The sequence below is a fragment of the Benincasa hispida genome, chromosome 1 (assembly GCF_009727055.1).
Source record: "Benincasa hispida cultivar B227 chromosome 1, ASM972705v1, whole genome shotgun sequence".
Lineage (NCBI taxonomy): Eukaryota > Viridiplantae > Streptophyta > Magnoliopsida > Cucurbitales > Cucurbitaceae > Benincasa > Benincasa hispida.
The window spans coordinates 45,712,440-45,774,317 of NC_052349.1; the positions used below are offsets into that span (position 1 = coordinate 45,712,440).

General features: G+C 33.4%; 6 protein-coding genes across 6 annotated transcripts; 1 reads left to right on the top strand and 5 right to left on the bottom strand.

Moving 5' to 3' along the window:
- Positions 1–23,466: 23,466 nt before the first annotated feature.
- LOC120082645 (protein AUXIN SIGNALING F-BOX 2-like) lies at positions 23,467–26,509 on the top strand. The gene is made up of 3 exons (XM_039037900.1): positions 23,467–24,547; positions 24,921–25,416; positions 25,539–26,509. The coding sequence occupies exons 1-3, from the start codon at positions 24,096–24,098 to the stop codon at positions 26,307–26,309; spliced, it is 1,719 nt and encodes a 572-aa protein (XP_038893828.1). The 5' UTR covers positions 23,467–24,095; the 3' UTR covers positions 26,310–26,509.
- A 513-nt stretch (positions 26,510–27,022) lies between these two features.
- On the bottom strand, positions 27,023–29,316 carry LOC120071566 (cysteine-rich and transmembrane domain-containing protein WIH2). Its single transcript, XM_039023905.1, has 3 exons — positions 29,139–29,316; positions 28,871–29,060; positions 27,023–27,336 (listed from the first exon to the last, which is right to left on the bottom strand). Exons 1-3 carry the CDS (start codon positions 29,191–29,193, stop codon positions 27,279–27,281), a joined length of 303 nt encoding a protein of 100 aa, XP_038879833.1. The 5' UTR covers positions 29,194–29,316; the 3' UTR covers positions 27,023–27,278.
- A 2,320-nt stretch (positions 29,317–31,636) lies between these two features.
- Positions 31,637–35,002, bottom strand: LOC120082123. The gene is made up of 2 exons (XM_039037646.1): positions 34,631–35,002; positions 31,637–34,100 (listed from the first exon to the last, which is right to left on the bottom strand). Exon 2 carries the CDS (start codon positions 34,094–34,096, stop codon positions 33,197–33,199), a length of 900 nt encoding a protein of 299 aa, XP_038893574.1. The 5' UTR covers positions 34,097–34,100; positions 34,631–35,002; the 3' UTR covers positions 31,637–33,196.
- Positions 35,003–35,398: 396 nt separating this feature from the next.
- Positions 35,399–38,079, bottom strand: LOC120082959 (translocon-associated protein subunit beta). Its single transcript, XM_039038798.1, has 6 exons — positions 37,780–38,079; positions 36,442–36,540; positions 36,231–36,339; positions 36,079–36,150; positions 35,943–35,948; positions 35,399–35,830 (listed from the first exon to the last, which is right to left on the bottom strand). The coding sequence occupies exons 1-6, from the start codon at positions 37,959–37,961 to the stop codon at positions 35,714–35,716; spliced, it is 585 nt and encodes a 194-aa protein (XP_038894726.1). The 5' UTR covers positions 37,962–38,079; the 3' UTR covers positions 35,399–35,713.
- Positions 38,080–49,148: 11,069 nt separating this feature from the next.
- Positions 49,149–50,499, bottom strand: LOC120070349 (ribonucleoside-diphosphate reductase small chain). Its single transcript, XM_039022284.1, has one exon. It carries the CDS (start codon positions 50,422–50,424, stop codon positions 49,435–49,437), a length of 990 nt encoding a protein of 329 aa, XP_038878212.1. The 5' UTR covers positions 50,425–50,499; the 3' UTR covers positions 49,149–49,434.
- Positions 50,500–51,877: 1,378 nt separating this feature from the next.
- On the bottom strand, positions 51,878–56,516 carry LOC120082911 (ras-related protein RABB1b). Its single transcript, XM_039038325.1, has 6 exons — positions 56,233–56,516; positions 56,012–56,151; positions 53,625–53,707; positions 53,109–53,313; positions 52,963–53,031; positions 51,878–52,250 (listed from the first exon to the last, which is right to left on the bottom strand). The coding sequence occupies exons 1-6, from the start codon at positions 56,276–56,278 to the stop codon at positions 52,158–52,160; spliced, it is 636 nt and encodes a 211-aa protein (XP_038894253.1). The 5' UTR covers positions 56,279–56,516; the 3' UTR covers positions 51,878–52,157.
- Between the last annotated feature and the right edge of the window lie 5,362 nt (positions 56,517–61,878).

The window sequence follows — 61,878 nt, forward strand, 5'->3', positions numbered from 1 at the left end:
TACAGAATAGCTGTAAATAGACAAAATTACTGATTTAGTTCAACATTTTTTTCAATTACATGCTAATATTTAAAATCTTTGTTTCATTTTGAATTACAGATGATATATTGTTCTATTTATTTATACTAACGGTTTCTTATAAAATAATATTCACATTCGATGAATAATTAGTGAAGGTAATAACATAAAAGTTAGGATAGATTAGAATATAGTTTATTTATTTGTTTTGTCTTATCTTTTTCTTAATTTTGTTCCCAACATTATTAGAACTTTAATTTTGTTGATTTAACTTCTACTCAAATTTTCCACTAAAAAATAATTAATATATTCCCTTTGTTTCCAATTAAATGTTTGCTTAATTTTTTCAATGTAATGAATCTTTATAAAAATATTATAATGTCCTAGTCCCTTGAATGAATCAAGACCAATTATGAGCGAGAGAGAATCAAAGTTACATGTGAGTGGAAACAAAACATGTTAAAAAAATTGTGGTAATGCTTGAAGATAGTTTTCACTCTTCATCAAAATTAAACATTTTTCTTTTTATGAAGATGTGAAGGATGAAAAAATTGCTGAATTTTTCTGGGGGATAAACATAAGAAATAAATTTTAGAAAAATCAAATGATCTCAACTATTATAATTATTCATTTTAATTAAGTTAACCTTTGATTACGTCATATATAAGATATATTCAATAATATTATCTTTTAACATAGTATATAATGAAAAAAAGTCTAACGAACCATTACTTATCGAGACTTGTTTAGGTTTTGCGTAGCTACACTTCTAATTTGTCAACTAGAATATCGAGTTGCATAATTTATTTTTTTGTAGGTAGTAAAGAGTTTCATGAGAACCCTTAAACCATAATCATTGGAACCCCTGAATCCTAAACCCAAAAAAAACCCTTCACCTCAACACTTATCACTAGTATTGAGATTCTATGCACAATTTTAATTTGACATAGACGATGCACATATATAAACATAAACTGTTAAGTTATCGAGTTATTCAACATTTACGTGTACAACATATTATTTTTTTTTATAATAATGTTAAGTTCGCAAGACTATATATATATAAATCAATTCATAAGTAATTGAGGGAAGGAAAAATGTTCATTTTATTGCAATATGACATGTATTTTAGTGGTATGTTTTACAAATTGAAAAGAATTAGAGGTTTTACCATTTTTTAAAAGAAAACGTTGAAAAGAATTTGTTATATTTTAAAATTTGAAAAAAAAATAGAGTTTTTACAATTTTGTCATAAAAAGGTTAAGAAAATAGGTGTATAGTTGAAAATTAATCAACAATAGCAAAGCAAAAAAGGACAAAAAAAATTAATCTCATTAAAAAAAAAAAACTGCACCAGATACTCTAACTAGACAATTTAACTCTTCAAATAATTTAACTCCTAGATAATAATTACCAACTCAACTCAACTCAACTCTCTGCTTTTATCGTGCATCAAACATCCTTTAAAGTAAAAAATATATTTTATATATATATATATATATATATATATTATTATATATATATATATAAAAGGGTGAAGATTCAACCACAAGATATTTGATCGTTAACACAGATTTATGCCAATTGAATTAAGTTCATTTTAATAAATAATATTTTCATAAATAATCATTGGTTACTTTTTCTTTTTCTTTTTTTCTTTTTTTCTTTTTTTGACAAAACAATTGATTACTTTTATGCATAGGATACATGCACTTCTATAATTCGAAAGTACAATAGAAGAATTATATATATAATATAATATTATATATAAAGAGTATTATATTGATTATATTTATTTAAATTCTTTAAAAAACGGGAATATATTTTTAAAAAAAAAACAGTCTAAAAGATCCTATTTTTTTATTCAAACAATATTCCAAAAAATATGTTCAAACGGTCCCTTGGACTCTATTTAATGAAATGACAAAAGCATGAGAGATGTGAAATAGTGTGGAAAAGTGGTCTAAAAAAACAAAAATAAAATTAATTTTAAAAAATATACTATATTTTATATTATTATTGATATTATTATTTTAAAGCCAAAATAGTAAGAGTATTATTAATCCTTTTGTTTACTGCATGGAACGAGAATCATCCAAGGATAGAAATAAGTAATTAAAATTTCATTGAAATGGAATTTTACATCTACATGAAGAAATAATTGATAAATCAATTTCTAATTTTGTAAAATATAAGTTCCATTTCAATTTGATTTTGATTTATTAAAATATAAGTTCCCTACACAAATTTGATTTTGAATTATTAAAATAATGTTTAGAGTAATTTTAAAAATAATAAAGTAATTTTAATTCCCTTAAAATTATCCTCAAACATGATTATGTATATTTTGTTGGTGTGATTGTACAAGCTTATTAAAAAAATTACGTTTTTAATCTTTGAATTTTTCGACAATTATAGGTTTGGTCCATGAAATTTCAAAAATATCATTTTTACATTTTAAAACAGGTTTTATAGCTCCTTTTAAGTAAATTTTATTATTATTTTAGGTGCTGATATAACATTTTAAATTTAAAATAATAATTAAATAAGAAGAGAGAAGAGGGTGAGGGATGGTAGAGAGAAAACTAATTTTTTTAATTAATGTCATGCCAGCCTTTGAAATAATAATAAAAAAAAGTACTCAGAATATTAATAATAAAAGCACTCAGAAACAATTTTGACCCATTCTTAAAAATGTAGAAAATAAAATGATAAATTTTTAAACTTGGGTCTCAAAGAGAAAAATAGAAATTTGAAAATAATGGAATAAATAAAAATAAAGTTATATTTCATATTTTTGGATCTGTGTTTGATAGTAGAATTCAGGATTGAATTCTAATTTAAACAACTGTAAAATAGTTAACCAATAAATATTAGTTGACAATAAACTATTATTAATTTATTTATAAAAATATTTATGTTTTAAAAAACTGTATAATTATTATTGTGCAATATTATAGAATTTATCGGATAAATTAAATTTTTTGTCCACGATGATTTGGAAGAAGTTAAAATTTAGGTAGAATTTACCACATGATTTTATAAAAGTTTCATCAATAGTCCCTACAATAGAGATTAACTAAGTTGATTTAATAAACTATAGGAACTATATAAAATTATTAACAAATCATAAGAACTAAATTCTAAATTTTAAAACCATATGGACTAACTTTTCATTTTATCAAAACCATGAAGACCAAATTTGGAATTTAACCTAATTTATAATGTACTAAATAATACTTATTTTAATTTTTAAAATATTGAATTGAGTTTATAACGTGTCATACTATATTTCTAAATGTTTTTATCTTTATTTAATATAATTATGCATTCTTCAAATTCTAGATATAGTGAAGTGAAAACGTAAAAATATTGTTTTCAAGATTTACATTGTTTGGATAACAAAATCCGAAAACAGTTTTCAAAAACAAAATTTGGGTTGTCTGCCAAACACATATTCGCTGAACTCAATAAATCTGAAAACATAAAACATAATTTGGATTACAAACCAAATAGACCCTAAAGAACTAAAAAGATAAGATTTTGTTTGGTAGGCAATATGAAAACAAGGAATTAAATGATAAGAGAATTGTATTTCACACTTTCGAGTATATATTTCGTAACATACTCAAAAATTAAATTGTAATTTAGGTTGAATATAAACTATTATTTATTAATTTATTGACTTGTTTTGTATTAAATCTTTTGTAAAATTATTATTATTTTTTTTTTTTGTAATGTCATATTTAGGAAAATTCTTATAAATAGAAAAATCTAATAAATATTTACGGTTTATAGTAAAAAGTTAGAAAAGTACAAAGTAATTTTGGAATTTTTACTATAAAATGTAAATATTTTTAAATATTTTTGTATTTTAGATTTTAAGTTTCCAAGTTCCTAATAAAAATATCAAATTATCATGAAAAGAGGAGGAGGGAGAATAAATATTTTTTAGAAAAATTTTTAAATGATGAACTAAGAATCAGACAGGAATTAATGGTTGGAAAAATGATCCCCAATCGATTTACGTTCATTTAGTAACCATTTTGTTTTTGTTTTAGTTTTTGAAAACTAAGTTTATGGATACTAGTTTCACATCAAATTCTTCTTTTGTTATCTACTTTTCACACATTGTTTACAAAATAAAATCAAAATTTGAAAACTAAAATATATATATATATGTGTGTGTGTGTGTGTGAGAGTTGTTTTTGGGATTTGGTTAAGAATTCAACAATTGTACTTAAAAAAAATGAAAATCATGGTAAGAAAGGTAAATGAAATAAACTTGATTTTAAAAAATAAAAATAAAAAACCAAATAGTTACAAACTGAATCTTAATTATTTTAAAAGTAATTTTTTCTTTTCCCAAACGCTCTAAATATAAAAATAAAATACGTTTTCATTCTTATAATTCAAATCCACCTATATAATATAATCGACATAAACAACATAATGGTCTAATTTGTAGTATTCTCTATACAAATCGCATGAGAAAACTTAGTTCCTCATGTTCTTAGGAATCATGTTCATCAATTCAAGCACTCGAAGATTTAGATCGAAGGTTACCCATAAGACGTCTCTACAATCATTTGCAAGGATATAACTACAATCCCATTAGTTTTGAACTTGTGTTTGTTTTGGTTTACTATAGCAAACAAAAAATATACAAGAAATCAAGAAAAAAAGTGAAGCATAGTATAAAATAGAACAATAATAATAAATGGTAAATGCAAGAAGTATGGTGTTGGGCGTTTGAGAAATAATTATCAAAAGCCGATTTAATTTGATTAGGTAGGTTTTATATATAATATTTTTATAATAAGATTTTGGTCACGTTTGTGCCGTATAAAAACAAACTCTCCGCCAAACCGCATTAGGCTGTCACATGTCTGCATTTCCAAACCCCATTAATTTATATATTTATATATATAACCTTTTTTTTCAACAACAAATAACTCGGAGTTTCTCAGTGATGGATGCTTTTCAAACCCTTTATTATTATTATTATTTTTCTCTTTTTTTCTTTGACCTGGCCTACCTTTTCTTGCACGAATCACGCTTACTTATATTTAAATCTTAGGTTAAATTTCCAATTTTCAAGTTTGTTTTTATTTCTTTTTTTTTTAAAAAAAAAATTCACCTATTACATAATATTCAAAAGCTTTGTATTGGAACATAAATTTTTGTTTCTAAAAATTTAAGTTTTAAATGAAAAAGAAAAAAGGTATTTTGAGAATTCCACATTGTTGAGATGGGGAAGTGAAGCCTCCTTTATAATTCCCCACCTTGAGTTGTGGGGTTGGGCCCTAAAAGGTACCTACGTTTTAGAGAGAGTGAGGAGATAGATAAACATTCCGGCGGGCAAGCGTGTGTTGATTTTTTTAATTATTAAAAAATAATTATTATTATTATTTCTTTATTTTTTATAAAATAAATAAAAGAAAAAGTTCTTTAGCTATTCCAACCTTCTGCTTCTTACTTGATTCGTGGAACTTCCCGCGTCCTACCTGTGGTCCTCACACACATTCCACGGCTGCACGCATTTCTCTCGCGCCGCAGTTGGCCCTCGAGGCCTATAAAAGACGCAAACCTTTTATCAGTTTTTCACAACTCATTTTTCACAGTTTCACTCCATTTCTCTCACAATTCCTTCTCCTTCCTTTAGTTTTCCGAGCATATCAGTCCTGCTGAAGGGTGTGAGTTTTTCAGTCAGTTACAGTGCAACTCCAATTGAGATAGATTTATTTCTTCTGGATTGTTTTATCTTAGGGACAACGTGGCACTTCTGTAGAACTGCTTGCACATTTGAACAGGGCTGCAAAATGTCTTAAAAAGATCGAGATCCGTGACTCAACTTGTAACAAATTTCTTTTTTGTAGGTTCTATTTTTTTTTACGACTATCGTGAAGGAACTCTAATAAAAAAGTACCTATGAGCGGAAGCAAGATCGTTCCAAATTCATTGTGACAGAAATATCGCATTCACAAACAAATAGACAAGTTATGCATTAACTAACAAATTACGACATGCTTTTCAAACTTAAACAACAAATGGACAAAAGACATACCTCTTGAAGAACTCTTTTTCTCTTTAAATCTCGCTCTAGTCAAGGAACAACAACTCTCGCTATCGCTGTGATCGAAAAAAATTATCGTTCACCAAATCTCATTGTCGCTCACCACCGCGTGGTCTTCTACACGAACAAGACAGCAAAGAGGACACCACCACTCAGTAACCTCAGTATTCTCGGAGTGAGAATCCAGGAGGTGTGGGCTCTGTTGGATTTGGTAGAGGGGAGGAGGAAACTACGATCGTTTACCACGACTAAGCAAGTGGGAGAGATTTTGTGTCTATTGCGTAGACGGGTGCTTGATCGTTTAGCAAAAGGTGCACAATCGTTTTGTAAATTGGGGTTGATCGTTTAGACGGTCGTTTAGGTAAATCGCTCATGCGTGCGATCATTTAGAAAAGACTATGCGATCGTTTAGGAAAGTTGCGCGTGTACACGATCGTTTAGAACAACTTGAGCTATCGTGTATGCTCTCGTTTACTAGACGATGGGCAGTGTAATCGTGAAGTGATTGTTCGATCTCTTTGCAACATTTTATTCTTCAGTTACGAAAACTGAATGTAACCTCCCACTATCTTCTTCGATTATGGAGAAAAACCACCAACAATTATCTCATAATCGTTTAATTAAAAAATAAATATAATCATATTATATTTATAATCTATAGTTTAATATCACATCATATGCAACATATAAACTATACTCCTTTTCTTCTCCACTAGATATAAATCATATTTATATCATTTTCCCCAATTAATATATTTCATACATCATGTCAACTATATCATATATAATCGACCAGTTTAATCATATCATATATAACCAAACTCCCTCTTATCAATTTGAACACTTCAAATTGACCCAAAAACTGATTCTTAACTTGAATCCATTGAACTACCAAGGGGACCTCATGGACCTGTGGCTTGAAGCTCCAACGGTACGTGAATAACTGACTAAACTCTTTAGCTACGAGATCTATCATCCGTTAACTGTCATACATTCCACTAAAGATCGATAGCTACACTATTCTCCCCACAGGTATATTTCTGTATCCGTCGAATATAACTGATCAACAATACGATAACCCTTCACAGATGCTCGTAAGTACAGCTAGGCCAATTGACCGTTTTACCCCTGTAGTTACATCTAACTCTTTAAGTACCACTGATTCCTCTAATGAACAATACAACATAGTCCTATTATGTTGGACACCTCTCGGGCCATGAGAAGGTGTATGGTGCCACATCGTCCAAGCCCTGGAATCAACCCTTAAGGGAGCAATCTATCTACTCACCCCTATTTCGGGGAAGGAGTGAATTCCATCTTGTGTAGTTAAGTTCCCAGCTCCCAAATCAAACAAATCCCCAAAGTGGTAGGTTTGAGTCGGCAATTTGGCCACTCGCATCCATGCAAATCAAAGGACTTCCCTCAAAGGCAGAAGTTCCCAACTCACTTAGGATTGAGGTCATGTTACCTATGATCATCCTAGTGAAGTGAAGTCTCTATCATGAACGACGTTATATAACGAGACTATAATAATTTGTGGTCTGGTCTTATATAAACTCCTTTGTATAAGACTCCCCCGCTCGCATGGCTTCATGTGAATGATTAGGATCAGATTATATGTAGCAAGTCACAACACTTGTAACTATTCTATAAAGCGGGTTGCATCCATAGTGTCACAAGCATAAGGTTTCCCTCCTATATCCATATACTACAAACCATCTTGGTTATCACTTATGGCATGATCTACCTGTATGTCTTCACATACATGCTTAAGTTACAATGACAACCAGGGATCTTAGTTTATTAGTTTGTGGTAAAGCAAATAAAACATCCCATGTTTCATAGACAATAGTGAAGAACATATCATATATTATTACATCACAAGCGTTTGTTCAATACAGTGTTTACAAACTACATGACCCAACAAGAGTTTAGGGCATCAACCCCAACATGTTGTTCGTGACCGTTCGGTGCTGTCATCTTATGTCCATCGGAGGGTAGCCATTCCAACAATTTTAAGATGATATCCATCTGCCATTGTTGTGATGGTTCTTTTAACTTATAATGACATCATATCCTCTGATCTCAACCGACCATTCCGATTTGAAGCAACAAACTTCAAACGTTGGAAGTAGAAGATGTTGTTCTTCCTCATTGTCAAGAAGGTTGCTAAAATCTGCACTATGGAGAAGACAACTATCGCAAAGGAAGATCCGACTGAACAACAGATGAAAGAAGCTGCTGATTAGGGAAAACAATTGTGTAAAAAATTCATATTAAATGGTTTGACTAATGATCTGTATGATTACTACAGCTCAATGAAGATAGTAAAGGAAATTTAGGATGCCCTGCAGAAAAAGTACGATACCGAGGAGGCCAGGTCAAAAGAGTATGCCATCAGTCATTACATAAAATCCAAATGACGGATGATAAATCTGCGGGAGCCTAATCTCATGAACTACAGAAGATAGCTCACGAAATAATAAGTGAAGGTATGCAAGTTGTCGTTATTATTGATAAATTGCTTCTTTTGTAGAAGGATTTTAAAAACACCTTGAGGTATAAGACCAAAGAGTTTTCCTTGGAGAGTCTGATCACCCGCCTAAGGATTGAGAAGGAAGCCCGGAAGCAGAACCAAAGGAAGGAGGTGAACGTCGTGCCTGGGAGATCTGCCTCTGTCGCGATAAAGTCTGACCAAAAGTCAAAAGAAACCAAGAAGAAAAGTCAGAACCATGGATCCAACAACCAGAATAATTAAAAGAAGCAGAAACCCCCTCCCCCCTCGGGAAAAACGGTAAAGTTCCTTTGCTTTAACTATAATAAACTCGGACATATGGCTAGGAGCTGTAGGAACAGGCGTCGTCCTATTAGTCAGGTGAACCTGACAGAAGGACCATTAATTATCATGATCATAGAAGTAAATGTGATCGGTGGTTCTAAGGGGTGGTGGATAAATACTGGTGCTACACACCATGTTTGTCATGACCTTAGTCTTTTTAAAACTTATACTGAAAGTAAGGATAATAACATATTGTTGGGGGATCACCGCTCGAAGAAAGTTGCTGGAACCGGTAGGGTGGAGCTGAAGTTTACATCTAGGAAGGTTCTCACGCTGAAAAAAGTCTTACACACTCTGGAGATAAGGAAGAATCTGATCTCGGGCTATTTCCTCAACATGGTCGACTTTACTCAGACTATAGGGGTAGACTTATATACAATATGCTCTCATTAGGAATAATATTTTCATAGGAAAAGGCTATGCAACTGATGAAATGTTTAAACTTAACCTTGAAATGAATAAGATAAATCTTCTGTTTATATATTGTATTCATTTAATATTTGGCATGCTAGACTTTGTCATGTAAATAAACGGATAATTAGTAACCTGAGTAGGTTAGGAATGATTCCTAAGTTTTTCATGAATGAATTTGATAAATGCGAATATTGTAGTCATGCTAAAATAACCAAGACTCCGCATAAATTTGTACAAAGGGAATTTGAGCCTCTAGATTTAATTCATTCTGACTTATGTGAATTTGATAACATCTTGACTAGAAACAATAAAAGATATTTTATTATTTTGATTGATGATTGCTCTGATTTCATCTTTGTATATTCGTTAAAAAACAAAAGTGATGCGCTTAATGCTTTTAAATTGTTTGTAACTGAAGTAGAAAATTAGTAAAACTGAAAGGTTAAAAGACTTCTTAGTGATAGGGGAACCGAGTACAACTTAGACGACTTTAATGAATTCTTTAATTCACATAGAATAGTACATGAAAAGAGTGCACCTTACTCTCCTGAAATGAACGAAAAAGTATAAAGGAAAAATAGAACTTTAGCTGAGCTAGTAGTTTCTATTTTACTCAATTTGGGAGCTGCGTCTTATTGGTGGGTTGAAATCATCCTTATTGTGTATTATGTTCTAAATAGAATACCAAAATCTAAAAACACAACTTCACCTTACAAAGTCCTTAACAATAAGAAGCCAAACTTGTCATACTTTTGAACTTGGGGTGTCTAGCCTTTGTAAGAATTCCTTACCTTAAAAGAACAAAACTTGCTAGTAGAGCCTATGAGTGTGTCTTTATAGGTTATGCCATAAATAGTAAAGCCTATAGGTTCTATGATCTAGTAAACCAAGTGATCATTGAGTAAAATGATGTTGACTTCTTTAAGGAGAGATTTCTCTTTAAAGTGAGAAATGGTGAGAGCTCGGGATCCAATAGTGTAACCTTAGTTAGAAATCCTACCTCTACAAAAGAAGCCGACCCATAACCTAAAGGAAGCAAAATAACTAGAACTGTCAAGGATTTTGGGGATGATTTCCAGACCTACAATGTAGAAGATCCTAAAGACCTAAAAAACCCGCCCTGTCATTTATAGATGCCAACTTATGACAATAAGCTATAAATGATGAGATGAACTCTCTTGAGTCAAATAAGACTTGACACTTAGTAGACTCTACCCTCAAGTTTCAAGGCAATAGAGTGCAACTGGATCATAAGGAAGAAGCTTAGACCTGATGGAACAGTTGACAAGTTTAAAACCAAGTTAGTAGCAAATGACTTTAGACAAAGAGAAAACATAAACTTCTTTGACACTTTCTCTCCTAAAACCAGAATTACCTCGATCCATGTATTATTGTCTCTCGTTGCTCTATATAACCTTGTAATATATCAGATGGATGTAAAGATCGCGTTCCTAAACAGTAAACTTGAAGAAGAGGTTTATGTGGAACAACCTAAGGCCTTCATAGTCCAAGACCAACAGAACAAGGCTTGCAAGTTAGATAAATCTCTTTATGGCCCGAAACAAGCTCCTGAGCAATGATATGAAAATTTTGATAATCTAATCTTGTATAAAAGTTTCAAAATCAATGAAAGTGACACATGCATCTTTACAAGGTTAAAAACGATCTTTGCACGATCTTATACTTGTATGTAGATGATTTTTTTATCTTTGGATCGAACTTGCACGTTATAAATGATGTAAAATCCATGTTGAGTGTAAATTTTGATATGAAAGACTTAGGAGAAATGAGTGTAATCTTAGGCATAAAAGTGACTAGGTCTGAAAATAGAATTTCTTTGGATCAATCTTACTATGTAGAAAAGATTCTAAAGAAATATAATTACTTTGAATGTAAACCAGTAAGTACTCCTTATGACCCTAATGTTAAGTTGTTCAAGAACACTGGTGACAGTGTTATTAAACTAAGTATGTGAGCATCATAGACAGTCTCAAATATGCTACTAACTGCCCTAGGTCTTATATAGTTTATGTTGTAGGATTACTTTGTAGGTTTACAAGCAGACCTAGTATAGAGCATTGAAATGTTGTAGAAAGGGTTATTAGGTACTTGAAGAAAACCAAACACCTAGGATTACATTATCAGAAGTTTTCGCCATCCTAGAAGGGTTTAACACTGGTGATTGGAATTCCCTTTCAGATGATTCAAAGGCTACAAGTGGCTATATCTTTAATATAGCAGGCGGAGTTATCTCTTGAAAGTCCAAGAAACAGACTATTTTAGCTCAATCTACGATAGAGTCAGAAATGATAGTACTAGCAATAGCTAGTTAAGAAGCAAGTTGGTTTAGAAGCCTGCTATTAGAGATTCCCCTATGGAAAAAGCCAGTATTAGCCACATTGATCCATTGCAATAGTACTGCAACAATTGCAAAAATTTAGATCCGTTACTACAACAGAAAGAAACAAAAAATACGTCGTAAGTACAGTACTATTAGAGAGTTCCTCACTACTGGTGTAGTTAGAGTGGATCATATACGGAGTGATGAAAAATTAGCAGATCCTTTGATGAAAGGACTGGCCAAAGAAAAGGTTTTCAAAACCCCAGAAAGGATAAAACTCATGCTATAAAGAGATGAATCACCTGTAAAGAAAACCCAACCTATAGACTAGAGATCCTAAGAAACGGGTTCAATGTTTAATAATTGATCACAAGTGATATGAAGTGAATCATGCTAAAACGAACACAGAGTTCCCTTCCTATGACCTAGAGTTTGAGCATGATATCCTGAAGCATAAGAAAGGTTGAACATAGTTCTTAATGAGATCTATAATTTGTTGGGATTGATGTCCTAAATCTCTTTATAATCTCGTAGTTTGTAAACTTTGTATAAACATATTGTTGTTAATAAAATAAGTGTTATTTTATCAACATATACTAAATCCAATAAACTAAGATCTGAGGTTATTTTATATAATTTAAACAAGTATGTAGAGACATACAAGTGAATCTTGTTTAAATAATAACCTAAAAGGTCTGTAGTAGATGGATAAGGTTGGGTACCTTATCTTGGTAACACTACGAATACAACCCGCTTAGTAGGTGTTACAAGTGTTGTAAAGTACTACAAATGATCTGATTCTAATCATTCATGTAGAGACATGTGAGCGGGGGTATCCTATACAAAGAGTTTGTATAAGACTGAACCACGAAATGATTAGTCTTTTTATATGACGCCGTTAATAATAAAGACTTGCATTTCACTAGGATGACCTAGGTGACATGACCTGAATCCTAAGTGAGTTGTGAACTCCTGCTCATGAAGGCGATCATTTGATTTGTATGGGTGAGAGTGGCTAGATTGCCAACTCAACAAGCATACCATTTTGGGGATTCGTCTGACTGGGGAGCTGGGAACACAGCTACACGAGACGAAATTCACTCCTTCCCCGATGCAGAGATAAGTAGATAAATTGCTCCCTTAAGAACTGATTCTAGGGCTTGAACATAGTGGTCACACTCTCTCCTGGCCCGAGAGGAGCTTGGTCATAATTGAACTATAACTTATTGTTCATTAGTGGGATCAGTGGTACTTAAGGAGTTAGATGTAACTACAGGGGCAAAATGGTATTTTTGGCCCAACTGTCCTTACGAGCAATTTGTGAAGGGTCATCGCACTGTTGATTGGTTATATCCAATGGACACATAAATTTATTTGTAGTGCGAAGAGTGCAGTTTTCGGTCTTTAGTGGAATGACCGACAGTTAACAGATGTTGGGTAATTTAATTAAAGAGTTTAATTAATTATCCAAGTATTATTAGAGCTTCAATCTACAGGTCCATAAGATCCCCTCTATAGCTTAACGAGATTTAATTGAGAATTATTTTTGGATTAATTTGAAGTGTTCAGATAAATTGAGGAAATTAATTAAATTAATTATATATGAGATATAATTAATATAATGTTTTTGGTACATTATAATATAAGGTAATTTGAGAGGAATTTGAATATGATTCAAACACTAATTATATGAATGAGATTCATGTAATTAAATTTAATATAAATATGAATTATATTAAATACCATAAATAAATTGAGAGGAATTAAATATTTGATTATGATTCAAATGTTAATTATATGAATGAGGTTCATATATGTGAATTTAATATAAATGCGATTTATATTAAATGCCATGTATGGTTGAGAGAAAATATATCTATAGGTTATATTGTATTTGATACAATATGTAACTATATATTATGTGTTATATGGGATATAACATATACATATAATAAGGTTTTTATTATATGTATAATTATTATTAATTTTATCTTATTAAATTAATATTAATTAATTAAAGGGAGAGAGTTATAAGTCTCTCCCCCTAATTTCTCTTAGCCAAGTACATGGGGTTAGAGAGATAGATGGTATTGGATTCATCTTTTCTCTATGGATGAATGAGAGAAGAGTTCTTTCTGAAAAGAAACACATAGAAGAGAAAAGTTCTCTGAAAAGTCCCTCCCTTCCTCCCCATCTCCCTTCCCTCTTTCAAGGATTCAAGCAAAACTCACAATCTTGCTTGAATCCTTTGTCCCAAGAGAATACAGAGGGTTCTCAAGTGGCGGTGTCCCATTTGGAGAAGGAGATCCGTTCGTGACTTGTTTGGGGGATTCTTGAAGAAAGTGTTCTTCAGAGGTAAGAGTTTCTGAAACCTTAAGTTTTCCTTAGTATTGCATGCTATAATTTATGTAAATGCATATCTTGTTTTTGTTTTACTGTAAAACTTAAATTCAATGAAAAATGAAAATTGGGTCGATCTTGCTTCCGCTCAAGGTTCTCTCTAGTTAGAGTTCCTTCATATTTAACGTCAAGTAGGGTACCTAGCTATAGGAGTACTCTTGATAGACTCACCTATGTGAAGGTAGAAGTGGGGGTCACTTCCTATGGAGTTTTTGGCAAACTCTCTAGAGTGTTCACTAAACCAGGATACACGTACTAGGCCTTAGAGCACAAACTTTCGAACTACACCCTAATGATGATGTGTGTGAAATGTTGTTAAAGATAGAGTTTAAAACTAAGAGTTACTCTAGTATATTTTGAATTATCTATACTACGTAAAGGTTCAAGATGCAAGACACCTTTGCTTATGCACAATGTTATATAGACTAATATTGCTTGAGGAAAAATGCTTTTCTTATGATTTTAAATTTTAAGTGGGGGACTGTTAGTGAGAATCTCACATTGCTAAGATTGGGAAGTGAAACCTCCTTTATAAACCCCCACCTTGAGTTATGGGTTTGGGCCTTAAGGGGTACCTATGTTTTAGAAAGAGTAGGGAGATAGACAAATGTGGATATGGTGGTCATTCCACATGCACGCATGCCACCATTGTCCGGTTAGGCGGATGAAATGTGTGTGTGTGTTTTATTATTAAAAATAATAATTATTATTTCTTTATTTTTTAAAAACAAATAAAAGTGTTCCATGGCTGCACGCGCTTCTCTCCCCGTTGGTTTCGCGCCGCAGTTGGCCTTCGAGGCCTATAAAATAGGCGGGCCTTTCATTAGTTTTTCACAACTCATTTTTCATAATTTCACTCTATTTCTCTCTTGATTCCTTCTTCCTTCTTTAGTTTTCCGAGCATATCAGTGCTGAAGGGTGTGAGTTTTTCAGTTGGTTACAATACAGCTCCGATCGAGACAAATTTATTTCTTCTGGACTATTTTATCCTGGGGACAACGTGACACTTCTGTAAAACTACTTGCACATTTGGGCAGAGCTGCGAAATGTCTTAAAAAGAGCGAGATCTGTGACTAAACTGTAACGAGTTTCTTTTTTTGCAGGTTCTATTTTTTTGAAGACTGTCGTTTGTGATCATCCATTGTTGTCATCTTCTATCCATCGGAGGATAGTCGTTCCAATGATTTTAAATTTTTATTTAATATATTCATTTTCTATTTTTTTTGTTTTGAATATTAAGTCTATTTCCTCCCCATTTCTTACAATAATTTGCATCTTTCTTAAGTACAATGATTGAATTCTTAGCCAAATTATAAAGACAAAAACAAGATTTTAAAAGCTACTTTTTTAGTTTTCAATATTTGGCTTGATTTTACAATCCATGGGTAAGAATTAGATAAATAAGGGAAGAAATTTGGAGGTGGAAGTACTGTCTATAGGTTTAATTTAGAAAAAAAAAAAAAAAAAACTAAATGGTTATCAAACGAGTCTTAGCATTTAATGTTTAGTATCATTTTAGATTAGGATTGTTTTCAAATAAATTATTCAACTTATTTATAAATATAGCAAAACTTCATTATCTATAAGTAATAGACCACAATAGACATCTTATCAGTGTCAATGATAGATGTCTATCTGATCTATCACTAATAGAAATGACATTTTATTATATTTGAAATTTTTTTTAGCAGTTTTTCATTTAAAAAAATTACTCTTTAGATTAAGTAGATACAAACCTTAAAATTTATAGACCACATTTATAACATTACTAAATTTTTGTAACCTTTCAATTCTATATCTCAACTTTAAGTTAGATGTGAATCTAAGCATAGTTTAGTTAACAATAATATATTGATTACTATCACACAAGTTATAGAGTCGATTTCCTTCTTTGCAATTGTGGGTGAATAATATATATATTTTTTTTAAACAAAAAAAAACAACTTGAAGTTAAAATACATATTGTTCATCACTTAATTAAAAGCAATTTCTTGGTTATATCTTATATTTTAGTGTTTTTCAATAATATATCTCTCTTTGGTGGTTAAATTTAGAGAAAATAAATTAAGAACTAAACCAACAAAAAAAAAAAAAAAACCATAATCATGGTTAAATCCTTGAATTTATTGCTTAATTGAACGATTTATCCTATTATGTGGTTTAAATCGATGAAGTTCTTTAAACATAATTGTCTTAACTAATTTATCTAGATGGATTTGTAAGTTTTTAAATTAAAATTTTATCATTAAAAAGTGAACTTTTTATCATTAAAAAGATTAGAAAATATAGGAGGGTGAATAATATAGGGGAAAAAAGGTAGAGGTTGAGAGGCAATCATAGGAAATCTATAATAATGCAAAAATCAAAAGGGGATTGATGGAAGGAGTTTGGGATATATTACTACTAATAATAATAGTTAGAGATTAAAGGTATGTAAACAAAATTAGAGATTAAAGGTGGATTAATGAGAGGGTTGTCTTAGTCAATTCCATTAATCATTCCATTATATACATCCTTTCTAAAATTGCAAATTTTACATCCTTCAATACTTCATTACTATTGTTACTTTTAACACAATTATCCTAACCAGAGATTTCAACCTTTTAATTTATATATATATATAAAACATGTTAAATGACAGGATGACAGAGCCTACTTAGGTGGCTCAAAGCCATGTATTAATGATCTCTATTTCGTCATTCCTTTTATTTTACTGAATGGCTCAAAATCCTGGAGCAACAATCATAATTAATGGTAATATTTAGTTATGTTAAAACTTGTAGCATATTAATTTTGTGGATATGTGAAAAATATTGAAAAGAATAATATATGATTAAATTCATACTTAAAATATGGATTAACTAAAAAAAAATGAAAACGTTGTTTTAAACTAAAAAATGAAAATCTTATTTTAAATAATATTTTGATCACAAAATTCAAAAAATAATTTAAAAAATGTGTCAAATGAATTTTTGCGTAATCCATCTGAATTAGTAATTTAGAAAAACATAAAACAAAATCTAGAATGCATACTAAACTGGTCATAAAAAATTAAAATGGTATTTAAGTTAAATTATGCCAAAACAGTCATCATTATAGCTTTTAATTTTGAGAAATTTAGTTGAACTTTGAAATTATTTCTAAAAAAACCAATACATTTTTTCATTAAAATAAAAGATGCAAATCAACATAGCATCATGTATTTACAAGATTAAATATCGTTATTATTATTTACCTCATTTCAATTAATATGAAAAAAAATTGTTCAAATAATTTTTTTCTCCTTTTTGGGTGAAACTCACAGAATCAAGAGTAGAGGAGAAAAAAAAGGGGAAATTTTGAGAAATTGAAGGGGGCTGATGAAGGAGGGTATAGGGTAAGGGCGTGGTTAGGGAAGTAGAGTGGCATTTCTCTCAGCGACACAGTAACCGACTGATTTGGATAAGATGAGGGAAGCAACCAATAAAGTTAGACTATTACACCACAGTACGGTACACCATATCGCACTGAATCATCATCATCATCATCATGTAAAAAGTAAATATTACACCCACTTTAATCAATTGTGTGAGTAATTCTGAGGGTTTTTATTTATTTTTTTTTTTTTTGTGTGTGTGTGTGTGGAGAGAGAGAGTATTTCATTTCAACTTCATTTCAAGCTCGTCTTATATTTTGTCCGAATCTTTTTTTTTTTTTTGGGTTAAAATACTATTTTCTACTTTACCAAATTATGAGTTCCTTTATACCTACGAACATTAAAGTCGGGAGATTATTTGGGACATTAAATTGAGATATGATATTTGAAATTCATATATAGAATTTATATGTCTGTGTTTGCGATGCAAAGTTATTTGATCTAAGTTTTGTTTGAGGTGCAAAGTTAAGTTTATATGTTTTGGATATTTTGTGGAATTTTTTTTTAACTCTAAATAATATGCTTTTATTATAATTATTTTTGTTTTGAAATTTTTTTATTCAATAATTCAACCTATTTTTGTATTGAGTAAAATATGGATTGAAATTTTTTATATCAATTTTTAAAATCTTTCTTTCTTTCATTTTGGGTAATGAACAACAATTAACTAACTATATTTTTTTGCAGCAACATGGTTAAATAAAATTGGAAATCAAAGAGAAATAAAAACTTTTGATTCCTAATTTTTCTCAATGCATCATCATCGTCTTTTTCTTCTTCTTCCTGTTGTTACTCTGTATTTTTACTCTTGTTATGATTTTTTTTAATTGAATATCTTCCATCATCTTAGCCGCCGATGGAATGCCACCACATTTTTTTAACAATTTTATTTTTAATTCTTCCAAGTTTGGAGGATCATCAAAGAGCAAATCTCCATTTTCACTAATTTTTTTACTAAAAAATGTTCTAAAAAAATCTTCATTTTATGGTTTTTTTTTGTTATATGTTGCATACTTTTCAACTACATACATTATTGTCTAAATATTCTAAACACTCATTTGATATGTGCATTTAATTAAATAAAAATATATTGTAAAAATTTATGCGTATAAATATTGCACTTAATATAGATAAAATATTATTATTTATATAATCAACAATTGTACAACATATTTTAACCGTCATCGGTCTTAAAGTAGTCAAAAGTGGTTGTCGAAGTTAATTATCGAAGATGGTTTTCATTGGAGTTTGTAATCAAAGGTGGTTGCCAGAGCTTGAAGTTGGTCACATGAAGGTGGTATTGGAGTTAGTCGTCGGAGTTTTGTCGTCGTCGGTGGTTTTTAGAGCCTGGAGTTGGTCACGTGAAGGTAGTTGTTAAAGTTGATTGTCGAAGATGATTTTTGTCGGAGTTTGATGTAGTTTGAGGTGGTTGTCGGAGCCCAAAGTTGATCGCATGAAGGTGGTATTAGAGTTGGATGCTGGAGTTTGTCATGGAATGTGGTTGTTGTAGCCCCAGTTGGTCATCAGGGTTGCTCGCTCGAATGTTGTCATCGAAGGTGATTTTCGTCAGAGTTTTGTAGTCGGAGGTGGTTGTCACAGCCAACGAAGGTGGTTTCTAGAGTTCATCATCGGAGTTTGCTATTGGAGGTGGTTGTTGAAGCCTGAACTTGATCACCGGAGTTGGTTGTGCGAAGGTGGTCGTTAAAGTTGGGTCACTAGAGTTGTCATCGGAGGTGATTGCGAAAGCCTAAAATTGGTATGGAGTTGGTCATGTGAAGGTTGTCAAAACCATGAGTTGGTTGCATGGAGTTGTCATTGAAGGTGGTTGCTGGAGCTTGGAGTTGGTCGTCGAAGTTCTCTTATTGGAGGCAATTTTCAGAGTCCATAGTTGGTCGCGCAAAGTTGTCATTGGAGATGGTTGTCGGAGCTTGGAGTTGGTCGTCGGAGTTTGTCATCTAAGGTGGTTGTCAGAGCTCGGAGTTAGTTCTCGAAGTGTGACGACGATAATTGCCGATAGTGACTAAAACATTGAAAGAAGAGAGTTGAGGTGAGTTGGTAAAATATATCAATTAAACTCAACTAACATTTAGAGTCGGTGGGCCAAACATTAAATTGGTATATTATACCAACTCAACTGAACTCATATTGGTGAGCCAAACACTCTATAAATGATTGATCCATCTTCTAAAATTTAATGGTAGATAACATTTTGTTAATATAACCATTGCAAGTAAACTATGGTATTGACCTCTTAGCATTTTGAACTTCTGCTCTAGATTCTCATTTTCACTTGTCTCCAGACGAAACAGAAAAGAGATGAATTTTGTATTTTTTTTTTCAAATGAAGGACATTAAATTAATTAAGTCCTAAGTAAAATGTCATATAACATTAGTTTTATAGAATGGGTCACATCTCATTTGTTCTAGTTCTCATAGTTTGCAATTTGTTCTAGTTTAGTTTTGTATTTTTAAATATACGAATTTTGTACATGTACTTTCACTCAATCTTATAAAATAGCCTCTAATATTAGTATATTTGATTTTTTCACAAAATAATTTGGTATTAATTAATCCTTTATTTATAAATCGTGTAAGGATGAAAACGATAATAATAATAATTATTTAATTTCTATATATATACAAAAAAAAGACTAAATTTAAAATTTATTAAAATATATATACAATAATTTATACATTTGAAAGTACAAAAACTAAAATATAAATGATATTTTAAACACTTTTTTCCTCGAACTCTATTATTGAATGTATTTCCATTTGGTCCATTTAAATATTTAAGTCATCATTTTAGTTAGTCTTGAAAAGCAAAATCAAAATATGATATGATTTTGTTCAAAATTTTCATGGATTGTGGTTTCAACTTTAAATGGTCTCTAGATTTAAGGTTTTGATTGCTTTTAGACTTTGTACTCCTCTCTATTGCACAAGATTAGATCATCTTCTAATAATTCCAACATGTGACATTGCAAAAGTGATTAAATTAGGAGTTGGTTTGTTAAGATCTAGTTAACTAGGACAATCTATTTATTCTATATAATTTTAATTAAGAACATGAAATATGTTGGTCTTTTTAGTTGGTTTTAGTCAATATCGTTTCACTCAATCTATTGTCGTGAGTTTGACCGTTCATGTCAATTATTACATCACTTGCACAAACTTTAATAAATAGGGAGATTAGTGAATAGGATTGAAGTGAATCGAATGGTTGAAATATTCTCAAATCAAACAATACAAATAAGTGACAATTTAAATCGACTTAATCATAGTTTTAAATGGTTAAAAATCTAAATTTCTTTTTTCATATTATTAATCGTAACTTGAATATTTAAACGATTCATTTTTTTAACAAACCATTCTAACCTTAGAGGAAAAAACCTCCAAATTTTATTTTTGAATTAGCAAAACGTTTTCATCTTTTAAATTTACTAAAGGATAAACCTCGACCTACTTTATTGATATCAAGAGAAAAAAAATCAAAACTTACTCAAAATGAAAAATAAAAAGGCGATAATGTATAGAAAATCATTGATTACCATGTCAAAAGTTGATGGTTTCGATCCCGGACTATAATGGATGAAATTAAAAAAAAAAAAAAAAAAAAAAGATTACTTCAATAATTTGAGAGGGAGGAAAAAAAATAGTAAATTAATTTTATGAGTTGAATAAAGAAGAAGCCAAAACCAACCCCAACTGCTGTGAATAAAAAAAAAAAAAAGAAAAAGAAAAAGAAAAAAGAAAAAAGAAAAAAGAAAAAGGATTACTGGGTGATGGCTCAGCTAAGCTGAGTCATTTAACAGAGAGCATTAACATTGGATCCACATGGAGCTGTCTCCGTCAAACCCTATCACGCTCACGTACGAACGGCCGTAGCGTAATACAGCCTCATCAAAGTTTCCGATGGCATACACCGTAATTTCCTACAAAAACTAGTCTAATTTATCTGGCACCTTCATTTAAAAGACTTTGGCAGGGATATGGTCATACATTACAGATAAAGATAGAGAGAGATTGAAAGAAAGAAAAGAAAACAAAAGAAAACAAAACAGTTTTTTCTTTTTCTTTTTTTCTTTTAAATTATTAATATAGTTATAATTAAAAGAAAATTTTATGACAAATATAAATGGAGTTATATTAATTTAAACTTTGAACTTTGAGACTGTGTCAATTTAAACTTCAAATTAAAAGTGTGTTTGAAATACATTTTCAAGTATTTAATTTAAAAAATAAGTCATTTGGGAAGAAAGTGAAGTATTTGGTAACCACTCAAAATAGATTTTTAAGTGTATTTTAATCAATTTTTATAAAGAATGTTTAAATAAAAATGAATTTTTTGAAAAACACTTTTTATTTAAGTAGCCCTAATAGTTGTATGTATCAATTTAGACCCTATACTCTCATAAGTTTATCAATCTAAACCCTTCTTTATATTTTATTTGGATATATTTATGAAAGTTCAGGTTTAAATTGATACATGCATAAAATTTCAAGTTTTAAATTGATACATTTGTAAAAAGTTCGAGATTTAAATTGATACAATTATTAGTTTGACGTTTAAATCGATACAACTCCCAAAGTTTTGGTTTAAATTATACAATTATTAGTTTAGGGTTTAAATTGATACAACCCAAAGTTCAGGGGTATAAATTGATATTTGCCCAGATATTTATTATTCTTAAATTTCTAATTACTTTCAAAATGTTAGATTTTTATCCTTAAATTTTGAGTCTAATTTTTACTTCATTCATAAGTTTTGAAATAGGTTAAAATATCATTTTAGTTAATATACTTTAAAGTTCATTAAATTTTTGTCTATATTTTCAGGTGTCCAAATTTAGTTTTCTTAGATTTAGTCTCCACAATTAGTTTATTGTTTTTGTCATCTATTAGCATTTTTACTATTAAAACATATTCATATATTGCATTGTCTTTCGTAGAAAATATTATTATTATTTAACCAATTTTAGTAAAAATTAATGTTAAGAAACTAAAAAAGTATAAGAATTAAAATTTGACAATTTTGAACACACTTTAAAGTATAGAGATCAAAATGATATTTTAATCTTTAAAGTCCCGTATGGTAATAATTTGGTTTTTTATTTTTGGTTTTTGTTTTTGAAAATTAAGCTTATAGATATTACTTCAATCTCCACATTTATTTCTTTGTTATCTATTTTTTTACCAATGGTTTAGAAAAGGAAGTCAAATTTTAAAAACTTAAAAAAGTGGCTTTTAAAAACTTGTTATTGTTTTTAAAATTTGGCTAAAAATTCAACAATTGTATTTAAATTGTATTTAAGAAAATACAAATCATCATAAAAAATGAGGAGAATATAAGTTTAATTTCAAAAATAAAAAATAAAAGACGTGATAGTTACTAAACAAGACCTAAATTACAAATTTTAAGTTTAGTTTTCATTTAGTCTGTAATATCAATATTTTACAATTTTGTAGTCTTAATTTTTACTAATGTTTGTCTTGGTCTTTGATGTTAATTTAACTTCAAATAATCACTATGTAAAAATTTAAAATTAATTTTAATAATGATAAAAAAACAAACAAAAGCTAATTAACTATACCTCTTTCAATTATTTTAAATTAATTAATTAACATTAATCAAAATTAGGTATTCAATGAAAAATCAAATTTAAAAGTATTTGATGTTGAAGCATAAAAGCCAAATGTAAATAAAACTGAATTAAATAAAAAGGTAGAAGTAAAAATATAACATTTTAAAATTAATCCAAAATCAAATGGATCAAAAAGTTAAAATTATTTTTTTTCAAAAAATAAAAATAAAAATTTAAGACAAGGGGCAGTGTGGGGGCCTCTCTCTCTTCGAAACAAGAGATAAGGACACATGCATGTTGACTCATGGTTAAACTACCTCCAGTTAAAAACTAACCATGGTTACCTTTCTCAAGCTCTTCCATTTCTCTCTCAGTTCGTTTTTTGAGTGGAAGAGGAGAGACGACGACGCTGTTCTTCCGTATTTGTTCTGTTCTCTCTCTCTCTCTCTATCTCTCTCTCTCATCTGCATCATTAGAATCCAATCCCTTAGTTTTAATTTCTGTACATATTTCTTTGTGTTCTTCTTCAACAGATCTAATCAAACTCTGTTTTGCTTTTCATTTCATCATCATCATCATTCTCTTCATTCTCTCCCCCAATTTTTCCATTTATTTTCCCCCAATCTCTCTCCCTCTGCAGATCTACGTTTTTGAACTGGCCCAGATGCAAGATTTCTTCTTATGTTCTCTTTACCACCTTCGATCTGTCAACTTCGCCGCGGATTTCAAATTTCATTAGCGAATCCGTTGGAGATCTGCTTCAATTTGTCCCCTTCTTCTTCTCCCGGTATGTAATACTGCTGGATAAAGCAGGGGTTTCCTCGTTTTTTTTTTTCCTTTTGGAGGTTAAGTATATTTTTTTTCTTCAGAAAGTGTTTGCTGCTTCTTTTTCCTTTCCCTGGGGAAAGTTGCGTCCATTTTTATTTTTTTTTTCTCTCCTGGTTTTTTTTTTTTTTTTTTTTTTGGGGGGGGGGGGGGGGAATTTTCCGTTTGGATGCTGAGAAACGATGAATTATTTTCCCGACGAGGTTTTAGAACATGTTTTTGATTATGTAACGTCTCATCGCGACCGGAACGCGGTGTCGTTGGTGTGCAAATTATGGTACAGAGTTGAGAGATTTAGCAGACAGAAAGTATTCGTCGGAAATTGCTATTCCATCACGCCAGAGAGGCTAATCGGAAGATTCCCATGTGTTAAATCCCTAACCCTAAAGGGAAAGCCCCATTTCGCCGATTTCAATTTGGTCCCTCATGATTGGGGTGGCTATGTTTACCCTTGGATCCAAGCCTTTGCTAAGCGCCGGATTTCCCTTGAGGAGCTCCGTCTGAAGCGGATGGTCGTCACCGACGACAGCCTTGAGCTTCTTTCTCGATCCTTTCCCAATTTCAAGTCACTGCTTCTCTTCAGCTGCGAGGGATTCACCACCAATGGCCTTGCTGCCATTGCTGCCAATTGCAGGTAAAATGATAATAATAATAATAAAAGAAGAAATTTCCTTTGCTGTTGAGCTTTGTTTGTTGGGCTGTAATTAGAGACATTACATTTACTTACTACTCTTGGTAGTTGGTGGCTCTGTATTAGTTTTTGAAACTCTCTGTCTGTCTGAGCTGAGCATTTTAAGGATAGATGGTCTGTTGTGTTGTGTTGTTGATTGCTGACTTTAGAGCTATGTTTAGAGATTATGCTGTCAGTGGGTTTTTTCTTCAGCTGCTGTGTAGATTTATCATTGATTGTAGTTGGAAAATATTTGTTGGGTCTTTGGGTGATGCGAGATTATGGTTTATTGATGTGTTTTGCTTTCTGTTTGCCGTTGGGTTTTTGTTTCACTTAGGTTTCTGAGGGAGCTGGACCTGCAAGAGAATGAAATTGATGACCATAGTAATTACTGGCTTAGCTGCTTTCCAGAGAGCTGCACATCTCTTGTCTGTCTGAATTTTGCTTGCCTCAGAGGCGAAGTAAATCTTGGCGCCCTTGAGAGGCTTGTGGCGAGATCTCCTAACCTCAAGAGTTTGAGGCTGAACCGTGCGGTGCCTCTTGAAACCTTGCAAAATATATTGGCACGTGCTCCTCAACTTGTGGATTTGGGCACAGGGTCTTACGTTCACGATCGAGATTCTGAGATGTATGACAATCTCAAAAACACCATTCTGAAATGCAAATCGATCAGGAGTTTATCTGGTTTTTTAGATGTTTCTCCTCGCTGCCTGGCCTCCATTTACCCAATTTGCTCAAATTTGACATCCTTGAACCTGAGCTATGCTCCTGGGCTTCATGGCAACGAGCTCATAAAGGTTATTCGATATTGCGAGAAACTTCAGCGCTTGTGGGTATGATCATTTGACCTTACTACTACAATATAAACCTTTATATGTATATGATTTCACCTTTATATGTGGGTCTATTTTATGTCTCTTAAATGACGAGAAGTGATCTTGGGTGATCCTCACAGATTCTGGATGGTATTGGAGACAAAGGACTGGAAGTTGTTGCTTCAACTTGTAAAGAATTGCAGGAATTGAGGGTTTTCCCGTCTGATCTCTCCGGGGTTGGTAATGTTGCTGTCACAGAAGAAGGTTTGGTTGCTATATCGATGGGTTGCCCAAAACTTCATTCGATATTATACTTCTGCCATCAGATGACAAATGCTGCCCTTGTAACCGTAGCAAAGAACAACCCAAACTTCATACGCTTCAGGTTGTGCATCCTCGATCCCACAAAACCGGACCCCGTGACTGGGAATGCACTGGATGAAGGTTTTGGGGCAATTGTTCAAGCGTGCAAAGGTCTGAGACGTTTATCTCTCTCGGGCCTTCTTACAGATCAGGTCTTCTATTACATTGGTGAATATGCAAAGCATCTAGAAATGCTTTCATTAGCATTTGCTGGGGACAGTGACAAGGGAATGATTCACGTACTGAATGGTTGCAAGAAACTCCGCAAGCTCGAGATCATGGACAGCCCGTTTGGTGACATGGCACTTCTGCAGGACGTTGGGAAGTATGAAACAATGCGATCCCTTTGGATGTCGTCCTGCAATATTACTCTTGGTGGCTGCAAGACATTAGCAAAGAAGATGCCGAGGCTGAACGTGGAGATCATTGACGAGAACAATCAGTCGGAATTCTGCCGCGACGATGGGCAGAAAGTAGGGAAAATGTATCTGTACCGTACATTAGTAGGACCAAGGAAAGATGCTCCTAAGTTTGTATGGACATTGTAGATTGATACTTGTTTCCTTGAAGGCTTTTGAATTTACTTTGTACCTTTTTCTTTGTTAGGGAAACTGACCTGTGGGATTTTTATTTAGCTACGTGAGTTTAGTGTATTGGTGTTTATTGTAATTATTGGGAGTTTTTCAATTTGTAATCTGCATCGATGTTATAGACAAGACTTCGCAATTCCAGTTTTCTCATTTCTCAATTGCTTTTTGGAACCCTTCTATTTCTCTCTGCCATCTACTCCCAGGACTCTACTCTTCCTTACATTTTATTGGTGCCTAAAAAATTCATTTCTTTTACCTTATGAGAGATTTGATGGAATCTCAATTCTTTTATTTTCAACAATTATATGAACTCCTTGTGTCCTCACTTTCCCTAGGTAATGGACTCTTACTTGTTTGTTGCTTCCAATACCTGAAAATACCTGTCCTGATTATTATTGCTCATACTTCCAATCTCTTCTGGAAAGAAATTTATTCAGATGTTTTAGCTTCATGATCAACGGTCAAAGTTATTAAAAATAAAAAAAATAAAGGAACCCCCACTTTTGCAAAAACGAAAGCCGGGCCCAACATCAGTTTTGCCACTAACAACATCAAAATGTTTGGATACCAAATGAAGGATTAAACCAAGTTTCAAATAGCATTTTCTTCTTTCTATAATTTTAAGGCTCCACAGAAACTATGCATCAAAATCTTAAAGAAGTTGATCTGGATGACAAAAATAGGGATTTCAAGTCTACTAGTATTAACTATTATTTATTTAGGTATGTATAAAAGTAAATAGGAGCGTTTAGATATCAAACAATACAGATGGTTTACAATCACACAAACCAGAAACAAACAAATCTTGTTCCAAGTGATGCAAAAACAGGCGTCGATTCATAATAGAAGACATGAACACAGCAGAATAGAAGACACGAACACAGCACGGCTGAATAGATTGAAAAAGAACACCGATTTTGCAACTGTCTACCGGAAGCAGGCCAAGCACTCCTCCAACATACAACAACAACAAAGTGTGGCTAAGCTGCACAAGATAATACATTTAATGTTACTCATAATCAAAAGTCCATTCACATTGGACACTATGAAATTCATATGCTGGTTGCTCATATTAAAAAAGAACCAAGAAAGAAGAAAAAAGGACCTATTTCACATTTCTTAGGCATTTGATTTCTCAGTTTAATGGAGGAAAAGGGCAAAAGCTTCTGTAAGTACTAAGACATTATCTGTTGCAAGAAAGCAAACTTCTTAAATGTTCTTTCCTTTATTTTTGGAAAAGAAACATGAATTGAACCTCGCGGACCTAAAAACAGAACCATCCAAGTTCTACACAAGTCCTCCACCCAACAAAGAAAGGGAGCAAGCCAATAAAACACGCCCGAACAAGAGCGGGCTTCTTTAGCTATCTCATGCACAACAGGAACATTTAAACGCCTATAAACATGGATATTAAAGATAATGGACAAGCAAAATCAAGTTCCAAATTACAAGGGAACAACGTTAAAGATAATGGACCCACACTGGCAAAAATGAGATTGTTAAAGTCTTATCAATAATTTGACAAACAGACAGTTCAATTCAATAGTTTTATCAGAGCTAATGAAACATAAAAAGAGGAAGAAAGGATTGGATCACAAATAAAGTAGCATTAATGGAGAAGCATCAGATGCTCTGTGCACCCATATCAAACATTACATGACCAATTTACTTTTCCCTATTGCCAACTAAACTAAGAAAAATACTGCTTCGTTCATGACAACAAGAACAAAGATAATTTTGATTGGTTCAGGATAGCCCCTTCCATTCTATAATGTCCTTAGATAGAGTGCATCCAAACAAATTGAAAAAGTTAGATCCCATTTGATAACAACTTAGTTTTCGGTTGTTGAAAAGTAAGCTTATAAACACCACATTCAGTTATGGATTTCTTTGTTTTCTTATCTACATTTTACAAGTGTTTCCAAAATTCAAGCGAAAGTTTTGAAAACTAAAAAAGTAGTTAAGAACTCAAATGTTTCCTTAAGAAAGTAAATTATTGTAAAGAACTTGTAATAAAACAAGCACATTTCTCCAAAACCGGAAAACTAAATAGTTACCAAACAAGGGTTTAAATAACTTCTCAGCACAAAAGACTATTGCAAGAAGGAATTATTCAAGGGGGAGGGAACAATAATGTCGCTTAGGATTCTATACAATTGGATGTATGAGCAAGCAATTACAAAATGTAGTTAAAAAATCAATCGAACAATTACTAAGAGACAGCCACATTGTCTCGGCCTATATTGAATCATTTTTTTTCTTTTCCTGCTGTAAGAGAAAAATAGCCTATCAAATTGAAAGAAGATCAAGAAACAAAGTGAAATTATAAGTAGTGGGAAGGAATTTGAATTGCCAATTTCAAAATCCCAAAAAAAATCCACAAATCCAATCAATTTTCACAACACATAACCAATGGATGAATCAACAAGACCACAAAGTCAAACAAGCGCATCAACAAAATAATCAACCGCAGAGTAATAAGCATAACACAAATTGAAGGAATTAGGGGAATAACATACCATCCATGAAGGAATGAGGAACAATCATTTCGATCATCGTAGTGATAGTGCTGATGATGATAAGGCGGTGGAGGAGGAGGAGGCGGCGCCGATGGCTGATACCCATCATAGAAATACCCTTGATAGCCTTGGTGCGGCGGAGGTGGCGGTGGCTGATGGCCGGGATATCCAGGCTGCGGTGGAGGGTACCCTGTAGAAGAGAAGAAAGAATGAGATGAAATGAAAACGGAGACGGAAAATCAGAAGAAGAAGAAGAAAGAGATCTGACCGGGAGGAGGGTAGGTTTCCGGCGGAGGCTGGTGGTAGCCGTAAGGGTAACTCATGATTCTTTGGGAATGGAAATGGAAATGGAGAAATCTTAGAGATGAGGAAGAAGAAGAAGAAGATGAAAATGAGAAGAGCAAATTGCTTAACGTGGTGGGTATGTGCCCGAAATTATAGTTGTAAGCATTTATTTTACATAACATATCCAATGATAAGACTTTTAAATAATTGCATATAGATCCAAAATATTGTCCAAATACACCACTCAATCCGCGTATAAGTAGTTACATTAACCATTTAGTCCTTCTACTTTCACATTTATATCTAAAAAGTACGTAGTTGGTGAATTTTTATATTTACATCCAATAGTTTTTTATAGACAGTTTGGATTTTTAAAAATTAATTAATCGATATAGAATTGAATTTCATGTTAAATATGTCCATAAACTTTCATTTTTGCATCACTTGAAGGATTAGAGATCTATTAAAACTTTTCAAAATTTAAGAATATAATTGACGAAATTTTGAAATGTTAAAGACTTTAGATATCTATATTTTATATATTTTAAAGTTCGGGAACCAAATAGACATGGATATGAAAATTTAGTGATTAAACTTGTTATTTAACCTAAAATCTAATATGATAATAAAAATTCAGGGCAAAATGTTAATGACTAAACTTAGTCACTTAAGTTAGAAAAAGACAGAAAATATTTCTATATAACCCCTATTTTAATTCTATCATTAATTGATTAACGAAAAAGTGACACGACGTATTGGATGAGATGTAGAGTAGCGGAATTTCGTTTTTGATAGATATTATCAATTTTCTTTTAGTATTGAACCAACTGCCTCGGAATTCATCACACAAGCTTACATTTTAAAATGTATGGGTCAAATTCATAAGCAACCAACTTCAGATTCCTAATGGATGTAATACGACAAGTTTAAGCTGTATATGGATGTCAGATTTATACTTTACAACCAAAACTCAACAATAATATATAAAAATAAAATAATAATAAATAAATGGCATGCAAATAAATCCAATTGGAAAATTTCACGAAATGACCTGAAACTCAAAATTTTTTCTACCAATGACTCTTCCTAAAAACTTTTCTACTACTGACCTTTTTCCCATGCAAAGTTTCAAAATTACCTCCAATTTTTAAAAAGCCTTCAGACCGCACGGTGAACGTGTCTTTACGAATACTTTAAGCGATCGGATAGATATTACTAAGTGATCGTTTAACTAAATGTTATGTGATCGTTTTAGATATCTATTATGCGATCGTTTGGCTAACTGTTACGTCATCGTTTATTTTTTGTTATACGATCGTTTAGGTTTTGTTATGCGATCGTATAGAGAATATTAAGCGATTGTTTAGCTATGCATTATACGATCGTTGAAATATCTATTATGCAATCGTATAGTTTTTGTTAAACGATCGTTTAGAGAATACTAAGCGATCGTTTAGATATCCATTATGCGATCGTTTGGCTAATACTAAGCGATCATATAATTTTTGTTATGTGATCGTTTAATAATACTAAGCGATCGTTTAGCTAACTGTTACGCAATCGTTTAGATATCCATTATACGATCGTTTGGCTAATACTAAGCGATCGTTAGGTTTTGTTATGCGATCGTTTAGCTAACTGTTACGCGATCGTTTAGATACCCATTATGCGATCGTTTGACTAATACTAAGCGATCGTTTAGATTTTATTATACGATTGTTTAGATAATACTAAGCGATCATTTAGCTAACTGTTATGCGATCGTTTAGATATCCATTATGTGATCGTTTGGCTAATACTAAGCGATCGTTTAGGTTTTGTTATGTGATCGTTTATATAATACTAAGTGATCGTTTAGCCAACTGTTACGCGATTGTTTAGATATCTATTATGTGATCATTTGACTAATACTAAGCGATCGTTTAGGTTTTGTTATGTGATCGTTTATATAATACTAAGTGATCGTTTAGCCAACTGTTACGCAATCGTTTAGATATCCATTATGTGATCGTTTGGCTAATACTAAGCGATCGTTTAGGTTTTGTTATGCTATCGTTTAGATAATACTAAGTGATCGTTTAGCTAACTGTTACGCGATCATTTAGATATCCATTATGTGATCGTTTGGCTAATACTAAGCGATCGTTTAGGTTTTGTTATGCGATCGTTTAGATAATACTAAGTGATCGTTTAGATATCCATTATCCGATAGTTTGGCTAATACTAAGCGATCACTTAGGTTTTGTTATGCGATTGTTTAGATAATACTAAGCGATCGTTTAGCTAACTGTTATGCGATCGTTTAGTTTTTGTTTAGATAAGTTTGTGCTAAATTTGTAGAATACAATTGGTGTTGTACATTTAACTAAGCAAATAAATAACTAGGCGATCTTTTAGATAAATTTGTGCTAAAATTACATATTGTACAGTATAATTGGTGCTAAAATTACATGTTGTATAGTGTAAATTTGTACAGTATAATTGGTGCTAAAATTACATATTGTATAGTATAATTGGTGTTGTACAGAAAAATTGAAGCAAAAACGAAAATTACATATTGTTTAGTCTAGATGGGCTGGTGCCAGGTGTTATCAACGTTTGTCTGCACGTTTTCTTGTTATGTTCTATCTGACCACATCCTGTACACCTGTGTATTTGTCGTAGCTCCTCTCCAATTGAAGGTATCCTAATGATTTGACGTCGACCTACACTAACTACCTTTTGTGATGGTAGAATTGGTTCAAAATCTCCAACCCATTCTTGACTGTGTCCGACTGAGAAGATTGGTTTGGCGTAAGCAGCAAGCCCACACTTAACTGTAAACCATTTTGCACATAATGTTTGAACATTAATGTTTCTCAGGGTCGCTGCAGATATTGCATGGGAGCATGGGATCTTGAGGCAATTAAACTCCATACACGTACATGTCCGTGAGCGAAGATCAACCAACCCCCCCAAATATCCATCGTCCACATTAATTATATGCATATCCACCGGAGAAACACAATATGTTCTAGACATTAATTCTGATTCCTTAAGAATACTCATTGTGTAATCAGTTACAATGTTTGTGCATGCCATTGCATGTGTATGTGGGATATAGAATCAACCTTGTAGCCACTCACGGATATGCTCTAATAGCTTTGTTATTGGTAGTTTTCGGGCATCTTTCAATACTCCATTGAGGCATTCTACTATATTTGTCGTCATCTTGTCATACCTACAATGGACTTGATAAACCCTTGCCCACCGTTGTAATCCAACCTCCTCAAGATAGGCCATCACACCAGGATATTGATGGAGCTTAGCCCAATACATCTGAAAGTCAGACATTCTATATGCTTTAGCCGCTAGGTAGAAATTTGAGATTATGTCCTTATTCTTGAATTTGTCCATCGTATTGTACCGAATATAGTATATAACAGGGCATGAAATGCATTAGGGAATATCCTTGCAACCGCCTTTGCAATTGAGATGTGACGATCTGATATAATCATTAGATTGGGAACGTCTCCTATTGAAGCCTTCAAATGAGTCATAAACCAAGTCCATGATACATCGTTCTCACCATCTACAACACTGAAAGCGATAAGATATATGTTGTTATTTCCATTGATACATATTGCTATTAACAACATACCTTTGTATTTCTCATGCAAATGGGTCCCATCAACAACGATTACTGGGCGGATGCAGTTTAGAAAACCTCTGATACACGGACCAAGTACCATGAAGACATACTTAAAGTATTGTCTGTCTTCTACTTCAACCTCAAATATGGTACCTGGATTTGTAAGCTTAAGTGCCTCGTCGTATGCCCTAACAACAATATATGATCCTTTTGGTGACCCTCGTGCATACACTAATCTGTACTCTCTAACGCGATAAGCCCGTCCGTAGGTAATGTTCACTCCATATTCTCGTTAGATTTCCTCAATTATATCTCTTGGGCGGTAGGTTCGGCCAACTTGTTCGTATTTGGACTTTATTAAATATCCAATAACCTAACTTTTTGCTTGTCGATGATTACCAATTCTCATTTCAAGAGAACATGTATGTTTGCTGGGATACTTGGTCACTTTGAAGGAACCACTTTCTTTCATTTTTTGGCACGGACCCTCCCCTTGCATTCCTCCATCGAACTCGGACAGTTAGTAAGCTCTTCGTTGACTTTTTTACGTGGTAGTCAAAGTTCTTTCTTATTGCAAGCATCGATAATTTAACTGACAAGTCATATTTCAAAAAGAAAATTTGACCAACCTTTATATCCTCGTCATTCAGACAGTCATGAGGTATTGTGACGAGGTTGTCATACGATGGGCCCTCTAATGGTCCGGGTATATCAACAAATGGTTCGATTGGAACAGTGAAATGCATTAGAGCCGAAGGCATCACAACCAGTGGAACGGGAGCATGTGGAGTTGGAACATGGATGTTAGGTGTTGAAGAAGTTTGTCCATATCCATGTTTAGTATTGAATTGTGAAGTACATCTGGGTTCATTGTTCCAACCAAACCAAGCTTCATTTCGATCATCCCCCAAGTTACATGGCTCAATATGATCATCAATTGAAGACATGGTATGAATTGGATTAGGTTGATCAGTTGGATTGCAATGTTGGTGTACTCCATGACTATTAACAGGTGTAACTGATACAAATAATGGCATCTGGGATGCCTCACTGCCTTCTAAAAAGAAGCTAAGATCTTCATCGTCGACTATGTCAATTGGGGAAGCCGGGACCAAAAGTTTGTAGCAACATTTGATGTATATATCAAACATATCCGAACCGATATTCAGTCGTTGGTGCATCATACTCACTAATTCACTGACTGTTATATCATTTCTAATTTTCAGACCTTTCATATGACCACCAACATAATTTCTTCCGGACTCATCCCAATCCCCACCAAATCGTACAAAGATGCGAAGTAGCGCCATTGATCTACAATTGGATAAAAAAATCATTGATAAGTGAACAATCGTGTATAAATTACTATGCAATTGTGTATAAATTACTATGCAATCATGTATAAATTACTACATGATCGTGTATAAATTACTAAATGATCGTTTATAATTTACTACACAATTGTGTATAATTTACTACATGATCGTTTAATAAATTATAAACGATCTTTTAGTAATATATGCAATGAGTATAATTAAATTACTACACGATCATTTATAATTTACTACACGATCTCTTAGTAAATTATCGCATAGTAAACGATTGCATAGTAAATTACTACACTATCGTTTATAATTTACTAAATGATCACATAGTAAATTACTACACGATCGTTTATAATTTACTAAACGATCGTGTATAATTTACTACACGGTCATTTAGTAAATTATAAACGATAGTGTAGTAAATTATACACGATCGTATAGTAAATTATAAACGATCGTGTAGTAATTTAATGCTAAACGACACTTATTATGAAAGCGATCTAAGAGAAGAAATCGTACATTGAATGATGGACCGAAGAAACCGTTGAAGGAAGAAGAAATGTAGACTGAATCCGACGATGAAAGCTACAAGAGAAAGCTACTAGAGAATCCGAAGATGTTGGATTGAAATCATCTTCGGGCTAAAACCCTGAGAGAAAGCTACAAGAAAATAATGAGAGAATTTCGTGGGGAGTTCGATGACAGAAAGTGAATAATAAGAGACATTCCATTCTCTTCAAAATATTAGTTGGAAATAATTTTTTTCGTAGAATGTTGGTGGTGTATTGAATGCACAGTCAATGGTAGAAAAATTTTTAAGACGAGGTCATTGGTAGAATAATTTTTGGATTTTGGGTCATTTTGTAAAATTTTCCAATCCAATACTCGAAAGGTTAAACACCAAAACAAAAATATATGAAAGTAAAAAAGTAAAAATATGAAACATGTGTCATGTAACAGATAAAATATAAATCAAAACTTTATAAAAACACCAGAATTTAAATAAAAACATAAAAATTATTTAATGACTTAGATAATTGGATAAACTTGAATCAATTTAAAAGAATTTGAAAGCATTTTACTTTATCAGGAGAACTCGAAATTTTCTAATCATTTATATAAAAAAAAAACGTTCAAAATGGAGAATAATTTCTCATCGGTAGAGAAACCGACCCGATCCCCACAATTTAGATGGGTTCAGGTCTTGCCATGTAAACATCACTCAGTCCATCCCTTGTACTATTACTTTAGAATCATTTGCCCATTGAAGGTTATGGAGAAGGAACAGAAGGCAAAGAAAATGAAGATGAGATTCATGGCTAAGAAAGAAGAAACAACTCAGCAATATGATGAACAAATCCGAAATAACTTAAACCAACAACTCAACAACTACTGCACCATTTGTTTTGAGTAACTCTCGTGCGTGTCTATAATTAACTCTGTTTCCTCCAGCTCTACTTTCATTAGGGGTGAAGAAAAACTATCATCTGAAAAAAGTTTCTGTACCCTTTCCTAACCCAACAAAATATATCATCAGCCAAACATATCATCCTCAGTTTGGGTAAAACACAGTTAAACCTATCTCTTCTTCCCATTCTTCAATTAACGCTTCTTCTTGCTTCCTTTTGCAGCAGATTTCGATGGGCTAGCCACAAGATAGATGAAGAGAACGACAATGGAGATCACCGAGATCAGGGAGCCGTACTTTGCAAGCAGCCTCTGCAGGGCGGAAACAAATCTCGTGTGAATAAATGGACAAAAAACGTGCAATTGTTTTCTTATGCATTCAAAGAGTTTTATAGACGAATTGAGAGAATGGAATGGATCATACCTTAACCTGATGAAATTACGCCCCGGTGAAAGATAAATTCCATGCAAAGGCAAAAAGATTGCACCAGTTAACCAAATTGACAAGACTTCAAATCATTAAGCTTGATGCGGAACAGACATTCTAGAGATAAACTTACCCACTCTAACTTCTTCTCTGGTGGCTTGTCAGCGAGGATATCCAAAGGTAAAATTGGGGTTGATAAGGCCTCCTACAGATATCCAGAAGCATGGTAAAATGTCTGCAACCTTAAGTAACCAGAGCATAATCATAATCGAAAGGATATTTGACCTGTAGAGCAGACTTCGTAGGGACACGGAATGTGATAATAGCTGGTGAACCATGAAACAATCCTTTTGTTTTGGCTTCTAATTCAAATGAATGAGATATATGACCACCACTGTCAAACAACAGATTAGTGTTAGAAGCACAAAAACCCAATGGAGGGTAGAGGGGTACCATGACATATAGGAAAGAATACTATACAAATGGTATCACTTACGCATCAAGTCTTTCCCACGATTTGGAAGTCTCGCCACTCACAATATCAAACATATCTTCTGGCCAGCTTGCATCGTTCAGACTTGCATCATATGCAGTCCTGTGATCATTATTAAGTGAAGACACACACAAAAAAAAAAAAAAAAAAAAAAAAAAAGAGGAGAATAATTAGAAACCATGCTACTTAGAAATGAAAATATTCCCTTCCCTCTAGTCCGGGAAAACATAAAGTAAGGAAACTAAAGAAACTCTAAGCAACGCAAAAATGAAGAAATAGAATATGTACATAAAGTTGAAAAGGTAAATTTGTAAGGATAATCTGACTCATGGACAGTACAAAGGCTAAACAAAGCAAAAGGATAGGGAATAGTAAATCTCATCAATAAAAAGAAAGAAAAAGATATATAAGTCAGGCAACTCCTCCCTTCCAAAGTTCCTAATAAACCCACTCATTTATCTTAAAAAGAAGCCCAAGTAAACAAGTCAAAAGGACATCTCTTGAATCCCCTTCTTCCAAGCTTCTCAGTATTTGCTTCATGTAGGTCAAATAGATGCTTGTGCTACTTTGGTTTAGAAAGTTTCTAAATTTCAGTTAGTGCTCATCACACACAAACACGCACACAGCCCTCCTCTCACCGACGGTTACCGTTCATAAACAAATAAGTGAACATCAAATTGTAAAATTTTGACAAAAGATCACTCAAAGAGCAGTTTATATCTTCCTGTTGCATGGCAAGTATCGCAAACCTAATGAACAGATTTTTAACGTGAAACAAGATCTAGGCACAACTCCTGAAATGGCAATGAATATAATGGCTGATCGTCTATTCTGACAGCCAATGCAGCAATCACCAAAATAAAACGACTTGGTATTGCGATATTTATATTAAAGAAAAACGAAAATATAGAATTTATAGATTGCAGCTAGGAGAGCTACGCCCGGTTCCAGTTCATAGTAGCCTTGAGGATCTTGGTATCGAACAAAGACATTACGAACTTTTTCCACAATTCATAAAATACAAATGCACCAAATTTCACATCGATGAAAGTGTGTATCCTTCAATCATTGGTAACATTTTCCTGACGCCTGAACCTAACATTTATCTCCCAGAAAACGACTACTTAAAACCTATCACATACACAAGAGAGAGAAGTAAAGGAAAAAAGAAGTGGAACAACGTATGAGCAAATCCAATTTAGATCCAGATCAAAGCATAATAAATCAAAGCACGCATGCGCAAAGAACGATTGGATCTACAACTCAGAGACCACAGAGTGAGCAAAGCTGAATCTAGAAAACAAAAGCGAAATCAGATTAAAGGAATTGAAGAGAACATACGAAGATCCCCGATTGTAAATGTCGATTGAGACCGAGACGCGTTCGACGCCGGATTTAAGGCGAGTGAGGGACGCCTTCTTGTGCGCGACAATGAATGGAACATCGGAGGTTGCGATCGTTGACGAGACGAAAAGCAGAGCCAAGAGGAGATGGATCAGAGGAGGCTGAATCGGATTCGCCATGAAATCGAGGGAATTAGGGCGGGAGAGATGATCGGCGGAGAAGAGAGGCGACGACGGAAAGAGAGTTTTGAGGAAGGAGCCGTCGGATAAATTAGGTACGCAAAAATGTGGAACAATCAGAGAACATAAGATGATTTTTTAGAACCCCACCCCCAAATTTTCAACAGGGGTAACTTAGTCATTATGCTCAAAACCAAATCCATATTGTCCATTGTGTGTTAATTTGAGATTCTAATATTGGAAAACAAACACAAAGATCTTAAAACCCAAAATGATTTTTTTTAAAAAAAAAAACAAAATTTGTATATAAAAATGAAAATCTAAGCTAATAAAAACTAACCAACTGTACATAAAATCTAAATTAATAGAATGGGTTAACTTTAATTTTGGGGTAAAATATACTTTTGGTCCAAGTTATTGTTTATTTGATCGCTTAAGTTTCAAAAGTGACACTTTTGTCCTTCAAGTTTAGAAAATAATTATGGGTCAATGTGTTAAATTGACCGTTACTTAACTAATGGAAAAGTGATGTGATATTGTCCAGTTGGCAAAATTCAAAGGAGTTGTCAATATGTATTCATTCTATATTGTTTTGGGTTGTTTGGAACATTTAGTTGAGATAGAATGTCTGAAGTTCATATGTCTGTGGAGTTTATATATCTGTGGAGTTCATATGCTTGTGGAGTTCATATGTCTGTTGAGTTTATATGTGTCCAGTTTTTTGAACTCTAAATAATATGCTTTTACTATTTTTGTTTTATAACTTTTTTATCAGTAATTTTATCCATATTTATTTGAATAAAATATAGATTGCAATTTTTTTTCTTTTAATTATTAAAACTTTTCTTTCTTTCTTTCTTTCTTTTCTTTCTTTTTTTTTTCAATGAACAACAATTAACTCATTACATTTCTTATAGAAATATGGTTAAATAAAATGAGAAACAAAGAGAAATCTAAACTTTTGATTCCAAATTTTTTTTTTCCATGAATTTCATTATCATCTTCTTCTTCCTCTTGTTGCTCTATACTTTTACTATGTAATGATTTTTTTAATTAAATCTCTCTCATCATCTTAGCAGCAAATGAGATGTCACCACATTTCTTTAACAACTTTATTTTCAATTCTTCTAAATTTGATGGATAATTATATAATAAATTTCCATTTTTCACTAATTCTTGCTTTAAAATATTCTAGGAATTTTTTTTCCATTTTTTGTTTTTTTTAAAAAAATATGTTACGTATTTTTCAACTACATACTTACTTTTCGTCTAAATATTCAGTCTTATAATAGTCGAAGGTGGTTGTTGAAGTTGATTATCAAAGATGCTTTCACTAGAGTTTGTAGTGGAGGTGGTTGCCAAAGCCTTAAGTTGGTCGCATGAAGGTGGTATTGGAGTTGATTGTTAAAGTTTGACATCGGAGGTGGTTTTCAAATTCCAATGTTGGTCGGACGAAGGTGGTCGTCGAAGATATTTTTTGCCAGAGGTGGCTGTCGAAGGTGGTTGTCAGAGCCTGAATGTTAATCACATGAAGATGATATTAGAGTTGGTTGTCGGAGTTTGTCGTCGGAGGTGGTTGTCGAAGCCTCGAGTGGGTCGTTGAAGTTGCTCGTTCAAAGGTGGTCATTGAAGGTGTTTTTCATTGGAGTTTGTAATCGGAATTGGTTGTCAGAGCTTGAAATTGGTCATCGGTGTTGGTAGCATGAAGGTGGTTGTCAGAGTTGAGTCTAATGGAGATGGTTGCTAGAGCTAGGAATTGGTGACTAGAGTTGGTTGTGCGAAGGTTGTCAAAGCCCGGAGTTGGTCGTCAGAACTGTCATCGGAGGTGGTTGTCGAAGCCTGGATTTCATCGTCGGAGTTGTTATCGGAAGTGGTTGTCGGAGTCTGGAGTTGGTCACCAAAGTTTTCATCAGAGATGGTTGTCGGAGCCCGAAGTTAGTTCCTGGAATGTGACCGTGGGCGACGGGTGAAGCCATTAAAAACATTGGAAGAAGGGAGAGTTGGATGAGTTTGTAAAATATACCAACTTGACTCCACAAACATTTAAAGTTGGTGGGTCAAACAATGAGTTATATTATACCAACTCAACTCAACTCATGTTGGTGAATCAAATATCCTCTTATAGATATGATATGTTCCACATAGTTGGTGCATGAGTTTCTTCACCAATATGGTATAGAAAATTTTCTTCTACCCAAAGTTTCAAAATCCCACACACTTTCCTATGACATATTTTCCATTAATTTTATCATCTAGCTTCTCTTGTAAAAAACCTAGAAGATACAAATCATTCACATAAAAAAATATCTTCCATCTTTCTTTTCCAAATTTGATAATTTAATCCATTAATGATAACCATCTTAGCTAAACTAGTTTCTATATTCAACAAAAGGCAATCACAATTAATTAACCAAGTCTCTAATATCACTTTGTTGGGATAAATATTATATCTTGTGGATCAATTGTTCCCTCTTTCATGAATCTAATAGGATATTAATCAACTAGAAACAATAATAATTATCAAGCAAGTTACACCAACAATTTTAACATGGAAAAACCTTCTCAATGTGAGAAGTAAAAGATCATGAATCGAAATAAAAAACTCTACTAGAATTAATAATGGGTTACAACGAGTTCTCCGTTAGAAGTAAATGGGTCATCAAAGAAGAACATTATACTCGAAGAATCTAGTAGACCAGTTCCAACATGTTCAACTAACACATAAATAATTATGGGATGTATTAGAAAAAACAAATACCAACCACATTACATTTTATCTTCCACAATCCTAATAATGTTTGATTTGTCGAGCCATCACAATACATTATCAAATGAGAAATATGCAATTACTAGAAGGAAAGAGCTTACTTTGGACCTAATGAACGAACTGTTCAAATGATGAATATCTAGCCATAGAAATCTTAAGAACACGAAAATCATGATAATACAAATTATCTTCCTTTTGACCATTAAACAAAAATCTTAATCTTTGAATTGCCACAGCAGCAACAATCCTAGGATGTACAATCAAATTTGCTAATGTTGCATATACTAATAATATGGAAAAAACCAAAGAAATAAAATAAAATGATAATCTAAATATTAGAATTCTTTTGAAAATATAATTTAAACAATTAAAAAAAACTATCAAAATAAGATAAACAAACTTTTTAAATAAAAAAATTCAAATAAAAAAGAAGATACATTCTCAAAATCCAAACTGCCACGGAATATATGCAAAGATTAATTTTTTTGAAAATTTAAATCTGGCCCTCGAAATATAGTAATTTGAACATATACAATATAATTATACTGTATTAGTAAAATCAAAACATCTACGACAGAATTATTGAGGGAACCTCAAATATTATCAAAATTAGATCCCACGTGTCAAGGACCTGTTTGCCATGATGCTGCATAAATATTTTTTTAAATAATTATTAACAAAAATAGGGTTAGGTTGAAACTATTGTCAAAAATAGGTTTTTAAATCGTGTACCGGATAGATTATTACCACTAAATCGTATATCTGATACATGACTTCTTCAGAGCATGTGAAGTGGCAGTAACCTGGCACACGCAGACTGCCACATGGACAGTCATGCAGTGTTGACTAGGGGGTCAACGATTACCCTAAGTCATGTATCGGGTACACGACTTAGTGGTCCCATAAACCCTACGACCCTTTCCCTTTTCTCCCATCCGAAGCTTTTGAACTTTCTTCCTCTCTCACAACCGTCGGTCGCCTACTTCGCCGCCGTCTCCGATCTTCTTGTTGCTGCTGCCATGAGCTGATCTACCATTATCCATCCTTCTTCCCGCCGATCTACTGTCCGCCTCAGATAAAGTTTTATTTATTTATTTATTTTTCAATATATGAATTTTTTTCATAAAAAAGTAGAGATTTCTTCCATAGATTGTACCGTTTTGTTTTTATTTGGACTTATCTAAGTATATGGTTCATAGATCTATTATTTTGTTTTTATTTGGGCTGGTTTAACTCTATACTCCACAGATCTCAGATTTGGACTGATTACTTTTTTTTAGTTGAATATCATAACTTGGATTGTCGATTCTTTTAGATTTTTTGGGCTGATTTTTTTGGACTAGTTTCTGTAGTTGAATGTCTACTATTTTGTTTTTAGGTTGTATCATAACTTATTTGATCAGTGCAAAATAAGTGTGGTTAATTCTATCTTACCCAAGCAAATGAAATTTATAATGCTCTAACAACTACTAAAACTAACAAGTAGTTAAAGTGGAAGTAGGAGGTCGATCCCAAGGGAACCTGTATTAATTGGTAAAAAATAACCTTTGAATCCAAAAAGATAGTAATGGGGGGGTTGTTTGTAAAGAAACTAAAAGCTAACTAAAACGAAGATAAAGGCAAATTGTAACATAGAAAAAGATTCTTGGGAATTCTTGTAATAGGTTTAGTCCTATCATTGTTCTTGAACAATTTGAAGGAACTTTTAACGAAGAGCATCCATGAGCGCGTTCGGATCTTTCCGATTTCATTGTGACCGAAATTACCACACACATATTTTATCGAACAATTATGCAATTTACACTAATTAACGGCATGCTTTGAACAATAAAAATATAAAGGAAAGAGTTCTTATACCAGTTGAGACCCTCTTCAAGCTTTGAACTCAGATGCAGCGGAAGACCTCTACGTGCACTCTATCGCCCAGCAATCTAGTCGGCTGCAGCAGCACGATCGTCTACAAGAATGGCAGCAACACGAACAGTCACGAACAAGTGAGTAGCAGCGGGGATGACACCACCAAAATGGAGCCTTTGGTATTCTCGGAGTGAGAATCCAAAGTGTGGTCTTTGGTGAATTTGGTAGAGGTCGGAGGAAAAACAAATCGTGTAGACGATAAGCAAGTGGGAGAGAAAGAGCTATCGTATAGCTGTGTGCTTATCGTTTAAAAGGATCTACACGATCGTGTAGGTTTTACTAAGCGATCGTTTAATAAATGGTAGACGATCATTTAGAAAATTGGGCACGTGATGCGATCGTTTAGGAAAGTTAAGCGATTCTTTAAGTACGGGCGTGCAATCGTTTAGGCGCGAGGTGTGTGATCGTTTAGATGATAAAACTCTACCGTATAGGCTCTTAACTATGCGATCATTTACATTTCCACACTGATTGCGAAATTTTTTGAACCTTTGCAAAATGAAACAAATTTTCATTTTATTCTTCGGTTACAACAACCGACTTTGGATTTTCCTACTAGCGCACGTCCGAGAGAAGTTTTAGGCCAATTATCATATAATTAACCAATTTAATAATTAATGAATATAATCATATTATATTTTTAACCTATAGTTTGATATCACATATCTACAATAGTAATTTCTCCTCTACTTGATATAAATCATATTTATATCTAATTTCCTCCAAAATAATATATCTCATACATTTAGTTAATTATATCATATATAATTAACTAGTCCAATTATATCATATATAATCGAACTCCCTCTTGTCAATTTTTGAACATTTCAAACTGACCCAAACACTGATTCTTTGACTTTATCCAAGCTACCCAGCCTAATGGACCTGTGGCTCGAAGCTCTAACGGTACGTGAATAGCTAACTAAACTCTTTAGCCACGAGATCCACCATCCGTTAACTGTCAGGCATTCCACTAAAGACCAACAGCTGAACTCTTCTTACCACAGATATATTTCTATGTCCATCAGATATAACCAATCATGAGTACGATGATCCTACACAGATGCTCGGAAGTACAGCTGGGCCAATTTACCATTTTGCCCCTATAGTTACATCTCACTTCTTAAGTACCATTGATTCCTCTAATGAACAATACAACATAGTCCAACTATGTGTGAACACCTCTCTGATCAAGAGAAGATGTGTGGCGCCACATCGTTCAAGTCCTGAAATCAGCCCTTAAAGGAGCTATCTATCTACTTACTCCTGCCTCGGGGAAGGAGTGAATTTCATCTTGTGTAGCTGAGTTCCCAGCTCCTAAATCAGACGAATCCCCAAAATGGTAGGTTTGAATCGGCGACCTGGCCACTCGCACCCATACAAATCAAAAGACCGCTCTTAATGGCAGGAGTTCCCAACTCACTCAGGATTGAGGTCATGTTACCTATGGTCATCATAGTGAAGTGAAGTCTCTATCATGAACGGTGTTATATAACGAGACGTTAACACTTTGTGGTTAGGTCAAACTCTTTATATAAGACGCTCCTGCTCGCATGTCCCCTACACGAATGATCAGGATCAGACCATCTGTGACAAGTCACAACACTTGTGACCATTCCACAAAGGGGCTACATCCATAGTGTTACCAGGATAAGGTTTTCCTCATATATCCATATACTACATACCATTTTGGTTATCACTCAAGACATGATCCACTTGTATGTCACCATATACATACTTATGTTACATACAGATAACTAGGGATTTTATGTTTATTGGTTTGTGGTAAAGCAAATAAAACATACAATTGAGCATAAAATAAGATGTGAAGTAATTATCATATATTATACAATACAACGTTCGTACAATCTGTTTACAAATTATAAGACACGAGACTTTAGGGAATCAACCTCAACAATCTCCCACTTGTCCTAAAGCGAAATGAGGTGTACATTAAACTAGTACAAAACAATAAACTAAGGCATAAAAGCCCAGTACAAGATAATCTCCCACTTGCCCTAGTTTAGCCGCGGGCGATCCTTTAGACCCATGCTCCGTAGGTGACCCTCAAACACTGTAGTCGTGAGAGCCTTCGTAAACGGGTCAGCAACATTGTGCTCCGAAGTGATCTTCGTGACGATCACGTCCCCTCGATGCATTATCTCATGGATCAGATGATACTTCTGTTCTTTGTGTTTGTCGCGCCTGTGACTTCGAGGCTCCTTGGAGTTCGCCACTGCCCCATTATTATCAAAATATAGGATAATGGGCCTAGATATATATGATATGAAACAACTTCCAATTCTGTCAAGAACTTCCTGAGCCAGACGACCTCCTTAGCAGCTTCGCAAGTCGCTAGGTACTCCACTTCCATAGTGGAGTCGGCGATGCACCCCTACTTAGTGCTTCGGCATACTACAGCTCCCCCATTAAGAGTAAAGACTGACCCTGATGTGGACTTGTGAGAGTCCTTATCAGTCTGAAAGTCAGAATCCATGTATCCAGTAAGGATCAAATCCCTAGACCATACACGAGCATGTAGTCCCTCATTTCTTCGAAGTACTTGAGGATGTTCTTCACTATGGTCCAGTGACCCTGGGCTGGATTAGACTGATACCTACTGACTATGCCCATAGCGTAGCAAATGTCTGGACAAGTACAAAGCATCACGTACATCAAACTACCAACGGAAGACGCATATAGGACCCGTCTCATCTCCTTAACCTCCTGAGGCGTCTTAGGAAAACATGTCCTTAGACAAAGTGGACTCCATGCGCTGAACGACAGTAGGCCCCTCTTGGAGTCCTGTATCGAGTACTTGAGCAACATCTTGTCAATGTACGATGCCTGAGACAGTGCTAGCACTTTGTTCTTATGATCCCGAAAGATCTGTATACCTAGAACAAATTGAGTCTCTCCCAAATCTTTCATTTGGAATTGGGTCACTAGCCAGTTCTTAACTACAGTCAGTAGACCTACATCATTCCCAATGAGAAGTATATCGTTTACGTACAACACTGAGAAGACTACTGAAGCGTTGATATTCTTCTTGTAGACACAAGGTTCATCAACATTTTGGTCAAAGCCATACGATTTGATCGCAGTATCAAAACATATGTTCCAAGATCTAGACGCCTGTTTCAGCCCGTAAATGAACTGATTCAGCCTGCAAACCTTTTGCTCTTGACTTTGGGCTATGAATCCCTCGGTTGTACCATGTAAATGGTCTCTCAAAGATTGCCATTTAGAAAGGTCGGCTTAACGTTCATTTGCCAGATCTCATAATTATAATATGCTGCAATGGACAGGAGGATGTAGATCGACTTTAACATGGCAACAGACGAGAAAGTCTCCTCATATTCGACTCCCTCTACCTGGGTATAACCCTTTGCCACAAGTCGAGCTTTGAAGGTCTGTACCTTCCCATTAGCGCCCCATTTGCGCTTGTAGATCCATTTACAATCTGTATATCTTACCCCATCAGGCTTATCTATAAGATCCCATACTAAGTTGAAGTACATCGACTCCATCTCGAGATCCATGGCCTTGACCCATACTTCTCGGTCAACATCCTCCATTTCCTTCTGATAAAACAATGGATCCTCAACGTCGCCATCTGCTACCATAGCAAGAATTTTCGTGAAACCCAGATAGCGAGTGAACGGGTTTGTAACCCTCCCACTACGTCGAGGTTCCCTCAACTTTTGAGATGGAACCGACCTACTAGATGAACTCCCATCGACAAGTCTTGCTGATGTAGCAGGCTTTTCAACACTCTTTTTGAAGTTTTAGTAGTTTCATTGGAAAGTTCACACAACATGAATTTACTTCGTGGATTGTGCTCCCTTATATGATCCTACTCTAGGAAAGTAGCGTTCGTTGAAACAAACACCCTATTTTCTGTCGGATCATAAAAATAACCCCCTCGTGTACCTTTAGGGTAGCCTACAAAGAGGCATAACCTTGACCGTGGTTCCAACTTCTTGGGATTAGCCAAAGGTGCAAAATAAGACTCTACCATATACATGAGATATATTTTTTAAAGTAAAGAAATTAAAGAAATTAACAACTCTGGGGTAAGCGCTAAGGGGTCATATTTAAACTTTATATAAACTTTTATTTTGAAATGAAAGAACTAATTTCTCTTTTTTTAAATAAGACTCTACCATATTTATGAGATCTGTTTTTTTATTTGTAGAAAGATGTACTACTTAGTCAAGTTAAAATTTTATTTTTAATATGGGTACATACTAATTAAGTTTTCATTGCAAATTAAATATATAATTAAGTTTAGTAATAAAGAAATTTGTTAGTTAAAAATTTTAAAAAAAAAGTCAACATTGAAAAAAAAAAAAAAAAAAGACAAATTGTGGACCCAGTCCACGAGTATGCCTTTGACCAATCCACCGGCGCTAACATGGTACTATACCATGGTGCTGATTTGGTGTTAACTGGATTAAAAGTTAATCATGTACCGGGTACACGATTATCCTCCCAAAAAAACTACCATATTTTTTTCAATGCTTTCCATTCCCACATATTTTTGAAAAGTTTTTCCCATCTACCCCATTTTATATTCTTAAACTTTATCCCTAGATAAATTTGAATTTTGCTATTTTTCTAACCTCTGGTCACAATTTTGCTATATGTCACAAATTCCCTTTTTTTTTTTTTAATCTCGTGCTTGCATCATCGCCGGTGAAAATTAACGAAACAATTTTATTGTACACCTATGATGGGCTCTCAACTCTTAATTCTCACTCTTTGCATTCGCCGATCTCCCTCTTTGCTTCCTCATTTTCAATCTTGCAATTGTTGTTGTCAGCTTTTTTTTTTTTTTTTTAAATGCAAATAGTGAAAACGAAGAACAGAAGATAAGAACGAGTTGTAAGAGAAATAGGAAAAAAAAAAAAAAAGAGCAAAGTGTGAGAATGAGATCACAAGATCCGATTGATACAATAGTCTATTCTGATAAGTTTACGCTGATGAATAAACGAAAAGTAAAAAAATGAGTTAGTTTTCAAAAGTTTGAGTTAACTTTATTTTGATTCAAATATTGAGACATTTGTAAAAAAAAAAAAAAACCAATTTTTTTGGCGAAGTAGAATTTTGAGTTACATGATGAGATATTGTATATTGTACATTCATATACATTGTACACTTTTGAGTTACATATAAATTGTACATTCCTACAAATACCGTAAGAAGACTCTAAGGTGTTTATGTTTCAATCCTTTTTATCTTGCAAATCTCTTTTGGGTGCTTGATTCAGAAGAAGAAGCACAAGTGCTATTGTTCATCTGGAAAGAGTGGACTAACTAGATTGAGAGACGAGTTGAAGAGTTTTGTAGTAATAATATGAGTTTCTCTCAGGGGTGTGAAATGTGTATGTTCACTGTTCGATTTCACGGTTTTTTTTTTTTTACTTTTTATATTTTTTTTCTGCCTTTTTATATTTTCTAAATTATAAGCCATTCGGTTCAGTTCAATTTCATGGTTTTTATTTTTTTTATGCTTTTTCATATTTTTTAATATATTTATTAAAAGAGTGATTCGATTTGGTTTCACATCAGTTTTCAAATTTAAAACCAAACCGAACCACAATAATTCGATTTGAAAATATATCAAACAAAACCGAACCACATTCAATTTCGATTCAATTTGGTTTTAACGGTTTCAATGATCACTACTAGTTCTTCTGTTCTTTACTTCTTGTATTTATTAATTTTCTATGAGCTAAGCATTCTCTTGGAATTCAAAGATGTGGATACCTATGGACGAATTAAATTAAAAGCTCCACTTGTATCCCTTTTACTTTTGCTCAACACTTAGTTTAAGTTCGCTTATATTGATTTCATGCATATTATTAGCTTAGATTGATCACCTAAATTGGTATATAATGTTGAATCTAATATCAAAAGAGTTAGATACTTATCAGTTTTCTAAAAGCAATATAAGACAATTTTCACCCTTTTAAAATCACTTATGCTGGACAAATCAAAGGAAAGGGAGAGTACTCATTTTTTAGAATGGGCTGAGAGACTAAAACCCTATTGGAAAGGGGTTTAAAAAAAAGAGGTTGACAAGAGATTACAAAATGAACTTAACCTGGCTGACATTGTAGCCCTTCCGTTTCTTTTCCCCAACTGTCATTATACGTGTGCTCATTTTTACCAACCGATATTGAAGGTGCAATTTATTGCAGTGGCATCATCATTCCATACATAAAAAAATGAGATTTTGAGAGAGAAAAAGTGATAACTGGCCTTCACAAAAGTATAAGAAAAGACCTCTAACAAAATGGATATCCTTTCCCCCACAAGATTGAAGTGCATTAATTCCTAAAAGATTTTTTTTTTAAAAAAAAAAAAAAAAAAAAAAAGAGTCAAAATAGCACAACATTTGGTTTCAAAGCTATAATATACTTTATGTTTCATCTATTAGGCAGGGTATATGAAATACCTTAAACAACCCAAATTTTGTTGGCAAAGGATGGACAATAGTTTGGCAAGCAGAGTTCTGAGTTATATGATGAGACACTGTACATAAAATGGTTATTTATCCCATATCTTAAGCTTAATAGATCCACCATGGATGTTGACCATCCAAGCACCAAACTCAACATAAACATAAAACCCAACCCTTTTATCTTTCGTTTTCAACTAAGAAGAAATTAAACAAACATAATCAAATCTAATTCCTCAATACTAAGTTACAGGTAAGAAACAAAGAAAAAGAAGAACCCACTAATTTTACTCTACACAGTGAACTCATCTTCATCTTCAATTATCAGAAATCTTCATCCATCTTAAACACATGAATACCCTCATTTCCATTCAGACTCGACATCACAGATGCTTTTTGATATTCCCCAACTCTTTTTTCAAAGAAATTAGTCTTCCCCTGCAACGAAATCAACTCCATCCAATCAAACGGATTTTGAACATTATAGATTTTCTCATACCCCAATTCTCCAACCAACCTATCTGCCACAAATTCTATGTACTGGCTCATCAAATCTCCATTCATTCCGATGAGAGCTACCGGCAAAGCGTCACACACAAACTCCCTCTCTATATCCACCGCCTCCATAACAATCTCCCTCAATCGCTCCTCACTCAGTTTCTTCCTCAACAATGAATACAACAAACAAGCAAAATCACAATGAAGCCCTTCATCTCGAGAAATCAACTCATTTGAGAACGTTAATCCAGGCATTAACCCACGTTTTTTCAACCAGAAGATAGAACAGAAACTACCTGAGAAGAAAATCCCCTCAACACAAGCGAATGCCAAAATACGCTCAGCAAAAGATTCTGTACTGTCGATCCACTTCAACGCCCAATCAGCCTTCTTCTTGACGCAGGGGACAGTCTCAATAGCATGGAATAACCGATTCTTCTCATTTGAATCTTTGATATAGGTTTCTAGGAGAAGACTGTACATCTCGGAGTGGATATTCTCGATGGCAATTTGGAATCCATAGAAAGCTCTGGCTTCAGCGACTTGGACTTCTTTCATGAATCGTCCAGCGAGATTCTCCAAAACGATGCCATCAGAGGCAGCGAAGAAGGCGAGAACGTGAGTGATGAAGTGTTTCTCGTCGGCAGTTAAGGATTCCCAATGGCGAAGGTCTTGTGAGAGATCGACTTCCTCGGCAGTCCAGAAGGAGGCTTCGGCTTTCTTGTACATCTTCCAGATTTCAGGATAGTGAATTGGGAACATGCAAAAGCGATCGGGATTAGAGGCGAGGAGAGGCTCGTCAGGAATTGCAGGCATGGTCGGAAACTGGAAGAGAGAATTAGGGTTCCGGCGGGATTTGGGGATTTCTTATTGTTATGGTGGAGGAAGGAGAGGGCAACTAGGGCTTTTATAGGATGAAATTGGGGATGGGATTTTGAAAATTAGCGGGTGATTTAAATTTTTTATCAAAATTTCACCGAAAATTTTTAAATTCGTGGGTAGTTGTTTATTTCGTGGTCTCCGTATCAAAGAAGCTTCACCATTTTTATGGCTTTTTTTTTAAAAAAAAAAAAAAAATCTAAAAATTAAATTATCTAAAGTTCCTTTTTAGTTTGTTATATTCTCTTATCTAAAATGGCCTCATTAATTAAAGAAATGGATATATTCGGTCTATAAGATTTGAATTTGATTTCTAATTGGTTAGGTAAATATACAATTTAACTCATTTACACAAAAATAAAAAAAGTATAGTCTAATTAGCAAATGTGTCATGTCATCTTATCAGTTTTTTCTTTTTAAGATAAATTTAGTATTAGAGTATCATTTTGGTCTATGTAGTTTTGGTTCGTTCCATTTAAATCCATTCACTTTTCATGATATAATTTTAGTTTTTATATTTTCAAAAAAAAAATTAAATCTTTTAAAATTATTTTTTATTGAGTATATGTTCACAATTTATAAAAGGTAAAAAAAATTAAAGAAAAATAAAATTGGACATTCAAAATGGTAGAGAGACAAGAGAAAGTGAAATTTTGAAAATAAAAAATTGGAAAAAGGGAGTGGAGGGAAAATTTTGGAAAAATTGATTGAAGAATATTTGATGTTAGGGCGGGAAATTCAATTTCTACCCCACCTGTCCCTTCCCGCTCTGACTTTATCTTCTTTTTTTTATTTTCCCTCCCTCTTTCAACTTAACTTTAGCACATTCCACATTTAATAAATCAATTCTGTATTTTATAATTCTCCATATATTATATATAAAAGGTTGGACGGGCTGACTTTATCTATTTTATTCGTTTGGATGGGCTGGGCCTCTGGAGGCCAAAGTTTTGGGCTTTATTGTGGTCAAACTCCCACATATTGAACGGAACAACTTTGAAAAAAAAAAAATCAATTTCTACTCATAAATTTATAAAGACAGACCAAATTTTACTGCTAATTTAAGAGTGCAATTATCATAACCACCATATTTCAGAAGGTTTTTATAACTTAGTATATAAGATATATTATAGGTACATTGATATGAGTAAAACAAACTTTAATACTAAATAGTGTGCAACTTTTTTAGATAAAAGAGCAGAAAAATAACATCTTCCCCTATTTTCTGAAAAAAGAAACTTAAAACAAAATTGTATAAACTAAAAATTGAAAGCTTGAGAGTCTGAGCATCAATCAATTTCCAATGCAAGGAGCAGATTCATATATGATATCGACCATAAGCTTAAAACTTAAAAACTACAAGCAAACGTAAGTTTTTTGGGCAAATTCAATGGCCAAGGATGGAACAAATTAATGGACACAAGATCTAATCAAATGTACAAACTAAACTTCATAATATCGTCAAGACATTGCTTTGGGAATCAGTAGTAAAGTAATAGTTTGGAAAGTAGATTCTGAGTTATATGATCAGACACTGTACATTGTACATTCAATGCTTGTAGAAGGGGATACACAAGAAACTTAATCATGGCGCGGTTTGCACAAGAGTAAAACAACTTGCACAAAATGGTTCTTCGTCATATACACGGTACTTTCTTTTGGTTTTACAATTAGCCACAGCATCCACCTCTCTGTGCAACTGTTCCATCTCTCGCCCCTGATGGCCCTTGAGGACGCCCGTAACCGACCTTGATCCCAGATGACTGCAATATTCAATATAAACAGTTGTATCGTGAAACTCAATTTTTGTTCTTCATGGTTGCAATATGTTTTTAAAATAGAAACTATGATAACAGTAGTTTAAGCTCGGAAAAAATGGAAATAGATATTCTCAATGAAAGAATATAGAACAGCCCAACAAAATGAAACATCCTCAATGCAGAAGTACCACACAAAAAAGGACCAAATCTAGAGGATAACTACAAAATGTCTTGGCCAATATTGTCCAAAGCGTTACAGCTAATCAGAGACCACACTTCCTCCTAAGATCGATCTCTCAAACTCTTAAAGAAACTCTTCTATTTCACTCTAATCACATCCCCCAAAAATAACAGCAAAGAATGAAAATTTTGTCCCACAAATGCCTAACTTTTCCTTTATTCATTGGTGTTCACACCAACTTATGCACAAATTTACCTAATCTCTTGAGATAAGAATCTAATGTACAATATTAGTTATCATAAAACTCCTATAATTTTAATATTCTAGACAAATCACTACTATGGTCCTTTGCTAATTTTTCACATGTCCGAGTGCCACTAGTTTGTACTACCAACCTATTACCTACTGCAGTCATATGAATGCCCCATAATGTCAGATACTTGTCAAATAAGTAATATCACAATGGAGAATGGGTAGGTAGCATTCACAATCAATAATCTAAAATTTTTACCACAAAAGATAGACCCAATATACCTCATTGGATACATCAAAGACGCCTTCTTGAATATTTTGAAGTATTTTAGCTGCAGTCTTTATGAATGCCTGTAAAATCAAACATCAAGATGATCCACAACACAGTCTGCATTTTTAGAAGAAGCACATGTTAAAACAAAATTGACCTCCTCAACATTTTGTGCTGTTCTAGCAGATGCCTCTAAGAATAAGAGTCCATTTTCTTTTGCAAATTGTTCTCCCTCTTCCTTGCTTACAGCTCTTCGATGGGCAAGATCAGCCTTGTTTCCTACTAGCATAATCGACATGTTGGGATTTGCATGCTGCCGAGCATCTTCCAACCAGCTTGCCAAGTGGTTGAAAGTTTCCCTCCTGATAACAAAATCATGGGGTGATCTCAGATTTCTTGAAACAATTTGAAAATAAAATAAAACTAAATGCAACTGCAATGGCAAGGGGATATTGGCGAAGATTGGTTGTCAATCTTTACCAAGAGCAGCCACATGGTAAATAGATATTGGTCAATCATAAGAATTAGAAAACTAGCTTTACAGATTTGAACTCTGAAGGTTGCAAAGCAAACATCCCAAAATTCAGTGCAATAAAATATAGCTAATAATTAGAAAGAAAAGACAATTTTGAGACAATAAGAAAAGTTAATCCCATCCATCCATCAGACTCACCTGGTAATGTCATAAACTAAAAGAGCACCAGCTGCCCCTCTGTAGTAAGATCTTGTAATTGATCTGAATGATTCTTGCCCAGCCTGCAATAAAGTATAATGTCCTTTCCTTATCTACCCAAAAGGAAAAGGAGTTTTCTACAAGGAGAACATCATCTATTTTCATCATTACCGGTAAAGAATCTACTGTCTGATGTTTAGCAAACATATGAGACTGTTTGACAGCAGTTTTGAAAAAAAAAATACATTTTTTTTCTTTTGAACAAAAATTCATGGAAATTTATATTTGGATAATTGTTTAATCATGGCTAGTGAATAATGATTTCAAGAGTACACCTTTCATTTTCATGAATTACACAATGACCGTTCTTGAAAATTGTTTTAGAAGCAAAAGTCAAAGGTTATTTTCTAAAGAGCTTCCAAACAGATGCTAATGGCTTGCCACTTTTATTTTTAAGATAATTTTGAAAAACTTTAATCAGATAAGTTGTGAAAGTAAACATCACTGTAACATTGAAATTGCTATTCACAGATCCATTGCTTCCTAAGGAAATTCATTTATTATAAGAATGAAAATATGTAATCCACGAGAACAAATTCTAACAAGAAAAGTGAGCTTTAACTCAATAGTAATAGACATGTACTCCCTTCCTTGAGGTTGAAGTTCTATTCCATAACCCACAATTGTTGTACTCAAAATAAGAACATATGGGCCCAAAAATCTTCTAGAAAAAAGTATCAGACATTATAAAAATTCCAATTAAACCATCATGGATTGGCTTAGTAGTAAATAGGAGACATAGTCTCAATAAATGATTAAGAGGTCAAGGGTTCAATCCATGGTAGCCACCTACCTAGGAATTAATTTCCTACAAGTTTCCTTGACACCCAAATGTTGTAGGGTTAGGCGGGTTGTCCCGTAAGATTAGTTGAGGTGCGTAAGCTGGCCCGGATACTCACAGATACCAAAAATTATATATACATATATAACTTCCAGTTGGTCAATTGAGAGGAACAATTATATGCTAACTCTAATCCCCTCACAGTTAATTGGCCAATCTCAACCTACATTAGGGAATAATAAAGAGTGGCTTGAAAATCTGCATGTCTGCAAGATTCTCCCCTGGTTTTATAACTAGGCTAACAATAAAAATTACTCAGTATAAAAGGTGAGTCAGAAAAATGTCATAATTTAGAAGATGTCTGGTAAAGAGCCTTAGAAATGGGCTATTATTAGCCAGAAGATCATGTGCTTCCACCCCTCTAATAATCAAGATTCTGAACATCTTGGGTCCTTGGGTTCTATCATGGCCAACTCCCTCCCTAACATATTGGTGCCAAGGGAGCAAGCCTTTGGGAATCTGGCTGTTTGTAGAGTTCCTCGGTGGACTAAGAATGGGCATCCATTTATTTTGAATCCAGTCAAAATCAAGGGCAATTTATTAAAGTGGCCAGTTCGAATGGACCTAGAGTGGGTAGGCCCAACCACCACACCACACATAGAGAAATAAATCTAAGGCCTTCCGTTTGGTCTTTATCTTCATTTTCAGGGCATTCATATCAACAAAAAGTTACCTCTGATATTGGGAATAGTACATACAAGGCAACAGACCAATCTGTTGGTCATCTTTTTTCTTTCTTGCCCTTATATCATTAGATGATAACTTGTCCCCCATAATTCATAACCAATAAAGCTAGCATAGACCAGAGGATAACAAGAAATATTCTCAATAAGAAAATACTTCATAATCCACTTGAGAAGGAATGATTATACACAAGAGGAGGCATCCAACCAAGCCTGGCCCAAATCTCCTCAAAAGCTCTACACATGTCTAAAACCCCTCCTATTCCTCGCAAGTCAAAATTCCATAAGACTGCGAAGAAAGCAGAGTGCCAAAAAGCCATCAATCAATCTCAAAAGGAGGATGATATAAAACCTCCTCCACCATAGCCCTGCACAATCTGTTAAAGCCTCCAAAAATGTGTCCCTAATTTAGTAGCCTTGAAGATAGAAAACTAACACTCCCAAAAAAAATGATCCTAACACGACCCAACGTGAAATCAATTAATATCAATAAAAGATCATCGACGAATACGATTCAGTTTCCAAAGAGATTTCTTAGGATCACTTAAAGTTCTTGGTACCACACACACATCACTGATCCTATCAACGAAACCAGAGGGTAAAAGTCTCACATCCAAAAGATTGATCTCAGAAGTCCCATAGCAGAAGACAAAAACTTACCAAACCAACATTCATCATCTAAATTGTTCATCATTTATAGAATCTTCCCAGTTCATGTTACTTTCTCATATTCCATACTGCCACTTATATATATGAAGAAATTAAAATCTGCAAAGCCAAACACAATAAGAAGTGAAACTCACAGTATCCCATATCTGAAGCTTAATAGGTCGGCCATCGATGGTGACCATTCGAGCACCAAACTCGACGCCAATAGTGAGATCGTGCACAGGCTGAAACCTCTTGTCCGTGAACTGCAATAGCAAGCAAGATTTGCCGACACCTGTAACCCACACAAAAACCCCAATTTCAAAACAAACCCAGAAGAGAAATAATCAAAACAAAGATTCTGAGCAAACAGAACCTGTATCCCCGATGATGATGTACTTGAATAGATAATCGTACGACATCACTACACACAAGCGGAAATCAACCCAGAGAAATTGGCGATGTAATGTAATGGAAGAGATGATTGAAGCAGGTTTTGAAGAGGGAATTTAGAATTTTTTTTCTTTATGTGAAACGACACGCTATGTGAAAACGGCCCCGCCAGCTCGGAAGGCCGACGAGAATTTGGTTTTAGAGTGAGATTTCTTTGTTGTAAGAATTTGGATTTTGGTTAGGAAGCTTCTCGACATTGCGAGGCCCAACCTGTCCATTGCGTGCGCTCCTATGTAATTAAATTTCCTGCTCTCCATATTTTCATTGAAATTTTTATGTGTTTGACATACGTAGTTAATCCACATTTCTATTTTATCTTAAAAGATTTTATGAATTAAAATTTTTATTTCATAATTTTTTAAAAAAATATCCATTAATATCGACATTTGGTTGATATTTCCATCCGATTAAAACTTTAATTTTTTATTTTTGACCTTTTTAAAATTGACATTTCTTAGTCTCTTAAATTTAAAAAGTTGTGGTTGGGTTAATGAGTTTGTTGTGTTATTAGTAGAGTTGGCAAAAATCACCATGGATCGGATCCCTGCTCAAACAGTTTGACCAGGGATGGGATCAAATCGGGGATAAAAAAAAAGATCCTCGACCCCTACCCGTCCCGAATATTTTTCTTTAATAATTTATTTCATAATATAATTATCTTAAACTTTTTATTAAATCTAAAATGTTTTTAATTATTAATTTAATTTTTTCAAGGGTAAAATAAGAATTATAATAAATAAAAACAAAAGAAATGTAACGTAAAAAACAAATTCTTCAAAAAAAAAAAAAAAAAAAATCGAAAAGGTCCAAAAAAAGAAAAATTGATTCAGGTGGGATTCAAACCATGACCGGCAGAAGAAAATTAGTTGAGGAAACGGTAAAATACGAGTAGAAATAAAATCAGAGAAATTGCTTTATCTAGTTTCTCAAATTTGACCCTTTTTTAAAAACGTTTATTAAAATTTAGAAATAAAAAATAAGAATGATTATCAAACAAGATAATTTTTTAAAAAAAGAGAAATAAAAACAAGAAACAAGAACTTATCAAACCGGTCTAAGAAATTGTGTTTCTCTTTCTTGACCTTCCTTTAAAACTTAATTAGATTTGGTTTGTGTACACATAATATTTGAACCATCCTAAAAAGTGTGAGAAGACTGATTAATTCATTTAGATTATAAGCGCCAACAAAGATCGATATAGTCCCTGCAACATATGACCATAATGTTGGACATTCAATATTTGAAGTAATATTTAAACCGTAAATAACATAAAAACTATCACAAATAGTTAAACTAAATTAAACAATAGTTAAAATCAATATGACAAAACTAATCATCTCTCTCTCCGATATCAAAACCACATTTACATAATATCACGAAACTAAACACATCATAAAATTAAGTCTCAAAACCAATCATCCCAAATCACTCAACATCATTCAACCACACATAATCAAAAATCACAACCCAAATGAACAAATTTGAGTTCTACCAAGTAAAATCAATCTTAGAAGGGAATCACATAAATCAATAATCTTCTAACATTAAATAGGCACAATATTAGATTACTAGTGACCTCAATCCTCCAAACAAAATTGATACAATGTTATTAATCAATTTTAATTACAACAAAATACTCAAATCAAACTCACACACTTGAACTCTATCATAATTTAATTCACACAAACAACACTTAAAATCACACACATAACCTCTAAATAGGCTTTGAAATGCACAATAGGCTCAAAATCACGATTCAATCAAAGTATATCTCTAAAACAAACTTCAATCATATAAGACTTCATTTGGAAATCATTTGAACTATAACGGACAAATGTTCTTTCTCGAGTCGAATTAAAAATAAAAACAATAGAAAATTGTTCTCAAACTTATGGCAAATAGTATATTTTCAAAACTAAAGAGCTGCATTACGAAATTTAATGAACAAAGAAACTGATATCTAACTTCTTCCCCCTCTCTTTTTAAGTCTCAATAGGCAGGAAAAAATTTACCTGAAGAAACAAGAGCCAAAACCAGCCCTTCCATATTCTCCCAAACCTGGACACGGACAGCTGCATCATGATCAAAAATACCTTAAAGGAGGAAGAATGATTAATTTGATGTAGAAAAAAAGCAGTACATATAGCAAATATTCCATTAGTAGAAAATTATCAATTTCAAACTTAGGCAAACTAAAATGTTAACATCTCCTGTTAGATTAGCCAAACCAATCACACATATTGCGAACCGGAGAAAAATAAAATTTTCACAAATGACACCAAAACCAAAATTTTTCTACTAATGATCTCTTCCTAAAATTTTTCTATCACTGATCTTTTGTCCATGCGAAATTTCAAAATTATTCCAAATTTTAAAATGCCTTCAGACCAAAGCCTTCCATTCTTCTTCTTCAAATATTTCTCAAACATCAATATGATTCACTGCAACACCAACATTCTTCCAAAGCATTTATTTCCAACTAGTATTCTATCATGGCATTGACTAACATTGGTATGAACAGAATGGAAGGTCACTCTTAGTATTCATTTTCTGCCGAACCCCACAAAATTCTCCATTGTTTCTCTCAGAGTCTAAGTCAATCCTCGTCGATCGTTTCATCGTTAGATTCAGAAATGGAGAGAATATAAGCAATATTCTACATATTTTCTTATCCCAGATGCTTTCATAATAACTGTCGTTTAACACTAAATAAACGATTGTATAGTAATATATACACAATTGTTCATTACATATAAATGATCGTTCATGAATTACTAGGACGATTGTGTAGTAATTTATAAATGATCGTGTAATATTGTATAAGCAATCGTGCAGTACTGTATAACGATCGCGTAGTACTATATTAAACGATCGTTCAAAATTTATATACAATACTAAGCGAATACTTATAAATAGTTGGGCAATCACTTATCAATTACTGGCCGATTCCTTAAGCTTTTATGGACATTGCTTAAAATTTGCTTTATCCCATTACAGATCAATGATAGCATATTTTGTACGATTTGGTGGTATTGGGATGTGTAACACCCCACATTTTTTTTATTAATGTAATTTCAATAATTTTTATTATTTGAGGGTATTTTTTTGGAATTTTGGACTCAAGTGTAATGCGAGTCATTAATGGATTTGACGTTGAAATTATTCAATTTGAAAATTAATGGTAGGAATTAATTTTATTTTTTGAAAAGAAAGGAAGTTAATAAATAAAGTGGAATAAGGAAACAATAAATAAAGTTTATTTTATTTTCCTTTTAGTTTTATTATTATTATTATTATTATTATTATATTATTATTATTATCATTATTTTATAAAACAAATTTCTTCTCCTTCTTCCTAACGCTTCCCGAAACCCCAACCCTTTTGCCTGCCGCAAACTCCCCGCCGCGTGTCTTCCGTCGCCTCCACCTTGCTTTGCTGAAACCCCCGAGTCACCGCCGAATTTTGGTGAGTTTTAGTATCTTGGCCTTTTGATTACGGGTAATTGTTGAAGCCCTTGCTATTGAACTTTGGTTTTAATGTATGTTCAGGTTGGGCAAATAAATCGAGCTTTGGAACTGACTTTGAACCAAGCCATAATTTGTTAAACTTAATTAGGACTTTGGGTAATTTGTTTAAATTCAATTAGACCCTAAGGATAATGAAAGCATTGGATTTATGTTTAGGACATCATAATTTATGTTATAGTGGATTTTGGTCTTCAAAAAAGTATAAAAGGATTCATTGCTTGATTAATTTTGGGAGTTTCAAATCGAGGTAAGTAATTTTACTACTGGAACTGTCCACGGGCCAGACACTAGATATTATGCTAGCATGATAGATGAATATCAGGATGAATGATAGCATGATAAACAGATAGTATAGTATGACCATATATGTTCTTGTATGAGAATTTGAAAGATTTATTTGTGCACGTAGATACTTGCATGCTAGTAAGAGATGATACTTGATTCATCGAGGTTGTATTTTATATGAGGATATATGAGGCGTATATGCATGTTGTATAGCCATGATGTCGAGTGTATATGTAATGTATAAAACCATATTGTGATAATTGTGATCTGAGACTGTGATAGTGTCTTTACTGATTAGTTGATGCCCACTAGATATTGTATTTCCTTCGGGATTCACCAGATATTGTGTTTCCTTCAGGATTCACCAGATTTTGTTTCCTTCGGGATTTACAAAATTGTGTTTCCTTCGGATTCACCAAATATTATGTTTCCTTCGGGATTTACCAGATTGTGTTTTCTTTGGGATTCACTAGATATTGTGTTTCCTTCGGGATTCACCAGGGTTGTGTTTCCTTCGGGATTCACTAGGAGTCGTGTGTTCCTTCGGGATTCACCAGAGGTAGTGAGCATAACTTAACTACAGTAAGATAGAAATCAGTTTTTCATGTATGTATGTATCCCATGAGGACTAGAGCAGTTTTTTTATGTTCCACCAAGGGTAGGCATCTAGAGGACATAGATGTCTAGCCGACCTCAGTAGTGGGGCTATTACTGAGTATTTTATACTCATCCTTTCTCATGTTGTTGTTTCAGGTAAAGGTAGAGATGCACTGACGATTGACAAGCGAAATTCGTGATCGAGCTACTGAGACCAGTTTATGCTTCCGCTCATGATATTTAGATTTCCTTCCATGTTTTTTTACTTTCAGTTTTGCTGTTTGAAACTAACTATTAAGATTTTTTTTAAACTTATTATTATTCATTTATGATTTATGGGTACCTATTATTTGTTTAATATTTGAATTTAAATAAGAACTTTGAACTTACCTTATTTATTTAGTATTTATTTCACCATAAAAGGGTGTCGTTTTAAGTTCCATGCATGCATGTATTTAGTAACGGCCTAACTTAATTGGGGTTTGTGCCCTAAAGTTTCGTGTCTAGTAGTTTGTAAACAACTTTGTACGAATACTTGTGATGTATTAATAATATGATATTTACTTCACTACTTGACTTTGCACATTTAGATGTTTTTCATTTTACCACAAACCAATAAACTTAATATCCTTGGTTATCTGTATGTAACTTAAGCATGTATGTGGTGACATACAAGTGGATATGTCTTGAGTGATAACCAAAATGGTCTGTAGTATATGGATATAATGAGGAAACCTTATCCTGGTAATGCTATGGATGCGGCCGCTTTGTGGAATGGTCACAAGTGTTGTGACTTGTCACAAATGGTCTGATCCTGATCATTCGTGTAGGAGACATCGAGCGGGGCGTCCTATACAAAGAGTTTGTATAAGACCTGACCACGAAGTGTTAACGCCTCGTTATATAACACCGTCCATAACTGAGACTTCACTTCACTAGATGACCATAGGTAACATGATCTCAACCTGAGTGAGTTGGGAATTCCTGTCATTGAGGGCGGTCTTTTGATTTACATGGAGCAAGTGGCCAGAACGCCGACTCAAACCTACCATTTTGGAGATTCGTCTGATTTGGGAGTTGGGAACTCAGCTTCACAAGATGGAGTTCACTCCTTCCCCAAAGTAGGGGTAAGTAGATAGATAGCTCCTCTTAAGGGCTA

Coding starts and splice junctions, on each gene's coding strand:
- LOC120082645 (XM_039037900.1), top strand. CDS start 24,096: ATGAATTATTTTCCCGACGAGGTTTTAGAACATGTTTTTGATTATGTA. Junction 24,548..24,920: donor GCCATTGCTGCCAATTGCAG/GTAAAATGATAA, acceptor TGTTTCACTTAG/GTTTCTGAGGGAGCTGGACC. Junction 25,417..25,538: donor AGAAACTTCAGCGCTTGTGG/GTATGATCATTT, acceptor TGATCCTCACAG/ATTCTGGATGGTATTGGAGA.
- LOC120071566 (XM_039023905.1), bottom strand. CDS start 29,193: ATGAGTTACCCTTACGGCTACCACCAGCCTCCGCCGGAAACCTACCCT. Junction 29,061..29,138: donor GGAAACCTACCCTCCTCCCG/GTCAGATCTCTT, acceptor TCTCTTCTACAG/GGTACCCTCCACCGCAGCCT. Junction 27,337..28,870: donor TCCTCATTCCTTCATGGATG/GTATGTTATTCC, acceptor TATCTTGTGCAG/CTTAGCCACACTTTGTTGTT.
- LOC120082123 (XM_039037646.1), bottom strand. CDS start 34,096: ATGGCGCTACTTCGCATCTTTGTACGATTTGGTGGGGATTGGGATGAG.
- LOC120082959 (XM_039038798.1), bottom strand. CDS start 37,961: ATGGCGAATCCGATTCAGCCTCCTCTGATCCATCTCCTCTTGGCTCTG. Junction 36,541..37,779: donor ATTTACAATCGGGGATCTTC/GTATGTTCTCTT, acceptor TAATGATCACAG/GACTGCATATGATGCAAGTC. Junction 36,151..36,230: donor CTACGAAGTCTGCTCTACAG/GTCAAATATCCT, acceptor GGATATCTGTAG/GAGGCCTTATCAACCCCAAT.
- LOC120070349 (XM_039022284.1), bottom strand. CDS start 50,424: ATGCCTGCAATTCCTGACGAGCCTCTCCTCGCCTCTAATCCCGATCGC.
- LOC120082911 (XM_039038325.1), bottom strand. CDS start 56,278: ATGTCGTACGATTATCTATTCAAGTACATCATCATCGGGGATACAG. Junction 53,708..56,011: donor AGCTTCAGATATGGGATACT/GTGAGTTTCACT, acceptor ACTTTATTGCAG/GCTGGGCAAGAATCATTCAG. Junction 53,314..53,624: donor TTAGTTTATGACATTACCAG/GTGAGTCTGATG, acceptor TTTTGTTATCAG/GAGGGAAACTTTCAACCACT.